Genomic DNA, 72,089 nt, shown 5'->3' on the forward strand with positions numbered 1-72,089 from the left:
TCCATTAGTGGGATTAATCACATTTAGAATGTTGCAATGCTATCACCTTCCGACCATCCATTTCTAGAAGTTTCCCTTCATCCCAAACAAAAACCCTACTCTCATTTCTTAACTCCCCATTGTCTCTTCCCCCACTTCTTGGAACCCCGACTCTACTTTTCATCTCTTTTGTCATATTCTCTGATACTTTCTTTGTGTTTACCATGGGGCTTAAATTTAACATCTTAAATCTATAACAATCTTGTTTTTCTTTGATACCAACTTAACTTCAATAGGACACGTAAACTGGGTTCCTATACTCCTCCATTCCCCTACCTTTATATAGTTCTTGTCAAAAATTACATATTTTACATTGAGTCCAAAACCACCGATTTATCATTACAGTTTATGTATTTTAGATCCTGTAGGAAGTACAAAGTGGAGTTATAAATCAACAATACAGTAGTATTGGTATTTATATTTACCATGTGATCTTTACTGGAAATCTTTATTTCTTCATGTGGTTTCAGTCAATTGTTTAGTGTCCCTTCCTTTCAGCCTGCTTAGGACTGATCTACTGGTGATGAAGTCCCTCAGCTTTTGATTATCCGGGAATGTTTTCATCTCCCCCTCATTTTTTATCCTTCAGGTGTTGTGAATTCTCCAATTCTCTGATGGTTATTGACTTCTATTTGTATTCCATTGTGGTCAGAGAATGTGCTTTGAACAAATTCATTTTTTTATTTTTTATTTTATTGAGGCTTGTTTTTATGTCCCCGCATACAGTCCATTCTGGAGAAAGATCCGTGATCACTAGTGAAGAACGTGTGTTCCAGTGACCTGGGATGTAATATTCTACATATGTCTGTTGAAATTCTCTATATCTCTCCCTCATTTCTTTGTTTCTCTGTTGGTAGGGCTCCCTTTAGAATCTGAAGTAGGGCAGGTCTTTTATTGGCAAACTCTCTCAGCATTTGTTTGTCTGTGAAAAATTTAAGCTCTCCCTCAAATTTGAAGGAGAGTTTTGCTGGATACAGTATTCTTGGTTGGAAATTTTTCTCTCTCAGAATTTTAAATATGTCATGCCACTGCCTTCTCGCCTCCATGGTGGCCGCTGAGTAGTCACTACTTAGTCTTATGTTGTTTCCTTTGTATGTGGTGAATTGATTTTCTCTTGCTGCTTTCAGAACTTGCTCCTTCTTTTCAGTATTTGACAGTCTGATCAGAATCTGTCTTGGAATGGGTTTATTTGGATTTATTCTATTTGGAGTTCGCTGGGCATTTATGCTTTGTGTATTTATATTGTGTAGGAGGTTTGGGAAGTTTTCCCCAACAATTTCTTTGAATACTCTTTCTAGACCTTTACCCTTCTTTTCCCTTCTGGGACACCAATGAGTCTTAAATTTGGATGTTTTATTTTAACTATCATATCCCTGAGATCCGTTTCGATTTTTTCAATTTTTTCCCCATTCTTTCTTTTGTTCTTTCATTTTCTGTTCTGTGCTTCTCGAGGAGGCTGAGTTGTTGTTCAACCTCCTCTAATCTTATATTATGAGTATCCAGAGTCTTTTTAATTTGGCCTACAGTTTCTTTAATTTCCATAAGATCTTCTGTTTTTTTATTTTCTCTTGCAATATCTTCTTAATGCTCTTCTAGGGTCTTCTTTATGTCTTATATATTCTGTGCCATGCTCTTCTTCAAGTCCTTTATATCCTGTGCCATGCTCTCATTGCCTATCTGTAGTTCTTTGATTAATTGGGCCAAGTACTGTGTGTCTTCTGATCTTTTGATTTGAGTTTTTGGGTTCGGGTTCTCCATGTCATCTGGTTTTATCATATGCTTTAAGATTTTCTGTTGTTTTTGGCCTCTTGGCATTTGCTTTACTTGGTCTTTAATTTGTTAGAATTGCAGCTTGGTGACATACACTTTCTCTAACTAACCAGCAGATGGTGTCCGTGAGTCACTTATTCCCCTCAAGTCAGTTCTCCCCAACTTTGTGGTGTGTGGGGATCTGATTCTTGTGGGGTACAATTGGTGCCCTTAATTTGGGTGTGTTGTTGGTGCTGTCTGCCCTCAATGAGGGGCGTGTGTCTGAGCAGTTAGGGAGCAAGGGCAGGTTTAATAATCAAACTTCCCAGGTGTTCCCGGAGATTTAAGGCTGTTCTCTGCTGCTGACACAAAAGTCCTTGGTATTAGCGTAGGTTCCCTGGGATTTCCAAGCGGTTCCCCCCTCCCTGCTGTGCTTTTCCAGGACCTCTCCTGAGGGGGGGAGGGCTGTGCCATGCCACAAATGAGTGCCAGTCTCCAGGGAAGCCCTGGGTCGCCGGGCTGTGTAGGGGTGTTCCCAGCCCGCTTCAAAGACGGTTGAATGGGACACGTTAACTTCTCCATTTCCGCACAGCTCCGCCCTCCCAGCTCCAGGATAATCAGCCGTGGGTGTACTGAAGGCCACAGTCCATGGCCGATATTGTGCCATGTGAGCGGTGCTGCGGGAAAGACTCCCTGTCAGGCTGGGTTTCTTGGCTCGGCTCTGTGCTGTGTGGTCCGCCCTGGGCAGGAGTAGCCCCGCCCGCTGGGGAGACGGCTGCAAGTTGTGTGTGTGTGTTTATTTTTTTTTCCCTCTCCTTTTGGCTCTCCTTTGCTACCCTGGACCAGCAGTGGGTGTGGGAAGGGGTATCCTCCACCCCAGACACCGAGACATTAGTCCAGACCGCTCCCGTCTTATCTACAGTTGTTCCCGGGCTTCTTTTTTTTTTTTTAAAGTCCAACCCACCATTTCCCCACACCACAGTGTGGCCGAGGGACTCAGCCTACTCACTCACTCGTTTCACAATGCAGACTCCTGGTTTCACCAAATGCATGTTCCCTGTGGCTATAGCAGACATTGTCCGGCTGGTGCTACTCTGGAAGTGGTGTTCTGGGTCACTTTCTGGTTTTTTATCTAGTGTTTTCCACGGAGGTGATTTTTGCCCTGTCTCACCTAGCCGACATCTTAGGTCTCTCCCTTCTCTTTTGATTTTAACAATTTTCTTTTATTAGCATGATTGAGAGTTGAGTTTATAAGATTAATAAACTTGCTCTTTTCCCAGAATGTATAAAAGTTTCAAATTATCAGCCTTGTTATTTAACACTATACTCAAAATATATGTTTGTATATATACATATATTTAAATGTATGCATGATTTTTTCTCATCTTTAAAATGTGGGAATGCATAAATATATGTATGTGTGTGTGTGCACGTGTGTACAGTCTGTTTAATCTGTGTATTGGAGAATCAGAGTTTATGGATTAAAAAGATTTAGAAAATGTTGTGGATAAGAGCTCCTTTTTTGGACTTTAAAAGATAAAGGGAAAATCAATCACAACAGCTGTTAATGTTGATTTTCCATAAGAAGCAGCAAATAATTTTTCACACTTAAGCTTTAAGTAATGGCCAAAGTATCTAATGTGTTAGAAAAAAATTTACACTGCCCCCACTTGTAGTGTTCTCAAAAGTATTTATCTTTTGAAAGACATACATTTTCATTTACCTATTGGTATCAGTTAGGGTTCTCCAAAGAAACAGACCCAACAGGATGTATGTGGGTGTGCTTGTGTATTAATAGATTTATTATAAAGAATTGGGACACACAGCTGTGGAGGCTAGCAAATCCAAACTCTGTAAGGCAGATGGCAAGCTAGAAATTTGGTAAAGGTGATGTTGAAGTCCTGAGTCCGATTTCCTCAGGAAAAGCTGGTAGGCTGGAATTTCAGCAAAAGTCATGTTAAAGTCTTGACACAGAAATTCATCTGACTTCGCAACCCTCAGTTGTTGTCTTATAAGTCTTGCAACTGATTGGATGAGACTCACCCACACTATGGAGGGTAAAGGTCAACTGACTGTAGATCCTAATCCCATTTATGAAATACCTCCACAGTAACAACTAACCCAGTATTTGAAAAACCAACTGGATACTATAACCTAGCCAAGCGGATACATAAAATTAACCATCACACTATTCACTCTTCTATCATTAAAAAATAAATAAAAAAGATAAGGGGAAACCATCACAAACTTTTAGGTTCCTTAGACCCTAGATACCTAAGATGTCTAGAATTCAGAAATAGAAATCAATGTGTTGTAGTCAAAGAAATATCTTATTAACTCCAAGATTTCCATGAAGGTAAGTTTGATGGGCCCTGTTAAATTGCTAAGATAAATGCTTACTATAGCGTGAAATCCCCACATTCTGTTCTGCTTGCCAACTGAAAGTCTCAGAGTTCTATCCAAAGTCAGTAGTGCATTGTGGTTTATAAGTATATCCTTTTCTTCCTCTTGGCTGTTCTACCCCATTCATTCATGATGTCCTTTGCTGACTTATCATGAGGAGGAAATTGCACCAGTAGACAAAGTCTTCTCAAGTCAAGAAAAAGAGTAAATATCAGAGAAGATTCTGATGTACAGTTCTTGCTCATATTCTTTTCACATAAGTATTAGGATTTTATAACAGGAATAAAAATGAAGAACTGTTATTTGCTACAACAATTTTGATAACCATACAAGATAATATTTATCAGTTTACTCTGTTCAATCTAATTTAACTGTGTCAGACTTTTATTCAGTTAATACGGGGAGAGATATATAGAAAGAGAAAAAATGCAAAATTCTGAATCAAAGTATAGACAGACAGTTAATTATGAATGCATAAATTAGCCTCTTTTAAGTGTTAAAAGAGATCTTTAAAATGTATCATTGTATAGTTAAGAACTTAACTATTATAGTCCCTTGATACCATCTAAAATAAAGCAGTAGGTAAGAGTTTTTCAAATTCTGCCCTGTAGTATCCTTGGGGTCCTCAGAGATTAAAGCCTTAGATGTGATTGGGGTGGAGAGAGGACAAGTGAGTCAGCTTCCAAGCCCTGTTTCTTTATATATATGCAAGATATACAACAACTCCATTTTCAGTCTTTGTTTAATGAAAGGGTTCCACTGCTAAGTATGTTTGAACAACCTTGGTTTAGTCATAAGCCACAATGATACTTAGAGGTCAACCAATGCATCTTTCAAAGATGCAGCCTGGAACACTCTACTTTCTGATTGATGTATTTGCTGCAAAAAGTTCACTTACAGTGAACAAAACTGTAAGTTTTGTTCACTGTAAGCATGTAGTCAGAAATGAATGTGACGTGTCAAAATTATACCTTTTCGCACACTTGCTTGAAGAGAAGTGAGCATTAGGGTGTTAGTCTGAAGTTTCTCTTTAATGCATGATGACCTTGTCAAGACATTGACAAAAAAGTGGCAGGTAAGTATATTGTGTGTGGGTCACCAAGCTTTGGGCTTGTCAAAAACATGATCCACTGCTGCGCCTACCTTCATTTCTCAGCAGGAGCCTGTCTGATGTTTTAGTATAAGAAAATGTACAAAAACATACGAAAACACAAAGATAATAGACAAAGAAAAATCTCTATGAGCAATCTTATTGCTCAGTTACCTCAGACTGGGTGTCATTATAAACAGTTAAATGCAGATATTAGCTGGAGTCCATTCTGAATCACAGCAGGAGATTTCAATTTCCCCATCAATCATCGAAAATTTGTTAGGTTATTTAAATTTTGGTTTCAAGTTTTGGTATTTGCTTTCTTTGTAGCATCAAATTATTCTAAATCTTTTCCACATATATTACGATTTAAAGTGTCAAATTCTAGATGCTTTTGTGCTTTCTCTGCTAATGTATCATAGGCTAATTCTACATTTAATAACATAAATAATTATTTTATGTGTTAACTGTAAATTCCAGTTACTAACTTGTCTCATGGTTAATAATGATTTCCCTGGCTTCCCTCAAGAGTTATCAAGAACAAATGAGAACTATGTATGGGATTACACAGTAGTGGTCACTGTGATGCTTGCCCAGATGCTCCTTCAGTTTAAAGGACTTACTCTCTCTGTGGCTGGGATTGCAGCTGCAGTCAGACCTCAGCTGTCAACTTTGGTATTGACTTGCCTGAAGAAACTCCTCAGGCCCGTGGTTCCACCCCAGTCACAAGGGCTGTGTACATCAAATCAGCAATTGTTACAGGTAAGTAAAGGCCTTTGCCCTGACTCAGAGCAATTTCAGAGGCCTTGGTGGAGTTGGCTTAGGCGTTTGTTGAGATTACATTACAGCCCCAAACCTCCCTCTGCTCAATCCTACTTCTTTCCTTTCCATTCATAGGTATCAATTCCCAAAGCACTCCCTAATGAATCTCTACCTCTCTACCTGAGTTTGCTTCTGTGAAAACTCAACTTATGACAAATTCCATGATATTGTACAGTGTCAATATTATCCTAAGTATTGGTTTATGGCAATGACTGCCAAGGTAATTCTAAAAATGCATGTTCGCATTGGAACTGCTATTAGAAGAATAGCTTGAATTTCCACTTAGTTACTGTGTGATTCAGGGAAAGAAATTTCATTGAATTTGAAAAGCTACCAATTCTTAATCTCTTACATGCCATTATTACACCTCCCTATATACTTGATAGCTCTGGGTAGAAGACCAAGATCAAAGTGAGATAGAATAAGCTTAATACCCTTCTAAAACTATAAAGCATTACCATATTTGAAGACTTGTTTACTACCTTTTCAGTATTACAATACTAATACTTATCAACATACCTGGAGAAAACTTGCTTTCTGTATTCTTTTATATATACACAGAAAATAGATGTTTATTTAAAGAAATAAATGTAGCTAGAGATGCATTTAAAGAAAAAATGTAGATTTTTGAGGTTAAAATCTTTTCAATTCATATCATAAAAAGAGCTTAAATTACTTTTTGGGTTTGCTTGATATTTTCATTATTAAAATGTTTTCCAAGCTCAAGGACTACTTTATTACTGAATTACCTAAGAAGACATCTCATACTTGTAACTTTGACTATCAATGAAGCCTACATGTATTTGTATGTATGTATAACATGACTGAAGAAAGAATTAAAGGATAGTGCCAGTAAGAAGGAAGAATTATGAAAATCAATAAATCCAAACTGGTTAATAATTGTCTTTGGGGAGATATTTATGTGTCAGCTTAAAGCATCCAGTGTAACAAAACATGCATTAGGTAAGCCTTTTTAGTCCATTTTATGAAGTGGATCCTCTGTATCTCACATACGTTTGAAATTAAAACATGTTATCATTCACCAATCAGTAGTTTAGAAGAAGGCTTCCTTCAATGATAAAATAGTGACATTGGAAACTGAAGAGAAATCAGTACTATTTACTTACTTTGTGACTAATTATTCTCTGCTCACTATGTTAGCAGAGGTTCTCCTTGATTCATTAGAACCTCTCTAGACTGTGACTATATGAAGCTGCTTTTATTATGAATTGAATGATTGATATTATTATCCAAGTACAGCATCCATTGCTAACTTCCACATAGGCAAACTTGAGGAACGGCGTATCTTGCCACTGAATATCTGTTTCTCCATTCACTGGCTGAATACCTTTGGCAGTGGTACAGGCCTTCTAAGAATCAACATCTGCATCTCAATCACGGGACAATGCTTACCTCATAGGAGAATTGTAGAGGTTAAATGCAATAACATTTTATTAAAAGAAACCTTTGCACTTTGTAAAACGAAGTGTTACCTAGGATTATTTAACATCTAGAATACCATTGTGAGATATAAAATTTTACCATTTCCCATTTTCAGATGAGTCAGAGCCCAGAACTGATATACAGTATGATAAACCAATAAGAACTGATAAATGAGAGAAGTGAGAATGTTACTCAAATTTATTTGTTTCCAAAATACCATGACTTCACCACTGTGGCAAGGTTATGACAATAAAACATAACATTCACCAGAGACAAGGCAGGTCAGATTTTCTAGGGTGACAGAAGGAATAGGTGGACAACTAAGAATAAGAACAGTAGCAAGCAATGCCAAACAGTCAGAACACTGGAATAACAGGAATCAAGAGGACAGATAGTCTCTTTTAGGTCATCTTTTGCATCCCAAAGTCCCCTACCTACAAATCTCCTTCTCAGTTCTAAAGCTTTACTTCACTCCCCACCTTTCAGTGTCCTCTCACATTTGGTAAAAGGACAATTTTATCCAAATACTGGCTTCAGGAAGCAGAGAAAATGATAAAATGTAAGCAAATACACAGACACACATAGATACATATATACACATATGGATATATTCAGACCTATGTGTACACACATAAATACGCATATATAACACATTTGCATGAATATATATATACACATATATATACACACATACACCCCAATTTGGATCTAATGTGAAAATTTGAATAACGTTGTAAAGGAAGTTAAGGATTTGCAATGGTTTGGGGTAGGTATTTGGAGGACCAATCTCTCTGATCCAACTCTGATGATTTTCTAATAACATTCATCAGCTTCTAGAGAGGTTGCCCCAGGTGGTAGCACAAAACTATAAGCATGGCTGACAGCTAGAAGTGGACATCACTGAATGTTGCCATTTCGAAGGGCAACCAAATAATCATAAAATCCCAGAATGGTGAAAAAATAACTATCACATTAAATCCCATCATTAACTATTACTCTGTTCAAGACTTACTGCTACTCTTCTACACTTCCTAACAACCTGCTAGGCTTGGACTAGATATGTCTCATTAATATCATTGGTTCTTACACTAATGAACTGTCAGTCACAATTTTCCTATCTTTGAAATAATTTCATGGTTATAAGCCCAAAGGGTGCTTTCGAATGGAGGGAGGAAATATTTGGAATAATTAATAGACGTTAGATAGTGATAATTTTATGGTATAAGATTAAAAAAAATACTCAACTTAGCACTGGAATTGAAATATGAAATTCTCTGAAATAATTAACAAGTTAGATCTACCACACAATGTAACTAATTACACCATAGCTAATCATTAATTGATTACTTTAGGAAATACTGAAATGAAGACCATAAATTCAATCCTTATAAACACCATGTCGTATAAATTTTCATTTATTGTGTTGAAAATTGTGCACAACTTTATTCAAGATTGTGTTATTAAACAAGTCATCTGGATGAAGTCAAAACCATAGAATAATAAGCATAAGTCCTGATTTTCTATGTAATTATTCAAGATCCCTCTGTACCTCACCAATATTTGGGATCTGGAATTACCTCTCATGCCAGGACGAAATGAAAAGAAATAATTGAAATGGCTTCCTTTCTCTATAATTCCCATCTCTTTCCCCAATACTTATTCAGGCCATCTTTTCAAACCAGTGTTAAACACCTGGAATCAGATATGCCATACTTAATAATGAACTGGAAGATTGGCTTGCTTTTTCCATTAAATATATATATGTATATATATGTATATATGTAACTATATATGTAATTATATATAATTATTCCATTAAATATATAGATGTATATATGAATTACATATATATTTATATATAATATATATTATATATATAATTATAAAGTCATAGTAAGTTCCACCAAGCAACCAACAGCAAACAAATATATAAAAAGAACAACAAAACCAGGGTCCCGAATTCTAGACATTTAGTTAGAGAAGAAATTATTGAAACCCTTCTCTGTGGTGCACCCATGATCAAGATCCCAAAAAAATAGGTGGATGATTGGGAAACAGAGATCATTCTGGCCGAGGAAGAGGAGATAAGAGAAAAGAAGGAGAGAAGACACACCAAAGGGGGCAGCAAGGTGGTAGAGAGAGAAAGGGAGTTTAAAGAAGGGACAGAGGAAGAGGAAGGGAACAAGGGAAAGGGGGAAAGAGAATGAAATAGATATGCAAGAATGGACATAAGAACAAAAGATTAAGCAAGGGAAATGAAAAGGGAAACATTTAAGGACAGCAAGTGAAATCAGAGGATAAAAAGACAAAACATAGATAAAGATAAAATAAAGATACATAAGAAGATACAAACTGAAGAGCAAGCTAAAACGTGGTGGGGTGAAGTAGAAGACAGGATCAAATTCAGTAGATGACGATGAGCCTCTACTAATACTTTTTGGAGGGTTTTTTAGAGCAGAAATCATATATTCTTCCAACTTTGTTTCATTACAAAACACAGAAAACTGTGAGTACTCAAAATTATTATTTATAAGACCGCTAGAGCTAAGCTGAATATTAACATAAAAAATAGCAGGCAAATCATCCATCTGAATTGCAGAGCCAAACAAATCTAATAGGCCATCAATGGACCACTCAGTTCCAGACAGCACCCCTCTGGAGTCTGAGATGAGTATGAAGCTTCTAGAAGCTACCATATATTGATATCACAAGTTTGATCAGGTTTCAATTAATAAACTACTTCATCTCTAACATCTTCTGATATGTCTCTACTCTGTGGATGAATCACAAATGAGTCAAAGTAAATATACTAAGAGATGTTACTATGTTTCTCTACAGCCTTTCATTCACAGACCTAAAATGATTGAGTTTTTAACCTCATCATGTGGCTCTTTAAACTAAAGAGGAAGCAAATAATATAAAAGGAATATACTGTTCTTTAACAACAGTGTCTTCACCCTCGACTGAGTGATTATTCTGGACAAGACGGGTAACATTTGGTTTTCTGGAAGCAGTCATTTATCAACTGGTACCCCCAGCTTGCTAATTTACATCTAATTGATAAGCATTTTACCCTCTGAAAAGCTTACTTGGCCTCTTCAGTACTTGTCAGTGACATTTCTTCTTGATGATGAAATCTTATCCGTATTATAAGATGTCCTCTTCAGGGTCATGCTACATAGATCAGCATGGCATGCCCTTTCCATTGTTTATGAATCAATTTATATTAATTTGGCTGGTGACAGATAACCACTACTTAGTCTTAATTACAGAAAATGGATCATCTAATTCAAATAGACAAATTTCAATGGCTGTTTTAAGATTTTTTCTTTCTGTCATGCCCAAATGCCCAACTGTCACAGATTTTATCAAATAAACCCTAGAAAAAGGTTTAGGTCTTCTGTATTCCGGGTTTGAATACTGTCCATTGTTTTCTGGCTGCTTTTAAATTAGGCTTGCTTATGATCTGCAAGATCTCCAACAGGCCATCTGCTTGTGTTGGAAGGCCCAATTGCTCAGGTTTATTCCATAGCTACTTGGACGCAATGACAGTTAAAAAGCTCCCTAAGCAGTTCACAGTTAGGAAGACATAATTATGATGCTTTAAAAATTGATGATAATTAAAAGACAACTAAAACTCTTTAAAATACTTTAAAAGTATAATGGGTTTGGAATTGTAGACTGAATAATTGAAGACTACTTTTTTCTTTCCCATAAATTTTCCACTGAAGTAAATGTCTTCAGAAAGTGTTGCTTTTGAGACTTGATTATGATATGGATGGAATAAGATAAATTGTTCTTCTATGTTTTATAGCCAGTACAAAAAGCATGCTTATGATTCATTAGTCAAAGATGTTGTCAGCAACATAACATAAAGGTAATGTTGTAAGGAAAGAAATATTATTATAACATAAACTCCTTGAATCATACTCTGAGTGGATCTAGCAAGGAAGCGCTTATTTAAATTTTTGCATAAATTTACCTGAACAGAAAATTGACCTGTTACCCATTCTGTTATCTTAGGGTTTTTACTTTTACCCTTTTGATCTCAATATCCCTGTCTATTAAGTGTGTGTATAGAGTAGATAACATGAGGCCATATACATATATATATATATATAATTTATATATCTATTTCCATATATATTATATATATATTTAATTATATACATATAAATGGAAAGTATGTATTGGTCAAACTGATTGCTGGTATAGTTTGCTAAGCATAGACTCTTTCAATAGTCTAAGAAAACTGGTTTATTTGGCTTTAGGAGTCAATTTATAAACAGGAATAGCAAAGTATTTATACAATTTTCAAAATATTTTCTGCCATATTGAGGTGCATTTCTCAACTTATAAGTTGTGAGACTACACACTTGTCACACAGAACGGTAATAATTTCTAGCTGTCCTGACCCTGGACCAAGCACTCTCATAAGGCAGTAGCGGTCTCGCCATCTCTGTATGATGCACGCTTGGCACAAAGATTCACACATAGGAGGACTTGATACAGGCTTACTGAATAAATGTAACAACAATAACAGCAGCAACAGCAACACTATTGTGATCCTTGTCATCCTCTAATTGCACATAGATGCAATTGAATGGAGGAAAACTTGATCTTCATCTAGAAAGAATAGAATTTAGTTTTGAACTCCAAATACCTCAAGAAGCCAACTGAGCAGGGTTTCTCACACTTTAACGTGCATTAAGATCATCTGGGGAATCTTCTTAAAATGCCCATTCTGATTCAGGGGGTCTAGGGAGGAGCCTGAGATTCTGTATTTCTAACAAATTCCTAAGTGATGCAGTGGCTGGCAAAGTACCTTTTTTTTTTCCAATCAAGTAACAAGACCAAACATGGATCTAAATAATATTTATTTAGCTGAAACATTCAGTTTATCTAGAGATGATCTGAGCCATTATATACTTTGAAGAATAGCTATTTTGTGTTTTATTTTCTGATTTTTAAGTTGCAAGTGATTTTATTAACAAATGAGTCATATATAATAACCAAGCCCCATGTAGGTCTAGACAGAGGGATATATCACAGGATTTGAAGTTTATTGTCAGCTTCAGCGGGCATTTTGAACTGCTTTTATGCCTGCAATATTGATATTGCAAGAATATAGCTGGCCATTTTCTAAGAAGTAATTGTCAGATATTGAGCCAGCTTTTCAACATTCAAAACGATACTCAAGGCCATGACCTGAGGTGTGTTTATGAGTCCCATGAAAATAATTCAGCACAGGTTAGGAAGACTACTTGCAGTTTATTCCAAGAAAGTAATGTTAGAAAATTAAAATGGGCTGGTTTTTGTTGAGATTATATTCTAGCTTTAGCAATTCCCTCTTAATGTAAACAGTATTTCAAGCATAATCGATCTGATTCAGAGACATCTATTCATCTTAATCCTATACTGTAAACCCCAAATGTGAGTCATACTCGATTTAATAATGCCATAATATAATTGAATACTCATCATGTGAGCAGATATGTAAATCACAGGGAAAAAGTTGAAATACAGTGATATTTATTTTGAAATAATAAAGTAGCATAAAGTTTGCAAGAAATTTGAGATGATTAAAAAATGCCATTTAATTAAGAAAAATGGATTTATTTTTCTTTGGTACAGAAAGAAACACACATACGGAAAGCTTTCATTTGATACTAGGCAAAGAGCCCCTTATCTGGTAGGCATGGCATCTGGGGGCCATTCACTACAGTGTACTAAGAACATGTTTTCTATAATATATTTCTAGAATGTCTTACCTCTTCTGGTTTTCATTCATAATTGAACACAACTCACAATTTAGGTCCAATAAGCATTTAATTAAGGCTTAAGTGTTAGTACTTTGGACATGCCTAATGATTTCTGTATTTATCTTGAATGAATTATCACACATATAAACACTTCAAGTGTAGTGGGGTTTTTTCCCCACTTTTTACAATATAAGAAGAGCAAAATATAATATTCAAGCAATTATACAAAAATCCATGGTTATACCAATGGAAAAATAACATTGATATAACTGAAGTATGGTTTGGCAGGTGGCATTTGAAATGTCTGGGAATCAGCTGATATGCAAAACTCAAATTGAACACAGGAAGGTGATTTCAGAATATCATTGGATACCACATAAATGTTTGCATTTTATGGACATACGGAACATGGGAAACATATCTAAGTATCTATGAAAACAAAAGCCTGGCTACATTCCTACAAAATTTACCAGATACTGACATTTGATTATAAAGAGGTCAACAAGTCAGATATTCTTTTTCCTTAGAGCCCACCGATGACCAATTATTCCCTGTATCTCCAGAAGAATACACTTCTGGTATATCTCACTGATTAAATAGTTGTTAAAACTTTGCCATCAAACTAATGAAAACTGCTTCAAAATTTGTTTATTTTGAACAACCCATGATTGACTTGTTGAAGTTAGGTTATAAACTGCCCCAAAAATTAAATTTTAAAAAGTCCATTGATAAATTTACAGTATTTTATGTCTGTAGTCCAATGAATCAGAAATAATAAATGATTCTTTTCTAATTATAAAATCAAACATACATTCTGGAAAGACCGCAGCATAGAAAGAGGTGGAAGACTTAGTCTCCCCCAGAACAATTCACAAACGAACAAAAAAAACAGTAAATAACCTGGAATGGTAGCGGGGAGACAAATGTGACAGTACTCTCAACATCCACCGACATGAATTGGGAGGAATGCCCGAGATCACAGCATAAAATCTGTAAGTAAAATTGCGGACCTGCGCTGAGAGCCGAGAACCTAGAGCCGAGAGCCCCTCCCTCACGGAAGCCGCGCCGCGCACTTTCTCAGCCCAGCCCCAAGTGAGGTTTTAGCAATAACTGCTCAATACAGACAGCGAATCCTCAATGAGCAGAGAGAAGCTTTTGGTGACAGCTGACCTTGGGAGAATCGGGGGAAATATTCTGTCTCTCGCTCTCTCTCTGTGGAGAAAACCTTGGCTGCTCTCAGCCCACAAGGAGTTGCAGTGGAGACAGCCTCACACAATCGGCATTCTGAGGCGAGCTGAGAGCCCCGCGGCACAGCCAAGTGGCCCAGGGCTTCCCTAGAGGGATGGCACACACTGATGACATAGCACAGCATTTTCTCTCGGCTGAGGGAGGATCGTGGCTGGGAGTGGGGATCCACTCAGAGAACCCAGAGGCGCTACGCTAAGTCTGGTGGTTTATGGGACACTGAGAGAGAGCTGCTCCTCCTCCCTGGCCACCCGTGCGTGCGCCCCACATTCAGGGTGGGCGACCCCAGCAGCGCGCCCAGGCTGAGTTCTCCAACTGAACATACAAGAATCATTTCCCCACGCTACTGACTGGAGGGATATAGGTGGCTCACAGGCACCATCTGCTGGTTACTTAGAGAAAGTGCACACCATCAAACTGTCTCTGAAAAATTAGATCGATATTTTTTTTTCTGATACAATTTGAAAGAACCCTATCAAGCCAAACAAATGCCAAGAGGCCAAAAACAACAGAAAATCTTAATGCATATGATAAAACCAGATGATATGGAGAATCCAGCTCCAAACACACAAATCAAGCTTTCAGAAGAAACGTTGTACCTTGCAAAATTAATTAAAGAGTTACAATCAAAGAATGAAAACATGGCAAAGGATTTAAACGACATCAAGAGAACCATGTCCCAGGACATAAGCACCATAAAAAAGACCCTAGAAGAGCATAAAGAAGACATTGCAAGAGTAAATAAAAAAATAGAAGATCTTTTGGAAATAAGAGAAACTGCTGGCCAAATTAAAAAGACTCTGGATACTCACAATTCAAGACTTGAGGAAGCTGAACATCTCAGTGTCCTAGAAATCCACAGAACAGAAAATGAAAGAACAAAAGAAAGAATGGAGAAAAAAATTGAAAAAATTGCAATGGATCTCAGGGATATGATAGATAAAATAAAACGTCCAAACTTAAGACTCATTGGTGTCCCAGAAGAGGAAGACAAGGGTAAAGCTCTAGAAAGAGTATTCAAAAAAATTATTGGGGAAAACTTCCCCAACCTTCTACACAATATAAACACACAAAGCATAAATGCCCAGCGAACTCCAAATAGAATAAATCCAAATAAACCCACCCCAAGACATATTCTGATCAGACTCTCAAATACTGAAGAGAAGGAGCAAGTTCTGAAAGCAGCAAGAGAAAAGCAATTCACCACATACAAAGGAACAATATAAGAGTAAGTAGTGACTACTCAGTGGCCACTATGGAGGCAAGAAGGCAGTGGCATGACATATTTAAAATTCTGAGAGAGAAAAATTTCCAGCCAAGAATACTTTATCCAGCAAAACTCTCCTTCAAATTTGAGGGTGAGCTTAAATTTTTCACAGACAAACAAATGCTGAGAGACTTTGCCAATAAAAGACCTGCCCTACTTCAGATTCTAAAGAAAGCCGTACCAAGAGAGAGACAAAGAAAGGAGAAAGAGATAAAGAGAATTTTAACAGACATATATAGTACCTTACATCCCAAATCACCAGGACACTCATTTTTCTCTAATGATCACAGATCTTTCCCCAGAAGGGACCATAAGCTGAGACATAAAACAAGCCTCAAGAAATTAAAAAAAAAAAAAAAAAAATTGAATATACTCAAAGAGCATTCTCCAAACACAATGGAATACAAATAGAAGTCAATAATTTTTGAACTGTAACTCCACTATTTACTTCCTACATGATAAAAAATATACAAACTCTAAGGACAAATCAATGGTTTTGAACTCAGTGTAAAATATGTAATTTTAGACAACTATATAAAGGTGCGGGAATGAAGGAATATAGGAACATAGTTCATGTGCCCTATTGAAGTGAAGGTGGTATCAAAGAAAAACAAGATTGATAGGGATTTAAGAGGTTAATTTTAAACCCCACAGTAAAAAAGAAATTATCAGAGAATATAACCATAGAGATGAAAAGTAGAGTCTGGATTAAGAGAAATGGGGGAAGGGGCAATGGGAAGTTAAGAAAGGAGTGTAAGGTTGTTGTTTGAGGTGAAGGGAAATTTCTAATAATGGATGGTGGGAAAGAGCACAGCATCATTCTAAATGTGATTAATCCCACTAATGGAAGGCTAGGAAAGGGGTGGAATGGGAAGATTTAGGCTATATATATGTTTCCACAATTGAAAAAAGAAAAAAAAAAAAAAAGACAGTCTAACTAGATGACAATTGAATGCTAAGGATGAACTTGGATGGGATTGGAGGGTGGAGGACAGGTGGCTCGAAGGGACACAGTTGAGACACAAGGAAAAGGAAATATAGAATGTAAGCTTTGTATCATTGTTGAATCTCTTATACTTCTTAGTGGAATTACATAAAAGAATGTTCTTGTTCATGGGGAGTAATACGTGAATTATAGTGGATGTTCAAGGATGTGTGCAGCTAACTCTCATATATTCAGAAGACAGAGAAATATATGATGGATGATAGATAGGGAGGGAAAGAAATAGTGATGTCACAGCATGTTAAATTTGGTGGATTAAGCTATTGGGGGAGGGGGGTCAGGGTATGATGGAATTCTGTGTATGGGGCTAGTATTGTTTTTGCAACTATTCATGTAACTTTGAATTTATTTCAAAATAAAATTTAAAAAAATCAAACATAGTGGAATTAAATATAGGAGAGATGAATGCTACCAAAAAAAAAAAAAAAAAAAAAATTGCAGCACTCCAGATGATGTCGCTGGCAGCTCTGGCTGGGAAACAATGATTTGTCCTAAATTGTGTGGAAAAGTTTGAATTCGGGAAGAATATGAATGGCAAATGAATAACATATTGTGCTATATATTCTGCTTCTAACCCATGCAGTTATCATGACATATTCTTGTTCAGAGAAAGTTACTTGCTGTATTTGTGTGTGTGTGTGTTTACCACTTAATGAGGTCATATATTTAGTCAAACTTGAAAAAAATAACTACTGAGGAATAAGGAAAAAACTGAGGAGAATGAATTCTCAGTATTTAGGGCACAAAATCTGAGCCCTACATTTACTCCCTTCTTATTAGAACTCTTTATTGAGTTCTAATCACTAGAAAATATAGGTTAGTGGAGGTTAAAATGAGAGTGGATTTAAAAACTTGCTGAGCAGTTGGAGATGGAGTGTTTCAGAAGTAGAGTCAAGGGACTAGACTGCAGAGAAACTGCTGCTCACACAGTGACCTGGTAGAAAAAGTATGCATTAAGGGGATGAATTCTGCTGAGTATTGGAAATGTGCAGTAAGCCAATCACTGCAAAGGAGCTGAGCAGTAAAATGCTGAATGACTTAGATAAACTAGGATTGTGGGCAGATAGGTGGCTTTTGAAATTCAATTTAAGGAAATGAAAGCTAATGAAGCTGGAGACATAAAAAAGAACACAGAAAAGGAACCCTCCTTCAATGGCAATACTACCAATTTTGCAAAATTGATGATTTAGAAACTAGATCAAAATACTTAATGCAGTCTCACAAAGCACATTCATTTTGTTTGCTGTTTAATATTTTACCTTCCTTCCCTCCATCTCCCTGATTCTAAATAGTTTATGTATTTGGTCCTCATATTAAAAAATAAGTGGTAAACATTTTAGCTTAAATGAGGAAAAAAAATAGAAATAATGAAGCAAATTAAGGGAAACTATAATAAGATGTCAGAAATATACATAAATATGTTGAGAAATATAGTCCATGTATGAGAAAAGACCAATGGGAGGATAAAGATTTCAGGGCCATAGGAACAAAGTCAATTAGAACAATCATTTTGACTGAGAATTTAATTTATTTAAATTATTAATGTGGAAAAATAACTGATTTATATTTATTTCACTGAGTTGTTTGAATATTTGACTTGACAGAATCAAGCAATTTTTTAATCCTTTTGAAAGTACAGTTGTAGACTCAAAATCAACTAAATGAATATTTTAAAACAATTTTAGGTTATATTACCAAGGGAACTTAAGACATGAATTTTATCCCTATAGTTAACTACCACATAAAAATAAATACAAATAGATTAAAAGAATATGTATTGCCAAGACAAAAGCAATATATTACTCTAATATATAATTTTTTAAAATGAAAATCTAATTACAAAGGTAGCCCACATCCAGACTTAATCTGTAACTTTATTAAATCATCATATCTGAAAGAACATAAAGGTATCACAATTTAGATGTCCTACTGATAGTTAAAATCTAATATATTAAAATACTGTATTTAGCATATATCAAAAGGTAAGCAAATCAAATTCAGAACTCTTCAACTTCCTAATTTTAGTCAAAGTTATTGGGTCACTGGTTTCTTGTATTTCAAACCTGAGATACAATCTTCCTTTTTCAGTAAGCCTAGATAATTCTGTTTCCAATATTTTATAATCACTATCCAATAACTATTTCTTACAATCCATTAGCAGGCATACATGTGCACACATGTGGGCATACAGAAATAACAGAAATACAAACCTTACCTTAAATATAAATTTAAATCCATACCCTAAAACTAATGGACTCCAAATCTTATTTTATCACAAATTATCAATAAGAAAATTTTAACTTTAAGTACATAAGTGTACTACTCTACTAAAAAATATTTTCATTGTAAGACACAACTAAAAGAAATGAGGTAAAAACACAAATACAAGTTCCAGTATTTGCTTCCTATAGCTGATAGAATCATCTTACTTAACCCCTTAAGGCCACAGTTCTTAAAATGTGGTCCTGACCAGCATCATAAGAATCACCTGAATACTTTCAGAAATGCAAATGATAAAGTCCACTGCAGACCTATTGAATCAGCATCTCTTGGGTGCAGCCCAGCAATCTATGTTTTAAAAATCAATCTTGACACTTTTGTGGATACTAAGGTTTGAGAAACAATTCATCTCTACCCTCAAATCCTCACATCCTGATTAATGCTTTTGTTTTCCTGCAAACAAAATAGATAATGAATCTAACTGCTACCTGCAGTTGTACAACCCTATTGCAAGTCACCTTCATCTCTCCTTGAATTAATGCAATGGCCTTTCTTCAGGTCTCTGCACCCCAATCCACAGTCCATTCTCCACACAACTGCCAGAGTATCCTTATCAACACATCAACACAGAAATAGACCACACCTTTCTTTTCTTCTCCTTTTTTTTTTTTTTTTTTTTTTTTTTTTGGTGATTTCTACTGTAGTGAATTCCCATCGCATGTAAAATAAATTCAAAGGCATGTGACTTGATCACTATTAACCTCCCAACCTCATGTCTTACCACTCTCCTGTCTAAGAACTTCTACACTTCTTATTCCTTATGCCTGGGACACTCTTCTGTAAAATATCTTCAGAGGTTCACTCCTTTATTTTATTCTGGTCTTGCTTCAAATATTACCTGCCTTCTATGATAACCTTCTAAATAACAGACACCACACTCGCCCTCTTTATCACTCTGCTTTACATTTTTATAGTAGTTATTATTAACAGGAATTATATCATATGTCTGTTTTTTGTTTTCTCCTCCACTGGAATGTAAGCTTCATGAAAACAGAGGCTTCATAATTTTGTTTATTGTCATATCCCTACTAACTGTGCAGAATACATGGTAAACTCAATAAATACCTGTTGATTAATAGGTATAAGAATGGAGAATAAACCACTCGAGTATATGTATACCTGCCTGGGTCTTGGATTGCTTGAAAATGATCCAACTCATACACATTTAAATACAAACATGTAAATAATATTCTTAGCTCTTAACATGAATAATAGCTAGCATTCTAGAATGTTTATTATATGCTAGACACTGACCTATGAATTTTAATATACCCTATGTACATGTGTATACTCTAATTTTACAACAGTCCTATAATTTAAGCATTATTCGTATTGTTATTTTATAGTTGAACAAACAGGCACAGAAAGGTGAATAACCTGTCTCACAGCTATCCAGTGATGGAATTGAGATTGAAAACCTGGCAGTCTTATGTTCTTAACTACTTTGTAGTACTTTCTGTCTAAATATCTAAAATGGGAGCATGGTTTAATAAGATCACTTGGAAACGTCTTCAATGACGAGAAGAAGCTTTCAAGCAGCCAGAAGTTATAACATGTCTGTGAATTGATAGTGCTTTAAAAGGCCAGTAAACAAAAGTATCTGCTTTTTATATTTTGAGAGCTGCCCATTATATTGCATCCATCTGTGAGGCATACAGGTGATAATCATCATCTAAAACAAACATATTGAACTCAGTTCTTGGTTTCTAGTATTATTCTCCAATAAAAATAACCAGGGTCTTTTGGAAAAATGGCATGGCAAAGGAATACAGGAGGCAACTGAAAGAACTCCCCAAGGCCAAAGCTGGAACAATTTGGACAAGAAAATAAATAAAGCTGTAATGTATTATAACTCAAAGTATAAAATAAATTTCCATGTGTTTATACTATTGTACCAGTTTGGATGTATTATGCCCCCCAAAACACCATGTTTCTTGAAGCAATCTCGTGGGGACAGGCATATTAGTGTAGATTAGGTTGGAATCCCTTGATTGAGTGTTTGCATGGAGATGTGACTCAATCAACAGTGGGTGAGACCTTTGGTTGGATATTTCCATGGAAGTGTTACCCCATCATTCAGGGTGGGACTTAATTGAATCACTGGAATCCTATAAAAGTGTTCACAGACCAAAGGAGGTGCTGCAGCCAAGACATACACTTTGAAGAATGCACAGGAGCTGAGGGTGGAGCTAGAACACAACCTGGGATCAGAAGACACCAGCCACATGCCTTCCCAGCTAACAGAGGTTTCTGGACATCATTGGCCTTCCTTTGGTGAACACATACTCTTGCTGATGCCTTCATTTGGACATTTTCATGAACTTCAGACTGTAACTTTGTAACCAAATAAAGCCCCTTTATGAAGCCAATCCATTTCTGATGTTTTGCATAATGGCAGCATTAGCAAACCAGAACAACCAATACAAATAAATGATTGAATTAATTAATAAGTATGGAGAAGGGACAAATCTCTCATACATTGACTTCCTTCCAAGAATACAGTATGAAAAGACAATGAGAAGAGTAACTTTACAGTGCACAAACCTGGCAAATACTACCTCACCTGGGTGATCAAAATCAGTATCAACAGATATGTTGAAAGTACATATATATACACACACTATCAGTGATGTTGTAGTATGTAACCTCAATAGGATGTGATGAGAACGGCAAGTTACCTCTGTGATCCTCCTCCCCAAAACCCCTTACCCTAGTCTAATCATGAGAAAAACATCAGACAAATCCCAACTGAGTGACATTCTACAAAATGTTTGACCAGTACACCTCAAAACTAAGGTTGTCAAAAAGAAGTAGAGACTGATATACTGACACAGCCAAGAGCAGCCTCAGGAGCCATGAGGAGTAAATTTCATGTGGGATCCTGGATGGGATATTGTAACAGGAAAAGAACATTAGGTAAGAACTGAGGAAATCAGAATAATGTATGGACCTTTACTTGATAGTACTGTATCATTATTGGTTCATTAATTGTGACAAATATACCATACTAATATAAGAGTTACTAATAGGAGATACTAAATGTGTTGTTTCCAGGAATGTACTACCTGCACAACAATTCTGTAAATCTAAAACTACTGTTAAATTTAAAAGTTTATTAAAATTAAAAGAACGGGGCCACTTTCACACAAAAAGAAGACAGTTTAAGCATAAATGTCTTAATAAGAAACATATACAACATCAATAGAATATCTAAGAATATTTATTTATAGCTGTAGTTAAGACCCTCAGCTCCTGCTTCAATCCTATCCAACCAGTGCATAGATATGAGAACAATCTTTAAATACTGTATTTTCCTCATTAATTCAATGTATTGAAATCGTATTGTGTGCCAGGCTCCCCTGCTCGAAACCTATCAACTGTTTATCAGTTCCACCTGACTACTGATCAGATATAAACTTGAAATATATTAGGCCCCCATTGCCCAACCTTCTATATGCTCCTGGTCCTGTAGTTCTTTAGCCTCTTGGCTTGGACCTCCACACATGGCTCTTTGATCAAGTCTTGTGTTCATCCCTTCTAAGGAGATTTTCCTAATTATATACTCTACTGATGACTCCATAATCCTTACTCATCAAACACCTATTTTTACATTGTCTAGTTTTGGTAGATTTCTCATACTTTTGGGGGATTATGGGTATTTAATGTCTAATGTGTCTTACTAATAAATTTGATGCTCTCTTTGGTTCCCTGAGACTTTCCACAAGCACCTCCATTCCTTGTAAATAGAGGATGGAAAAGCTGAGGTGGTTAAACAATTGGTTCTATAATATATTGCTTCCAGTGCTGGTGCTTCCTCCTGCTCAGAGATGCAGAAATGATACAAAAAGTTACAAAGGTATTTTTGTTTGTTTATTTGAATTTTGTTTGGTTTTGTTTTATTTTACTTTGGGAGGACTTCCACCATACTTCATCTGCTGAAGACACAGAAGGTGCTTAATATGGAAATAACACATTTCTGAAATAAACATAACTGGAATTTTATCAGATACCGTTATTTTCCATTACATATGAAGCCATATTTATGTTAATAATCATTTTTTGCTGGTTTGATCTTCCTCAATTGTAGGTCCCCAAGCCTCTTTAAAGTCTCTCCCAATTATATGGGGTTTCATTAGGAACCATTTTCTTCTCTTAACTCCTCTTTGGTATCTGTAGTCTGTGAAAAACTTCAGACTACAAAATACCTGCTAATACTTTTCCTACAGCACTATCTCTCCTATAATACTATGTTCCAAAGGCCGCAAATCTCTTGTTGCCCCAAAGGAGTGCTTCATTCATTCTCTTCTGTTCTGGAGTGGCAGAAGTTTCCTCATAAATGAGCAAAGAATGATTGATCATCTATGGTGTCCCATCTTGTTGCCTGAGCTATAAATAAGCAATGCTTGGGCCTCTCTGTATCAAGAATTTCTGGCTTGAACCTTTAAGTCTGGTACCTTCAGCTTCTCTGTTTAGAGAGCTTAAATTCAGTCCTTGGAGCTGTCTATGAAAGAGACACATTCATGTTTTCATTGCCTCTGTCTTAATTTCCAGACCCCTTTGCACAAACCATCTTGAATGTCAAGTGCCCTTATGCTAGTGCTTCTCATCTGGAGATGTTTAGAAATTTGTAGGACAATTCTGTGTCAATACAATGACTTTGGGAGAGAGCTACTGGCATTTATTGAACAGGGAACATGCATGCTAAATAACCTCTAGAGTAGGGAATGGGAATGTCATGCTCAGCAAAGAAGTATCCTGTAACCCATATGATTTTCAGTTGTCCTGCTGGGCATTCTTGATTGTGAAAATCTGTTTATTATCTGTCGACACTCTAACCCCATTTTCCATTTCACATAAAACACAAAGTATCTTTTTGCACAGCTTTAATATACAATGAGTTTTCGAGAAAATCAAATACAACAAAGTCTAGGTAAGGTTATTGTTTCATTTGGATGTTTACCTTCAGAAAAGTACCATGAACAGCAACACTTAAAGTATGAAAGTAACAAAAAACAACAAACCTGTATCTACGTTGATTGAAATCTTATTTGTGGTGACTGCATACTGGTGCCAGCATCTGATTCCCTCGTTGCATCTTTTGGGGAACTGTGCCCAAACATTTACACATATTTCACATATAAATTTTGTTTTATTTCTTAATAAAACATTATATTATTTTAATTATATTTGTAGGTATTCTATGTATTTTGAATGGTGAAGACAGAAGTTACAAAATACATGTCACAAAAAGGGTATGTTAGGTTTATCAAGATTGAAACCTAATGCTGTTCACCAAATCAACTCATGCAACTAGATTGTGCAGCCAGTTTGGGATAGGAGAGGAATTCATGAATAAAGCCAGACTCTCAAGTTTCACTAGCACCAACATTATGCTGCAATAAAATATTGAGTTTTTTTCTGTTTCTATTAATAATGATTAAGAAAGTCATATTCAGATCTATAATTTTCAAGCAAAATAAAATTCTAACTGGAGGAAGGACTGTTGTGCTAAAAAGATGAACAAATGCAATAACAGGAGTGACCCAATAGTTGCTAAGAGTTTATCTGAATGAATGAACATCAAAAGCAAAAAGTGTGTTCCAGGTTACAGCCTTCAATTCACTCTCTGAGATAGGTTAAATTTCTCCTCCAGTACAATCCCCTTTTCCCACCCCAAATAACACAGTGACAAATCCTACTTAAAGATTAAGTTAACAGAAATATTAAAACAGCAGAAAGTGCCTAGAAAAATATATTTTATCTCTGACTAAGAGGAACAGGTAATTATATATCAGAAGAAACAATCTACATCTTTGTTTCCTATGAAGATGAATTTTCTACAAAAACAAATTGTCTTAGAACTCACCAATCCAGAGTTTTCATTTGAGAAGGACACCTGCAGATGTTGTTATGAAATGAATTTTAAGATCAACAGAGCAATTTTCAGAGGTTTTACTATTTACCTGTTTGGTTTTTTAAAAAATGTGAGATGTAATCATTGACTATCCTTTTACTGTTGATTATCTTTTTAGAAGATATTATTTTTCAGAAAATAAACAGAAAATTTTCTGAAATTTTATGACTACATAATTCTAATGTAATAAAAATGATTTTGAAAAAAGAATTGCAAATAGACTGAAAAAAACTATTTTCAATGAATGCATTAAATATGGAAATAAAAGGTACATAGCAAGCTAATCAATATCCCCAAAATTAGCATTTTTGTCAATATCTGTGAACCATTAATAATGTTAAAGAATAGTCATTAGGTATTATTGGTTCATTTTCCAGCCATCCCCCCCCCCACCCTGATATTCTGTGGTTTCTAACTCCTTTTTAACAGACTATCAAATGTTAGTCAATCACAACCTTCCTTCTCCAAATAAAGGGGTAAGGATATCTCATTACAACTCACTATGTGATAGGTGAGAAGTTTTAAATTGGATATGTTCAAGATTAACAGCCACCTTCTCAAAATATAAAAGCTATGATTGAATTAATAAATAAGTTTTGGTTTTCATGTCTTCACTGAACAAACTAAAAGTATGATTGTAGATACCTCAAAATTAGGATATAAAAAGCTGAACTCATCTTTCCCCCCAAATCAAGTGTGTCTGTTGTCTTGCATATGTCATTTAATGGCAGATTTGCTTTTCTAACCTCTTAAGCCAAAATCCTTGGACTCAACATTAACTGCTGTCTCTCTATAATTTTCCTGTTCCATTATTTCATATTCTTTCTTTAGAAAATTCTAGTGTTTACCTACTAGAATCTCATAACCATTTTTCTTTAGACATCCCAACTCTATTTTAATTTTCTTTTCTTGACTTTACTTGTGTCCTCTCTGCCTCTTACTATTTTCAGCAAATATATTTATTTTTATTTATATTGTTATTATTTTGCATGTATTTATTTGATATTCTCTTTCTCTTTGCTGAATTTTGTGAGCTCAAATTTCATCTCCCACTAGTTCAAAAATCTCTTCCTTCCTCTATATCTTTGTTGTGTGCTACTTTTTTTATTTAGGAAAAGTCTTTGATGCATACAAACTGATATTTAGCTTATAGAGAAAATTTTGTTCATGAGTTTTATGTGCTCTATGGCAGGACTCCGCAAACTACAGTCTGTTAGCCAAATGTGGCCCCTTGCCTGTATGTGTATAGCCTGTGAGCTAGGAATAATTTTACATTTTAAATGCTTAAACAAAATTTCAAAAGAATAATAATAATTTATATGTGAAAATTATATGAAATTCAGACCTCAGGGTCTATAAATAAATAAAGACTTATTGGAACACAGCTACACCAATTTATTTACATATGCAGTTGACTTTCTGGCTTTCCTGATAAACAAAACAAGTAGGTGCAGCAGACACAAATGGCTTGCAAAACCATTAGTGAAAAAGTTTGTCAATCCGAGCTCTATGGCAACATGTTTTGGGATACATTCTAATTGGCATTTCTTTCTTTCTTTTTTTTTTTTTCTCTTTTGCTGAACTCCTTTTGCTGTTTTTTTATGATTTCTTTGTTTTTGAATATGATGAGTCTGCCTAGCCATAGGAGATAGAAAATTGTGTGACTATTCAAATGGTAATTTATCTCTTCTACCCAGTACTCCATAGCAATAAACATACTGTTTCTTACAAATATCTGTGTAGATTTTCATTTCTATTTATCTCCTCCGCATTACTGAATCAGAGTTAATCTAGGGGATTCACATAAACACATAAACAGTGTATGTTCTTCTCCCCATCATTTTGTGTTTTTTTCCTTCCGTTTCCCTCATCCATGATATCTGTATTATTTTGGAGCTTTTTTGACATGAGCAACCATTGGCTTTTTTTTTTCTTTCTCTTAGTTTCTTGCTTAATCATCTCTGATTTTCACACATTTTTTTCTATATCGTGTTTTGTGGTTTCAAGTTTCACTGGATTTCATTGAAGATAAAGTTTGCATGTTTATTTTCCATTCTTCTTGTTGCTTTGGGAGTTCTGACAGGCAAAGGGAAATCATCAACTTTATAGCATTAACTCATAATTGGAAGTCTGATTAAAGAATCTTACTGAGTTCTCTATGTCAGAATACAAGATTAATTTACTAACATTTTTTAACCATTCTTTGCTACTTCCGTGATTCTGAAAGGAATAGTTCATCAATAATACTTCAAGTTTAAGGAAAAAAAAACCTCCAAAATTAATTCTGCATTTTCTAACATTATCATTCCATAATTGCATAGTAGACACCTTATGTAGGTATACTCAGAAAAAAAAGAAGTTCTAAATAATTGTTCTCTTATTTAGCTTTATTAAATCCAACCCCAAATTAAGATTATAATGTAATGCACACATTACTTCAAAGTTTCAATTGGTGGAATAAACTTGTAGGAAATGTTGGGGTAAAAAAGAGACCCACAGCAAATACACTGAATACATGTAGTAGCAAACAATCCTTGAATTCTACATCATATTAAAGAACAAACAACAAAAACCTACTCAGGTTTCCTACACTGAGAAAATTACTTAGCCATCATCATCTATTGTTCTTAAATCCTTGAACACAGCAGGGAGGCAGTAAAGCACAAGCAATGATTATCTTCAGAAATTACACGTATCTACTACATTCAGCAGTTAATACAATTCAAGGTCACATCCAGATGAGCTGAGAGAAACTGGAGCTTGATAAACAGGTTGAAGAAATTCATGCACCCTTCATATGGAGCTTTTACAATAAACTGTAGCCCCAGATTGGGAATTGAATTTTATCATATTCAGTCGGTCCTTTTAAGATTCTTCTAAGGAAATCAAAACTAGAGAAAATCCTTCTTCTGATTAGTGTATATTACAATGATTAAAATGAATTCAGGACTTTCCAGGAATTATTTTTAGCCGAAGTTTTGTTTAAAATTCTATTTTTGCTTTGTTTTTTCATTTAAGGCTCTTCAAATATTTAATAACTTGTGAAAAGGAGGAAGGATTTTTATTTGCAAGTGATAATGTTGCATGTTTAACTTTTTGGAAATCATTTCTTGAGACACTATCACTTGTATAGCAATGAACTGCAGATAATAAAATTAGAGAACCTATCCTGGAGGGGAGCACATTTGCAAAATACGTAGCAATTTAAGCATTAAAATAAATACAGTAATGGATTATAAATAAATAGAAGAGAACCTAAAGTTCTTTATTACAATAGAATGTGAAATAATAAAAGAATGATCAAGTTAGAAATTCAACATTTGGCAACCAACAGAATAATCTGAAGCAAAAAAATTCATTAACTGATGATAAAACAAGTGGGCGAACATTGAGTTAGAAATAAGATAATAATATAGCCCCAAGTTGTGTCCCTACAAGGTATATTTTAAGTACAAACAGAAAAACTAGTAAATTTACAATTGAGAAATGTGACAGATACCCTATTAACCAATGGTTTAAAGTTAATATTACCATTAAAGAAACAAATAAATATCATGTGGCTCTGGATATATACTGTGTCACTTCTGAACTGTTCCTGCAAAAAATGCTTAACCAAAATTTTATCATAAGGAAATACCAGATTAACCAAAATTGGGGTCCATTCCACAAAATAATTGTTCATACACTTCAAAAATGACAAGATAATAAAAGACATGCCTGGGGAACTACTACTGATTAAAGTTTAAACAAAAACCATGACATAAATGAAATTCCTGGTACTAGACTGGATCCTGGATAAGGATAGTTTATTCTGTTTTGCTGCAAAAGATATTACTGGAGCAATTTTCAAATTTTGTACAAGATATGTAGATTAGGTATCAATATGTGTCCATTCAGACAACTATTCTATTCAAATAAATGTTAATACTTACTTTGAGGAATATTATAAAATGCATTAAGAAATCTACAAAAGTTTTGAGGACAGATTATTAAAGTACTAGACAGAGACAGAGAGAGAGAGAAGGAGGGAAGAAGGGAGGGAGGAGGATGGATGATAAAGCAGAGCAAAGTGCTAAAATAAAATGTCAATATTTGTGAAATTTCAGTAAAAAGTATATGGACTGGTGCAAGAAATATAAAAGATAATCCTGGATCAAATTGTAGTGCCAGAAAGTAAGAAAAAAATATACATATGTATATAGCACATTGATGGATATTTCAAAAGGCATAGGAACTAACTGAAAAAAACTCATAATGACCAAAGCTAGAACAATTTGGAAAACAAAATAAAGAAGTATTGGATTATAATAGAATTAAAAAATAAATTTCCATGAGTTCATGCTGAAATAAATAAATAATAGAATAAATAAATAAATGAAGAAGAAGAGACAAATCTCCTGTGTAGAAGCATAGATACTCTGCCCTCAATAAGGTAGAGCATAACTTCCAGTCATTAAACTGTGAACTGCTCATAGTGATTTCCTTCCAAATAATACAGTACAGAAAAGCAAAGAAGAGTAACTTCCCAGTGGAGAAGCCTGACAAACTATCTCAACCAGGTGAACAAGGTTAAACATCAATAGTAGTAAGTCATATTGATACAATGTTAACTTTGATATGATGTGATGAAAATGACACTCTGTGATCTTCCTCTCCCCCAAAATATAACCTCAGTTTAACCGTCAGGAAAACACTGGAAAATTCCCAGCTGAGGGGCATTCTACAAAATATCTAACCTCAAAATACCTCCTCAAAATTGTCAAGGTCATCAAAAGCAAGGATATATGAATAAAATGTGGATTTAGCTTAATATTAATGTATAAATATTCATCTATTAATTGTATCTAGTACTATTATCTAAGTTCTATAATTGAGTTGAGAATTAGAGTTATACTATTTCTCTGAAAATAATAAAAGCCAATGAAATATACAAACAAAATAATGGGAATATTAAAAATATTAAAATAAGAAAACAGAAGTCTCTTTGGGCTTTTGAGGAACCTGGTATAATGTACCAAAGCATCTATAAAGTCAGGGTTGTCCTTCACTGTAAAGTTATCATTTATCCCTTTGCAATTATCTGCTAAAATTTTCTTGCAGTTGACTGGCCATTAATACCATCTTGTCCTTTCTTTTTATTATTCCACTTTCTTTCTTTATATATTCTTTGACAGTTTCCAAGAGTTTTTACATAAAGAGAGGTAAATGTGGGTGCAAAGATCCATAAGTCAACATGAACTGAGTACCTTTCAAGGAGCCAGCCCCAAAGTCAATAAGATACATAGGATCTCAGAATCTATGTGAGACATAAACTCTAATGAAATATCATGAATAAAAACAAGGGTTATGCTTAGGTTCTTCAAATCAAAATAGTGCTATTATGATAAAAATATTTTATATATTAAGTGAATAATAAAGATTTCATTTCACAAATAGCAAATATTTAAATGTTTATTGTTGATAATTATCTTCCCTTGAATAACTTTCATCCACACAATCTATTCATTAAAAAACATGCAGAGTGTCTGCTGGTGACTGACACTGAGCTAAGCACTGGGAATGTTCTGATGAGTCAGGGAGGCATGGTTTCTGTCAACATGGAAAAATCAGGAAATTTAAACACTTTGGGAAATAAAGGACGATATATCCTCTGGAAATATTTGAAGGAATATAATATTTTGAATGGCTATATATTCTTGTAAAATGTTGTGGATTACTACTTAAAGGGAGACATCTGAAGTAAATATCTTACCAGCCTTTGTTTAAATCATGATGTTCTTGGATGAGTTTCACTACAATTCGACTTCAGTTTTTTGAGAAAATATGTAGGAGATAGTGTGTGTGTGTGATTTAGTTGTATGTTCTGGATGCCCTCCCATACTGAAGAAGTGCCATAAGTCTATAAAATGCCCTCAAAACAATAAGGAACTATTGCTGTAAATACGTATTTTAGTAGAACAATAATTTGTGATTTTGATGAAAATTAAAAACGATCCTAGGAACTTTCCTTTGTTATTTATTAACATGTACTTGTTGTGCAACAAATTACCACACATTTTGGGGCTGAAAACAACTATTTATTATGTCACAGTTCAGTAGTTCAGAAGTCTGGTCAGGACTTCACTGGGTTCTGTGCTCAGGGTCTCACCAGGGTGAAATCACGTTATCTGTTGGGGCTGACATCTCATCCGAGGCCGAGGGTCCACTTTCAAGCATACATGTTTGTTGCAAGAATGCATTTCTTCCTCAGCTATATTAACTTAAGGGGCTACATCTTCAAGAATAGCAGTGAAAGCATCTCTTTGACGTGTCACCTTCCTTTAAGGACTCACCTGATTGGGTCAGGCCCACCTACAATAACCTCCAGGTTTTGATTAACTCAAAGTAAGGTGTTTAGTGATTTAATCATGGTAGTCATATTGCATCATATTATCAGGTTTCCCACACTTAAGGAAACGTGATCATACAAGGCATGTACATAGAAATTTTGGTGGCCATCTTAGAACTCAGCTTACTGCACATCACATGATATATATTTTAATTCACATGGCCTATGAAATCAGGACTATTTTTAGGATTAAAATATAGTTTGTTTTCAGTCTGTGTGGAGAAGATAGTAACCTAATTCAAGTGTTGTTAGCTTTTATCTGTCAAGTCAATGATTGCCAATAACAATATTCCTGGTATTCTTTGGAAAATCCTTTATTTTAAAACAATTTAAAATAATTAGCTACTCGTTGAATACCCTATAAGTTAAGATACTAGAATTTGAGCCCCATGTATTACATGAACAAGAAGGAGCTATGGAAGTGAGTATGAAACCTCCCTTCAACTTCACAGCTCCTTTGAATGACACATGGTTAGCTAAGGGCTGGCATTGCTCCTTATTTGGTACTATAGCAAACTTCTAAACAGTCTACTTTCTATACTAAATGTTCATATAAGAAATTTTAAAGAACATCATTTGATCTTTAGTATGGTGCTCAGTCCACCAGGGAACAAAATCATGAAGTTGAGAGAAGATCAGAAGTTTGGCAAGTGACTTCTGCTCACACTCTCAGTTTATTACTGAGTCAAATTTAGACAAATCATTGCTCTTCCAAAACCAACAGAATTTGCAATAGTAAGTTAACTAGTTGCTACCTTAGAATAAATTTGGAAATATATATATTCCAGTGCACATTTTAGTCTCAAGATTTTTACCTCAGATCTCTTGCTTAATTTTGAGTCCTTCAGCTGTCTTTTATGACCTCTCTTCTAACATTTTCAATCATCTATACAGCACCTTTGCAATATCATCTTACTACATCTGCTGAAAAAAGCCATTTAGAATGTAGATTAAAAAAACAAATAATAAAACATGCAATACCAATTTTTGTAGATGCCTTGGATTTAATCTTTTAAAATGTATTACATGGAGTCTAGATTTTGAATCTGGCACTAGTATGCTTGATTGTTCTTTGTCCCCAGAAGTTCAGACCGATTTTTCCTTTTTCTTTTTTTCATATATATGCAGTACACAGTCTTTGGTATATAGTAGGAATTTGTGGGGAAAAAATGGGTGGAGAAGGGAAATAAACAAGGAATATGAATAATTCTTATCATTTCATTTCTCTTTTAATGTTCCTTTATGTAACAAACTCAACTTCTACTTACTGGTTAATTTTACAAATAATTCATTAAAAATATTCATATTAAATTTGAGTATCAATGCTTGCAAATTTGACCTATAAAGTAAAACACTGTACTTATGGGACAAAAAAATCAATGAAGAAGAAACATGTTGTTAACTTGAATAATCACAGTAAAGTTAAAAAGCCCAAAGAAAAATTTGATGATTCAAGGACAGAGAAAGGATAGTGACACTGCTGATAGGGAAAAATTTAGTGATGTTGCCATTGGGTCTTTTTAATCAGCATGCTTTCCAACCAGTATTTAGAATTTTCAAAACTGAGAATTTATTGACAAAAATAATCCCTAGTGCTGTATAGTCTTCAGTTAATATTAATAGGCTATATAAACATCTAAAACATCATACGTATTTTCTTCTATCAGATTTTGTGCTTACAGAAATCAGGGTAAAAGTATATAGCGTAGTGCTTTCAAATGTTCTTTTTAGAAGAATATCATGATATGGTAAAATGTATTTTCCTAATTTAGAAAAAAATTACACAATTACACCTGCAACCTGCAATAATAATCATCAGATAACTGGTCCATCAGCTTAGTCATTTACATAGGACAGACAGAAATTCATTACTTTAAAAAATTAGTTGCCATGAATAAGCAAACAAGATACAAGAACTTTATTGAATAGATTTTAACAGGATCTTTGAGACTGCAAAATGAAGATGTGATAATCTGATGTGTTTCAGGAAATGCTATTAAATACCATTTAGGGTTTCAGATGTCTAGAATTATAGACCCATTACTTTTCACATCAATTTTTACCTTTTAATTTGTTACTCTTCTCTGTGAGATGTTCTTTAATATCTCATGAGTATAACAAAAAAAACTCGCACTCTAGACGTCACTGTTGCCTCTGCTAAAATCAAAGAATTTCCATTGCCTGTTGTAAATATAAATAAACTTAGTCCCTTTCCCTTTGAAAAACGACTAAAAAAAGGGCAAATATCTGAAGGAAAAAGTAATAGCCACATATAAGAGTGATTTTTCACTCTGATATAGTTTGGCACTTTGAATAATACTATAACGAGAAGAAATCATATTTTAAGGGCAATCTTTGAAAATGCTAACTAATTATTTCATTTCAGGGCATAGTCTCTTTTTGAAAAGTATACAACACATTTAATTAGATGTAAGCAAGATTCGTTTTTAAATATTTCTGCTTGACTGCATAAAAATTATAGCAATTTAGATACCACTTTTAATCCTTTAAAAAATGACTAATGCATTTCTTTACATTATATTTAGCCAATACCTTAAGGTAATTCTGCTTTTTTTTTTCTTTTCTTTTTTTTAGGCTTCATTTCTGCTCTTAGCTTATGGTTTGTTTTTCCCTCCTCCTCACAGGCTAATAGAATAATAGCACAAAAACAATGGATACCACTCTGAGTGGTTTAAAATATTTGGTAAAACCTCTCCAGTTGACTCTTCTTGGTAATTTTCATGACCTTAATTACACTGAGTTATATGTATCACAGAAGAGGAATACTTTTTCACAATACAAAAAACCCCATTCTAACTAAACTAATAATCTGTTACAGGACTTTCTTATGTTTAATTTTCCAAACTGAAGCAGAAAGCTAAATGACAAACAAGAACTAATCAAAATCAAAACCTAGCTAAGAAAGCACACACAATATTTCCTGTCATTTAAGATATTATACGGCTAGAAGTTAAAAACAGAATTAATACAAAAGCCATGATAGAGATGCTGCTTGCAGTCTCAAATATGAAATTGTTTTCAGAAATTTCTCTAGACACTCCACTTGCCACTAAATATTACTCAATGGCCTTCCAAATGAGTTTCTTGTACTTTGAAGAATTTCCCAGGGATTTTTGAGTAGTGATATTTTTAATGTCACGAGTGCCCATATCATTAACTTCTGTTTGAATTCTTCCTATAATTGATCCACTTGTGATTCTGCCTATGAGGCAGTCTACAAATTCTTCTTTTACTTCTCTCATTTTCCTGTTCTCATTTTTAAAAAAGAAGGCATGGCCCTCACCAAACCTAAATCATGGTACCACGCATTGCCCCAAGTGCAAAAAACCTCTCTGGGCAACAGAGACTATTTTAAATATTTGTTCTGGGGGACCCCCATAATGACGGCCTGGGGGCAGCAGAGTGCACTAAGATCGACACTGCAGACTCTGGAGCCAGAAGACCTGGTTTGAAACCCCTGCCCTGGCACCACGTTCTGTATAACATGTAGAAATCGTTCAACTTCTCCATACATCAGTTTGATCATCTGTAAAGATGGAGCTATTAATAGGACTTATTTCACAGAGATGTTATAGGGATTAAAAAAGGGAATAATGATACAAGTGCTTGATAATGATAGAAGTGCTTGGACAATTCTCAGCATATTAATAAATTCTATACAAATGTTTGTTACACTAATCAAGGCACTACAAAAGTCTTTACAACTTTCTGTAACTTACCTACATTTCTGAACAGAAAGAAGCACCAGCACTGGAAGCAATATATTATAGAGCCAAATGTTTAACCACCTCAGCTTTTCCATCCTCTACTTACAAGGAATGGAGGCGCTTGTGGAAAGTCTCAGGGAACCAAAGAGCATCAGATTTATTAGTAAGAAACATTGGACATTAAACCTCTTTCCCCTGGCACACACATTTAAATTTAAAAATTATTTCATATATCCTCACAACCAATCACTAATACATGTCATTTTCTGGAAGAAATGCTCTTTTTTTAACAGCTAAAGCAGTACAGGGGAGTGAAGTTGATACTTTAAAAGGGAACTTAAATATTCTGTAGGATGACTAAATTTCTCAAAATTCATTCAATATATCCAACGGATAAAATTTTCCATAATTTGTTACAGATTCATTTTTTTTCATTTTTATTGAGATTGTTCAGATACCATACAATTATCCAAAGATCCAAAGTGTACAATCACTTGCCCCTGGGTACCCTCATACAGCTGTGCATCCACCACACTTAATTTTTGTTCAATTTTTAGAAACTTTTCATTACTCCAGACAAGAAATAAAGTGAAAGATGAAAAAAGAAAAAAAGAAAAGGAAACTCTAATCCTCCCCTATCCCTAACCAACCCCCCTCAATTGTTGACTCCTAGTATTGATATAGTACATTTGTTACTGTTTATGAAAAAATGTTGAAATACTAACTGTAGTATATAGTTTGTAATAGGTATATAGTTCTTCCCTGTATGCCCCTCTATTATTAACTTCTAATTGTATTGTCATACATTTGTTCTGGTTCATGGAAGTGATTTCTAGTATTTGTACAGTTGATCATGGACATTGCCCACCATAGGATTCAGTTTTATACATTCCCATCTTTTGACCTCCAACTTTCCTTCTGGTAACATATATGACTCTGAGCTTCCCCTTTCCACCTCATTCACACACCATTCGGCACTGTTAGTTATTCTCACATCTTGCTACCAACACCCCTGTTCATTTGCAAACATTTAAGTTCATCCTAGTTGAACATTCTGCTCATACTAAGCAACCACTCCCCATTCTTAAACCTCGTCCTGTATCTTGGCACCTTATATTTCATGTCTATGAGTTTACATATTATAATTAATTCCTATCAGTGAGACCCTGCCATAATTGTCCTTATGTGTCTGGCTTATTTCACTCAGTATATTGCCCTCGAGGTTTTGTCATCAACCCATTTTTTTTTTTTAATATGGTTTTGTTCACTCACCATACATTCCCTCCCAAGTAAATAATCGATGGTTCTCTGCATGGTCATACATTTATGTGTTCACCACCTTCACCACTATCTATATAAGGGCATCTACATTTCTTCCACAAGGCAGGAGGGAGAGTCAAAGAAGGTAGAGAGGCAAAAGAAAGAGGAAAAAAAAATGATAGCTAGGAAGCAGCAAAAGGAAAAATAACCTTAAATCAAAGTAGAATAAAGAATCAGACAATACCACCAATGTTAAGTGTCTAACATGCCTCCCCTATCCCCCCCTGTTATCTGCATTCACCTTGGTATATCACCTTTGTTACATTAAAGGAAGCATAATTCAATGATTCTATTAGTTACAGTCTCTAGTTTATGCTGATTGCATCCCTCCCCCAATGCCTCCCCATTTTCAACACCTTGCAAGGTTGACATTTGCTTGTTCTTCCTCGTAAAAGAACATATTTGTACATTTTATCACAATTGTTGAATACTCTATATTTCACCAAGTTACACAGTCCCAGTCTTTATCTTTCCTCCTTTCTTGTGGTGTCTCACATGCTCCCCACCTTCCTCTCTCATCCATATTCATAGTTATCTTTGTTTAGTGTACTTACATTGTTGTGCTACCATCTCCCAAAATTGTGTTCCAAACCATGCACTCCTGTCTTCTATCACCCTGTAGTGCTCCCTTTAGTATTTCCTGTAGGGCAGGTGTCTTGTTCACAAAGTCTCTCATTGTCTGTTTGTCAGAAAATATTTTGAGCTCTCCCTCATATTTGAAGGACAGCTTTGCTGGATATAGGATTCTTGGTTGGCGGTTTTTCTCTTTCGGTATCTTAAATATATCACACCACTTCCTTCTTGCCTCCATGGTTTCTGCTGAGAGATCCGCACATAGTCTTATTAAGCTTCCTTTGTATGTAATGGATCGCTTTTCTCTTGCTGCTTTCAGGATTCTCTCTTTGTCTTTGACATCTGATAATCTGATTATTAAGTGTCTTGGCGTAGGCCTATTCATAACTCTTCTGTTTGGAGTACGCTGCGCTTCTTGGATCTGTAATTTTATGTCTTTCATAAGAGATGGGAAATTTTCATTAATTATTTCCTCTATTATTGCTTCTGCCCCCTTCCCCTTCTCTTCTCCTTTTGGGACACCAATGATATGTACATTATTGTGCTTTGTTTCATCCTTGAGTTCCCGGAGACGTTGCTCATACTTGTTCATTCTTTTCTCCATCTGCTCCTTTGCGTATAGGCTTTCAGGTGTTTTGTTCTCCAGTTCCTGAGTGTTTTCTTCTGCCTCTTGAGATCTGCTGTTGTATGTTTCCATCTCTAGTGTTGTGCCTTTCATTTCCATATATTCTACTGGTTGTTTTTTTGAACTTTTTATTTCTGCTGTATACATGCCCAGTGCTTCCTTTACAGCCTCTCTCTTTTGCAATATCTTCTTTAAACTTTTTTATTTGATTTAGCATTAGTTTAAATTCCTGTATCTCAGTTGAAGTGTACATTTGTTCCTTTGACTGTGCCATAACTTTGTTTTTCTTAGTGTAGGTTGTAATTTTCTGTTGTCTAGGCATGGTTTCCTTGGTTATCCAAATCAGGTTTTCCCAAACCAGAACAGGCTCAGGTCGCAGAGGGAAGAAATATTCAGTATCTGGTTTCCCTGCGGGTATGTCTTAGAAAATTGCTCCAGCCTTTGATGCCTCAGGTCACTGTGCTTTTCTGCCCAGCAGGTGATGCCTGTTAGCCTATAAATCTTGACTGGTGTGAGGAGGTATGGCTATGTTCCCCCAGGCTCTGGGGTCTGGTTCTGAATGGAAAGGGCCCCACCCCTTTCCTCCTAGAGAAGATAGAGCCCCCAGGTGGAGGTCATTAGCATTTCAATGGTCTCACTCTCTGCTTGTGCTGTCTCCACCCTTCCCCAAGTCACAGCCCTGGAAACTGAATATGACTGGGGCTTTCTCCACTGAGCGGAAAAAGAAACAGATAGTCCCCTTCAGACCCAGTCCAAGGCGACCCTCCGGCTCTCCAAGGTCAGTCGTCACCCAAGCCTCTGTTTTTTGGGGATGCGTACCTGTAGTGAGCAGTTCACACTCGCTACTTAAAACCCCAGCTGGAGCTCAGCTGAGCTATATTCTCTTGCTGGGAGAGAGCTTCTCTCTGGTACCATGAGGCTTTGCAGCTCGGGCTATGGGGGAGGGGGTCTCACGTCTTGGATCCGCAGGTTTTACTTACAGATTTTATGCTGTGTTCTCAGGCATTCCTCCCAATTCAGGTTGGTGTATGATGAGTGGATGGTCTCATTTGTCCCCCTGCAGTTATTCTGGATTATTTACTAGTTGTTTCTGGCTTTTTGTAGTTGTTCCAGGGGGACTACTTAACTTCCACTCCTCTCTATGCTGCCATCTTGCCCCGCCTCCTACAGATTCATTTTTAATGTTTATGTATATATGAAGGAGATAGAATCTAAGTTTTTAAAATCTTGAGAAATATTTATTCAAATCTCTGTCAATCCACATTGTATTTCTCCCCTAAAATATTTTGATACTTGACTTCATATTGATAAAAACAGCAATGACATTATATGCTTAGATGTAGTGTTTAGTTTTACAGTATACACTTTCTTCTTTCATTAAAATTCTTGGGAAACACTCAGTCACAATGTATTATAGATTTTTGGAATTATGTCTAGTTTTTAGTAATAATTCCCTTAAAATTATCAAAAGTTTTATGCTACAGTTTGACACTTGTACTCACACATAATTAATTAATGGAACTTCTGCCTTTTGTCATAATTCTTACTTGATATATAACATAATTTTAGCTATATATTGCATCACATTGCTTTAAATGAAGAAATGAGAAGCAGTTTATTGATTTATTTGTTCTTTTTAAATTTGTCATAAAAATGGATAAGTCATCACATGGCTTAGTTTAACAGGAATGGTTCTGTTTCACATCAGTTTTTCTGGCATAATTTTTAAGTATGCCCTTTTTTCTTAAGATAGTCTTGGTTTGGATGATAGATTATATGGTCAATCTAACTTTTTTATTATTTTCATCTTGGCTTGAATGCTTTTAATAATCTGTCTCAAAAAACCTTCTGTAATTTATTTCTTAATGTATTTTATAATATTCTTCAAAATAAATATTAACATGCTTATTTAAGTTGAAAAAATGTCAGACTTTTTCTAACAGGGAATGAGACTGGTTTGACAGTAAGGACTGGCTTTGCAAATTAATTTTTCTTCAGTGGACATTTTTCATGCGTTAAAAGGGCTGACTATGCTTTTCTAAGTATTTAATAAAATGCTTTAATAAAGTGTATTAATGTAAAAAAAAAACTCATATGAGCAGTTACGTGTTGAAATTAACAATATTTCAATCTTGCCAATCCGTTAAACTGGGTGCTTCCCAAGAGAAAGAGTAGCAGGTATGTAACACTAACCACTGGGAAAGGTGCAGCAGATCCTGGAATATGCTTTCAAGGAATTAAGAAAACAATTACTCAATTAATAAATCCACTAGCAGTTCATCAGGGTGAATTTGGAAATATGTACCAGAAACATTTCTATCATTTCAATTATCAGATACATAGAAAGACTATGCTCAGTGTAAGAAAACTAAAATTTGAAGTCTTGGTAAACCAGCAGTTCTGCCTAATAACCAGGTCCAGATTTTGGTCATACTGGAAATTTCCTACAGTGAAATTAAGATAAATGTCATCTGAATTAAGGAGGTTGATAACTTTAAAACCATAGGATTAAAATTGGCCACTAGTATAAATATTGAAGTCAATGATGATGAAAGAATATAGTGCATGGATAAAATTGCCAAAATAAAAAAATATACCCAAAGCAAAATCCAAACACTTATTTGGGACAAAAATTGAAAAACTTAATTAAATTTTAATTTTAAAAATGGAGAAACTTGGTGGTGATGGTGGCATAATATTGTGAATGTAATTAATGCCACTTCATTGTACACTTAAAAATTGGCAAATTTTAAGTTATATATGTTACTACCAAATTATTTTAAATGGCAAAACAATTTATAAATGTAAATAAATATAAAATGCCATTATAAATATAAAATACCATTACAGATGTTATATATGTTTTCATATCTTATAGATAACTTTGAAGGAAATGAAATGTTCTGATATCGGTTGTAGTATCTCTCAGGTTTCCTCATTAATAAGTAGTTAAATAAAATCTGTAGCAGATGCTCATTTTTTTATCTGTGTGAGAATCATGATTTTACCTTATTTTTAAAAAATTATCCTTTGCGAGTATTTGAGGTCTTCTACCAACATGCCCAATGAATTCTTTTAAGACAGATGGGTGAACTTCATTTCCATAAACGTGCACCTCATATGAGCTGTTTAAGCACAGACATTTCTTTTCTTGACTCTAGGTGGTGAATCCGAAATGGAAATTGAACCCCTTTTGTTTTCTAATTTTAATTTTCTTTCTATAATGTTGTGTTTCGTATTTATTTTTGTTCCATTTATGTTTGATAAGTTATTCCCCATTGTAGTCAGAAATGAGTGTGGAAATCAGATTTTACACTCAGCATATTTGGTGAATGGATTAATGGCTTATGGAGATCCATTCTCTGTCAGATGAGAGTTAATGGAGTATCTGCTCTATTAAACATTTTTGTTTACTCCCATTTTCCCATTTTGAGCTTAAATTAATTAAGAACCCCATGCCCACTGGCAAGATCAGTTATTTGATATCTGGATTATTGGCTTTTTTGGATTTCTGTGTTTACTCATAACCCATGACAAACATAGAATTGAAGCTATAAGTGAAGCTATAATCTTAGTTTGTCTGTCTACATATTTTTAATTCAGAAAGTCATTTATCTCCTATTGTATGAATGTGAAATATCTTCCTTCCTCCAAAGGGATATTAATAACTTAGATTACAATGTCTCCTAAATTAAAGGAACTCTGCTTGGATAGCCCTGTGAGATAAATAAATGTTTATAGAAATTGAATAGTTCTTAAGTTTCCAGAAAAATAAGGAAATTTAATCTCTAAAACTTTAAATGTGCTTTCAAAGTACTTTAATTTTTATACAAATTCAGAGAACTTAAAGAATTTAGTTCACATAATTGAGGTAAAACTTTTACAATCAAAATTCTCATTTAATAATTTTAGTTTAATGAAAACAGTTATGCCCACTCTGATTGATCATTGATAAGTATGACAAAAATATATATTTTTTATTCAATTTGTATATGATTTTCCTGAATGTATATAGGTTTAGTGATCAAATAAGTTGGTATATACCCTATTTAATATTCAAGGTTATGAAAACATAATTTTTTTAACTAAATGGAATAATTTTTCTGACAGATTTTTTAATTTCAGTATTAATTATGTTTTATAGCATTTCAGCTTGGAGATACCTTCCACGATATTGGGGTAACTTAAAATCTTGGAGTGATGCTGAGCTAAATAATAGTTAATCATTGGCTACCTGGGTCATTTCTAAGACAGCATATAAAAAATTTGATTACAAAGCATATTTCTTAATTTATATGATATTGCTTCATATTTTTACATGCTATAAAGAGATAAATCTTTGGATCATTTTAATGAAGATGTTTGTCCTTAGTTTGCCAACTGCTATTATAAATACCACACAATGAGTTGGCTTAACAGGAATTTATTGTCTCATGGTTTCAGAGACTAGGAATCTAGCTTCCTTCCAGGGTTGGTAGCATTCCAGCTGGCTGGCAAGAATTGTGGTCCCTTGGCTTTTCCATCACATGGCAATGTCCTCTCCTTTCTCCTCCAAGTTCCTGCTGACTTCCTTCTAGCTCCATCCTGTGGCTTTCTCTTTACAAGACCTCCAGTAATCCAGATTAAGGACCACCCTCACTCAGTTGGACCACACTTTAAGTAAAAATAATATCTTCATAAGGCCCAATTTTCAATGGGCTCACACCCACAGGTGTTGAGGAAGTCACAGACACATGCTCAGCCCTTGCCTTCCTTCCTTCTTTTCTGTTGTGTGCAGATATTTCATTATATTTCAATTCCACAGCCCAGAGAAGATGTTAGGCCCAATGAAAAGGCCAGAAACCAGGAACAAGCAGCCCAAGCTGCTTATCAGCACAGGAACTCTCAGTGGCAGGACCCCTTCCCCCTAGGTATAAATACCCAACCTCAGGTAGCACAGGTTTGTCCCTCCTCTTCAACAAAGTGGGACATGTGGAGCTGCCATTCACTGACACTGACCCAAGCAGTTGACACCCTATATAGCTGACACACTATATATATATAGTGTTGACACACTATATTGTAACTTGTTCCACAAAAGGAATGTGGATTAAGAGTACATCTAAACTGGGGTAAATAATTCAGTCTACAACAGTGTTCATTTTTGCCCTTTGGGAAATTGTATAGGACATGTTTATAGTTGTAGAAAGTTATTTTAAGTGTATTTATAAGCTCTGGTAATCTGCTAATACGCAAGTGGATGACAGACAGCTCTCAGTTAAGGTCCCTCACCCCTATTGTGACTAGGTCTGAGAGTTTTCCTGGGATGTGGGACTTTCAGTGCTAAAACTGGGAAAGTTCCAGGAAAACCAGGATGAGTTGTTCACCTTGCTAATAGTGAGTTACTGTGGATAACAATTATAATCAATATAAATGATTGAGGCTATGTTTAGAAACAATAGTGGCAGAGAAATGTTACTGTATATGTCTTTTGCTTTTCAAAGAAAAAAATTGTGTGTATGAGTGTGTAAAGTGAATTTTATTTGCCATTGTTTATAATATTTGAGTTGGGAAAATTTATGAAATATGTTAAAAACATTAAAGTGTGACCAATTCTGGTAGACCTTTTTCAATGTTTTATTATTGCCTTTGTAATATGAAGGAAATTTTTTTTTCTGTGTAATCTGCCTAGAGTCTGCTTTACCAGAAAAATGTTCTACTCTTTATGTTGACTTTTTCATGTCTCTGATTTCTGACCATGCTTTGCATGGTTATTAATAAATATTTAATTGTTACTTGGATAAAATGGTTAACCAAGTATTTTTCCTCAAGTACCCATGATCCTATTGTATGGAAGTGCATCTAAATCTGCTCTGACAGTTTCTTTCTCTTTTTCTCTCTTTCTTTCTTTCATGGCTTCTCCAAATCAGATCCTAAATAGAGAAAAATAAAATAAAATAAAACATTCCAGATATCTCTTGTACTAAAAACTAATACTGAGATATCCCATAGGGCCCCTGAATATCTCAAAATATGAGACGGTTGGTAGAAGTAACTAGGTTTACTTGACATGCTACAGTTGAGCTGGATGGGAAGAGATGCTAAATCAGAAGATATGCTTAGTCTTCCTTCAGTTGAAGTTATAGAGGTAAAATGTTATTAATATCAATATTTTAGAGCTTTTTGATTCATGTGAAATCCCCGGAGATTTCTCATTGCTCTCACTTTTCATAATACCTTTTAAAAGTTTTTTTAAAGTTAAATTTTATTGAGATATATTCACAAACCATACAGTCATCCACAGTGTACAATCAATTGTTCACAGTACCATTATATAGTTGTGAATTCATCACCACAATTTTTAAACATTTTCATTACCACATAAAAAAAGAATAAGAATAAAAATTAAAGTAAAAAAGAACACCCAAAACATCCCATGCCCCCCTGTATTAGTGAGGATTTTCTAGGGAAACAGAATCAACAAGAGATACCTAAATATAAGATTTTATAAAAGTGTCTCACGCAACTGTGAGGATGCATGAATCCAAATTCTGTAGGGCAGGCAGCAAACTGGCAACTGCAATGAAGGTGTTTGATGAACTCCTCAAGCAGTGAACTGGCAACTCCAATGAAGGTGTTTGATGAACTCCTCAGGTAACACTTCGCTGGCTAGCTGAAGAAGTGAAGGTCCTCTCTCTCTCTTCCTTAAAATCAACTGACAAAATCCAGCTGATTGAAATCTCTCATTGTGGAAGACATGCCCTTCGTTGATGTAATCAGTCACAGCTGCAGCCAATCGACTGATGATTTAATAAACCAGCCTTCTGGTTTATTAACCAGCCACAGATGTCCTTGAAGCAATGGTTAGGCCAGTGCTTGCTTGACCAGACATCTAGACACCATCACCTGGCCAAGGTGACACATGAACCTCCCCATCCTTTCCTATTATTCATTTACTTTTTGACCTTATTTTTCTACCCATCTGTATATACACTGGATTAGGGGAGTGGAAGCCACAAGGTTTTCACAATCACATGGTCACACACTGTAGGCTATATAATTCTACAATCATTTTCAAGAATCAAGGCTACTGGGTTGCAGTTCAATAGTTTCAGGTGCTTCCTTCTAGCTATTCTAATACACTAAAACCTAAAAAGCGATATCTATATAATACATAAGAATAACCTCCAGAATGACCTCTCAACTCTATTTGAGATCTCTCAGCCCCTGAAACTTTGTTTCATTTCTCTTCCCCTTTTTGGTCCAAGAAGACTTTCTCAATCTCATGATGGCAGAGTTAAGCTCCTCCCCATGAGTCATGCCCCACGTTGGCAGGGAGACTTATACCCCTGTAAATCATGTCCCACATAGGGGGGAGGGCAGTGAGTTTACCTGCAGAGTCGGCTTAGGGAGAGAGGCCACATCTGAGCAACAAAAGAGGTTCTCTGGGGGTGACTCTCAGGCACAATTATAAGTAGGCTTAGCCTCTCCTTTGCATAATAAATTTCATAAAAACAAGCCCCAAGATCAAGGGTTCAGCCTTCTAAAGTATTCTCACAATATTTGTGAGAATATCAGTAATTCCCCAGGTGGGAAATTTGGTAATTTCCACATTTTCTCCCAGTCCCTCAAGAGGGCTTTGCAAATATATTTTTATTCTCTGTCCAGGTTACTCTGAGATACATTGGGGTTTCACACTAACCTGTACAAACCAACTAGATTTCACTCCCTATTCAAAGTTCCATGTAATTATGATGTTTGAATAAACTGACCATACAAGTTACATTATATAGTGTGCTACAAAAAATATATAGATTTTGCACCTAATAAACATGTCTTCCTTTAGTCTCACAAAGAAGTCGAAGTTTTAAAACCCTGTCAATATCATCCATTACCCTTTAGTCTAATTTACCTTAGTCCTAACCAAGTCCATTTCATTCATATCTCTAATTGAAGTCTGATCTCTTTTTCAGAACTCCTTGACATTTGCTATATGGGGTAATGCTGACATCCATAGCTGCCAGGCTCTGGCTCTGAGTCTCAGTAGTCACACAGATACCCAAAGTTACAGGGATTGACCAGGTTATACACAAAGAGCTCAGCATCCCAGAATTTAGAAATAGCCATTACAACTCAGGAATAGATGTCACTGCTGTAAGAGCTTACAATCTAGGAAGCTTTATAATAAGCCTTCCCCTGATAACCTATGCTTTCAGATTCAATTCTGAGTTTGCACATTATAGTTAGTCCATATTAGTGAGGCATTATAATGTTTGTCTTCATTTCTGGTTTATTACACTGAACCTACTGTCCTCAATGTCCATTCACCTAGTTGCATACCTGACAACTTCCTTCCTTCTTATAGCAGCTCAATATTCCATTGTATGTATACACCACAGTTTGCCATTCTATTCATCAATTGACGTACCCTTAGGCCACCTCCATCCATTGCAAGTCGTGAATACTGATGCTATAAGCCCCACTGTGTAAATGTCCATTCATGTCTCTCTTTTCATTTCTTCAAAGTATATACCCAATATAAGGGTTGCAGGACCATATGGCAACCCCATGCTTAGCTTCCTGTGGAACTACCACACTGCCCTCCAGATGGGCTGCACCATTCTACTTCATCACTAACAGTGATTAGTTACAACCCTCTCTCCACATTTTCTCCAGGATTTGTATCCCTCTATTTATTTTCAGATAATTTATTCACATACCATACATTCCCTCCTAAGTACACAATCAATGGTTCCCTGTATAAGCACATAGTTATGCATTCACAACCACTATCTATATGAGGACATTTCCATTTCTCCCACAAAGCAAGAGGAAGAAGCAAGAAAAGAAAAAGAAATAAAAGAAATGACAACTAAAAAACAACAAAAGAAAAAATAAAATTAAAATAAAATACAATAAAAAAATCAGACAACAATACCAACACCAAGAATCCTACGCCCCTTCCTTATATCCCCCTCTTATAGACATTTAGCTTTGGTATACTGCCTTTGTTACAATTAATGGAAGCATTTTGCAATGTTACTGTTAACTATAGACTCCAGTTTGCACTGATTGTCTTTTTTTCCCAATACCAACCCAGTTTCAATACCTTGCAAAGTTGACATTCATTTGTTCACCCTCATGTAAAAACATTCTTATATTTGTACATTTAATCACAATCATTGACCACTCTAGGTTAAGTGTCTAGAATCTACAGATAGGTTTTGTTTTAATCTGATGCTTCCCTGGAGGGTCTGTAATCAGCTTCATGCAACCGTTTGTGTCTTGAATGAAGAAGGACTGTCTCAGAGTTCTGTGGAAAAGGACTTTTCTCGATATTTCCAAATATTGGCATTTCTAAGAATAGATTTTGAGATGGGCTAACTGGTGGCATCACTTAGGAAACTGTCAAACTGTTCCAGTGGACCAGAAGTCAGGATGTCGTAGAACTATTTTTACTCAAAAGCAGACATCTTCACTCGATTACTCATCCAAAAACCAGCTAAATAAGATTTCATTACATAGGACTGAATGAACTCATGAGGGATGATTGTATTTATTTATTTGGAATGTATTTTGATGCTACTTTAATGTTCTATTTTCTAGATATTTAAGGATGGATTTTGCTTCTTAAACTGTCTGGAAGCCGTAACAACTTAGTAGACTTAGCTTTTATAAAGTAAAATAAAACATTTTAAAATACCTTATCTCACCTGGCCACCCCTTTTCCAACTCAGAAACTTTCCTTGAGTATCTTTATTTTTCATAGCAATATACTTGGTTACACAGATTCATTAATAATCCACCCTCTTTTTGTTAAGATATTATTGGAAAAATTGATTATGCCACCAAGCCTTGCCTTGAATTTCATACTTGAGAGTGATGCTCATTTAATCAGATATATTAAGCTACTTTTAAGGAACTAAGTTTGATGTTATGGAGCCAAGGCTTATAAAACTCTTCTAGAAAAACTGGTCTGATATCTGGCTTTCAGGGTCCCAGCCTTCCAGATGGTAAGGAAGGTCACTTCCTACAGGCAGGGCACCTAAGAGTATTTGAGGCAACTTGAGAAGAAAGGAATTCTCCCAAATTCATGGGTACCACAAGTATAATCTGGTGGAGAGACTTTCTTGGACTTGGCATCCTAGAATCAGGATAGTGAATGACAGAATCCTGTAGCAGTCCAATCTAAGTTTTATTACAAAAACTTTGCAGCAAAGCAAACTAAAGAAGGTCTAACTGGTAAATAAAATTTCTGGCTCCATCTATGTAAACAATCAGCCCAATCCAGTGAGACCAGCCTTAATTTATGATCAAGAGTAATATTTCTTTGGAATTAGTTTTTGATCATAAGTTATTATTTTCAATCACAAAAGGGGAGACTGTAAGGAAAATTGAAATAAGTAAAAATAAGACAACAAACAACAAAAACGAAAACAAAACAAAACAAAAAACCAGTGTATTATTCTAGAACTCACAGGTCATTCTAGCTTTTCTAGGCCTTTGGGCTATAATTCTTGTGTTTCAGATAACTCATAGCAATTCAAAAATAATACACCTATTGATGTGAAAATAAATTCTGAATGCAAGAGGTTCAATTGATTTCCTCTCTCCCCATGGAAAAAGTAATTTTATGACTATTTGTATACCATTGCAACTTTCTTATAATACTATATAAAATCTGTGTTTCTTTGACTTCTCCTTTAAACCATCTTCCTAGTTTCCCCATTAAAATTGAGTTAAATAAAATCTTTAACACATGAAAAGAAAGGCATGAGGCAATTCTTATAAATTTCTTGTACATATTAGAACCTAGAATTGGTAAATATTCAAATGACTCAGATTTCTGTTCTTCATAGTATACAGAGATGCCTCCAATTTCAACAAACCTAATATTACAGTAAACATGGTAATATTTTTGTGATAACTTTAGCTCTAATGTCTTCCCAAGCAGAAGTTTTAAAATCTTCATGGTATTCTAGAACGTGTATCATTATATGCCCAGTGTAGTTCACTTGCTTTCCTGAGTCTTTCGGTGCCCAACAGAGTTCTCCAGTGATGAAGTTTGTACCTCTGTTGATTAGGATGCATTGCTGACCTTTCCTGAGCACCTTCTCAGATCCCAAGGAGGAACAGAACTTCACTAGGTGAGGCCACATCATTAACAAGAGCATCAAGCATGACAATGCACGTCATATAGAAGGAATTGTTTTACTGAAGATCAGGATATATATAGGAGGAGGAAGGGAATTAAAGGATAAAGGTAGATTATGACATACATGTAAACTTTCACTTGACTTCCAGAATCAAACTACATGTTTAATGATCATTTTCAATATCTACTTTTCATGATATTTTAATATGTCAGAACCCTACAGCTAAAGTGATAGAATGTGTTCTGCAATAGAAAACTGATCCTCAAATCATTCTGTGGGCATGTGAATATTGCAAGCCTTTTCTGTAAAGAGATTTATTTCAAGGAATTGGTTTATACAGTTAAGGGGCTGACAAGTCCAAATTTGTACAGCAGGTCTCTGGAAACCCTCAGGCAGGAGTTGATGCCGCAGGCTCAAGGCAGAATTTCTCTTTCCCAGGGAAGGCTCTCAAGGCTTTTCAACTGATTTTATGAGACCTACCCACACTATTGAGTATACTCTCCTTTGCTTAAAGTCAATCGATTGTAGATGTTAACCACATCTACAAAATACCTCCATGCCAACACCTAGATTTATTAGTGTTTGATTGATTAACTGAGCATTCTAGCCTCATCAAGTTGACAAAGCCATTACACTTCCCATATACATAAATATTAGATAAGTCTCTTTTGTTCTCAGGCCTTGTGAGTATATTTCTAAGTACAGTTTGTTCTCAAACTATTTTTCAAATCTAAATTTAATCTAAAGATGTTGAGTAAGACTTCACAGGATGTTCTGCATATCTCTGTACCTCAGCTGGACATACCACTTTACTGTTCTGCATTGTTTTCAACGAGCATTTTAAATGACTCATTTCTTGAACTTCTGCTCCATAATTTCCAAAAGAACCCAATCAAATTATGCATAGTTTAAGTTCTTGGTGTTCCAATGACTTTTCCCTCAGCAGTTTTCAATTTCATAGCACTTATAGGAATAAACTTAGATTGAATTGATCTGCATTATTTTATACATAAAAGTTGAAGTTTATGTCTTTATGCTTCCCATGCAGTTTGTTTAATTCTGTTTTCAGACAGGGAAGTATTTGTGTTTCATCAGAAAATAACTATTGTCTAAGGAAGCATCTATCAATTTGCAAATTGTGAAGGCATTCTAGTTATTGGAGTGTGAAGGTGGATGGAAGGAGGAGACGATGATTGCTGGTTACAGTTGTGTCAAACACTATTTTAATATTGAGAATCACAGATGAAATACTTCAGTTAACTTACTGAACTTAACTCTACTGTTTGTGTTCTGTAGTGGAGATACAGAAATTAAATGCTTCAACTGATTCTAAGGCTTTCATTATAGTTGGAACTATTTTCTAGATTCTCTGTTGTAAAAATTGTGATCTGAGTCAAAGCTGATCTAGCTGGTATTTTTCTTTCCCTTCATGACTCTCCAGGATGAGACAATATTGGAACCTCCATTATTACATTTCTTTAGCTATTTAAACAGAGCAGTGCAATGACAGCAAGTTTCCTTTGTCTTAGAATGCATGACATTTGTCTTTCCATTAATTATAGGTGCATTCATTATAATTTTATTATTTGTCTGAGATACTTTATGTAGACCATGAGGAAGAAACCAAGAAATAATGCTGTGCCAGGAGGATGTGACTGATTCTACTTTGATAATATACCCATATGTTTTGATGAAGGGAGGGACAAGGAAAATAGGAAGTAATTGTGAACTTTATACTTAGAAAAAGGGTGTCATTTATAAGCTTTGTTTAAAAGATATCCATTTGAACTAGCCAGGGAAATTCATAATATGGCTTCCAAGATGCTTTGAGCTTAGTAACATCAACAAAATCTCTCAAATGTCTAAGACATATCAGTGTCTATGTCATTTACGTGATTCCAAATCTGCAAATTGTTACAATCACTAAACAAGAGGTTTTGGTATGAGAACAAACAGTAGCTGCCGCCTCTCTCTCTTACATATGATTCAATCATGCTTACTTCTAAATGAAACGGAGAATAATTATATTGCAAATAGCAGCCTAATGTAATTTCTGGCAATGAGTTCACTATAAAAAGAATCTATACCTCTTCTTCTTTCTGATCACAGTGGTGGCCATTGTTCAAATGGCAGAACCACCATTCTGCAAGGCAACAAGACTTCTCTCCAGAAACAGCCTTGGACTGTGTTTCTGTTGTTCAGATACTATCCCACAAAAATCCGATGAATATTTTTTATTGTGTTTGTCTGTGTACACTGGATAGTAACTCTCTTGGATGCACTGACTGCCTTTCCTTTTTCTGTGGAGAGGCTTTTTCATCCTTATTTCTCTTAAATCCAAAATGCTCTCTTTGCTCCTCCCCACCAATTCAGGGTCTTGTTCCTTAACTTCCATCTTATAACATTCCTCAGCCATCTCAAGAAAATTATATTTTACTTCTCCAAGCTTCCATAGAATCATTTTACGCATTTGGAAACCAAACATTGTGCACAGCTGCATTGTATGTGCAGATCTCTCTTCCAGTGAAATTATCAATTACCTAAGTACCTTGTCCTAGAATTTAGACTTCTCCGTGAAAAAATAACACACAAAAAAAAAACATAGTAAGAACTACATATACATGTATTTGCATCTCTAGGTTTAGTTTGTTATTAGTATCTAGTCTGTCTATTTTTCTCAGATAAAACTTTTCATATGAGCCTTATTGTGCTTTGGGAGATATTTAAAGAATGTCTTGTGGTCATTAAGATTCATATTCATAGTTTTATGTGGCAGTATGGATGATTTACTAGGAAATTCCTCCTGGGGATATAAAAGCAAGTTATCACATGCTTCTCTCCAGAACTAAATGAACTAAGGGTGCAGGAGAAGAGGTCTGTAGACACTCTGTATAGTTGCATATGTTTATTTAAGGAAACCTAGAAGACTCAGATGAAGTTTTCTTAAAGGGCTGTAATGCTCCATAGAATATGTGGCAAACAGGATCTGCATAGTTAATGCTATCAGTTGCCTTTTAGAACCATAAAAGGAAGTAGAGACTGAACTTGAAGGAGTAATGTCCTACTAGGTTTTTCTGCATATTGTCGCTTGCCAATCCATTCTGCACTTTTTCTGATTTATCATCCTAGAGAAAGTCACTTCTCAACTCAAAACCCATTCTGAATCCCCTCTGTCTACCTAATAAAATATGAATATTAAAGTCCTCTATTAAAGTAGACCAAAAACCAACTTTGATTTTGATTTTTAAAGCATGAACTACTTTTTAGGTAGTAAAGAGGTCTGCAGACTTTATTATTCTTCATTCCTGAAATGATATGCATTATTTTGCTCATTTAATTCTCTATGCCTAGAATGTCCATGCTACCATTTCTCACCTCCATCTACTAAAATACTAGCTTTCCCTCAAGATCCAGCTCATACATCATATTCTTTGCCTTCTACGACATTCCTTGTCTCCTTCATTCAAGGAATTAAGAAGGGCTCCTGGATAACTGGGATTATCTGTTTTTAATCTGGATACTTTTTACATGCATGTGTTCATTTTGTGAAAATTCATCACACCCACACTTAAGATACCTGCACTTTTCTGCATGTAAGCCACATTTAAATAAACTGACCCAGATTTAGAAATTCAAACGTCAGTGTCAGTAAGTGTTAAAGAATTTCTAATGTAATAAAGCATTGTATTTCACACTCTTCTGGAAATATATCACTATATTATTTAAAATGTTAATGATAACATTTCATTGAGAGAAAAAGTATATGCGTCATTAATATGTGTAGTAAAACTTTTAAATATAACAAAATCTTCTTTCATCATCAGGCAATCATTATTTCATTCTTTTCTGAAGCAGCATATAATTATATCCCCCATGAATCTTGTTTATGCCTTTTAAAATAATATGTATGTACATTTTTTAATGTATTGAAGCCATCAGATTGGAACTCATAGATGATTTTCCTAGTGCACTTTGACCATTGTGGAATACATACTGACTTGTTAGGGAGAAATGTATAATGACTTAACAAATAATCATTGGAGCCAAGGCATTGAAGACATTTTTTTCTTGTGATGGCTTTTTATTAATATACTTGTTTTAAAATAGATAAAGATTTATAAAAAAGTTGTGAAGATATATAGAGAGTTCCATTACATACCCTATTCCTCCTATTTTAAATATCTTACAGTAGTAAGGTATATTTGTCACAATAAATAGGCCAATATTAATACATTATCACTTACTTAAGTCCACACTTTACATATAGTTCATTAGTTTTACCCTGAAGTCCTTTTCCTGTTCCAGAATCCTATCCAGGATACTACATTACATTTAGTCATCATGTCTAGTTAGGTTCCTCTTGGCTATGACAGTTTCTCAGACTTTTCTTGCCTTTGATAACCTTGACAATTTTGAGGAGTACTAGTCAGGTATTTTGTAGAATTCCACATGTCCATCATGTGGAATTTGCCTGATGTTTCCTCATGCTAATACTGGGGTTATGGTTTTTAAAAGGAAAACCACATGGAAAAAGTGCCTTTCTAATCATATCACATCAAGGTACACCTGGTAATGGGCTTATTGGTCATCTGTATATCTTCTTTGGTGAAGTGTCTGTTAGATCTTTTGCCCTCTTTTAAACTGTTTTTCTTTTTTTCTTTCCTTATTTTGTTGAGTTGTAAGAGTTCTTTTTATATTTGTCTATGACGCATATTGAATTAATATTTTTGTAAGGTATAAGGTCTGTAAGTTACTTTTTCGCATATGAATGTCCAAGTGTTCCAGCACCAATTTTTTGAAAGATTATCCTTTATCTCTTGAAGATATTGTTCCTTTGTCCTGATCTATTGACTGTTTGTACCAGTCCTGCATCTTTGTTGTTGTTCTTCTTCAGTTTTGTGTTGACTCTGCTAAGTCTTCTGTATTTCCATAAAGATTTTAGAATCAGTTTCTCAATATCTACAGAAGAGTTTGCTGACATTTTGATTGGGTTTGGTTTCATTGGGAATGGATCAAATTGGAGAGGATAACATCTTAAAAATATTGAGTTTGCATAAATATTTTGTTAGATTTTGCCTAAATATTTCATTTTTATTGGTGCTATCATAAATGGTATTTTTAAAATTTCAAATTCCAATTGTTCATTGCTGGTGTATAGGAAAGCAAATGATTTCTGTAATATTGACCTTTTATCCTGCAAATTTGCTATAATTTTTTATTAGTTCCATGAATCTTATTGCAGGTTCTTTGGGGATTTCTACATAGATGATCATGCCAACTAGAAATAAAAGCAGATTTATTTCTTCCTTTCTAATCTGCATGCCTTATAATTTCTTTTCTTGTCTTACTGCAGAAGCTAGAACTTCCAGTGTGGTATTGAATAAGAGGTGAGAGAGGACTTCCTTGCTTTGTTGCCTGTCTTAGTGGGAAAGCATCCAGTCCATTAACATTAATTATAATGCCAGGTATAAGTTTTGTTTTTTTTTTTAATATGTATTCTTTATCAAGTTGAAGAAGTTACCTCTATTCCTAGTTTGCTGAAAATTTTTTCTATAAATGGATGTTGGATTTTGTCAAATGTTTTTTCTTTGTCAATTGATGAATCATATTATTCTCTTCTTTAACCTGTTAATATGGTGGATTTCTTGGATTCATTTTAGAATGATAACCCAGCTTTGCATAACTAGAATAAATCCCACTAAGTCATGGTATATAGTTCACTTAATATGCTGTTGGATTTGATTTGATTTGCTAATAACATTGTGGAAGCACACATCTATTTTTATGAGAGATATGGTAACAACTTAATCTGATTTTGGTATTAGGCTAATCTTGACCTCATAAAATGAGTTAGAAGTGTTCCATCTACTTTTATTTTCTTGAAAATATTGTGGAAAAATAGGTATTATATCTTCAATAAGTGTTTGGTAGAATTCTCCAGTGAAAACATTGGGCATAGTTTTGAAAAGTTATTGATTATTGATTCAATTTCAAACAATAATTCAAATGACATATTTCTGCTTGTGTGAATTGTGATCATTTGTGGCTTTCAACTAATCAGTCCATTTTTTTAAGCTATCAAATTTGTGGACATACAGTTGTTCACATTATTCTTTTATTATTCTCTTAATGTCTATGGGGTCCATAGTGATGACTCCTCTTTCACATCTGCAATTAGTAATTTGTGTTATCCCTCTTTGTTATTGGTTAGCCTGGTAAAAGTTTACCTACTTAATTGATCATTACAAAGAACCAATTTTTGGTTTTATTGATTTAATTTATTATTTTATTCTTTTAATTTAAGTGATTTCTGCTCTATCTTTATTCATTTTTTCGGCTTGTCTGAAGCTTATTTTACACTTCTTCCTCTAGTTTTCTATGGTGAAAGTTTAGGTTATTTAAGATCTTTATTTTTCTAAAATATGCCTTTAATGCTATGAATTTCCATGTAAGCACTGCTTTTGTTGCACTCTCCAAATGCTGGTGCTTTATTTTCATTGTTACATATTTAGAAATATCTTTAAATTTCACTTGAGACTTTTTCATTCACACATGCATTATTTAGAAGTTTGTTGATGATAACGTGAGATATGGATGGATTATCATGGACATAACATATGCTATATGAACTTAGGAACCCCCAACTTTGTAAGTCAAGCACTTGATCTTGAGACGCTCAGGTGAAACTTATGGTTGTAAAGGGGAGGCTTAGCCCACCTATAATTAAGCCTAGGAGTCACCTCCAGAGAACCCCTTTTGTTGCTCAGATGTGGACTTTCTCTCTCTAAGCCTAACTCTGCAAATAAATTCATCATCCTACCCCAAACATGGGACAGGAACCCCCCAGATGAATGAGTCTTCTTGGCAACATGGGACATGGATTCCGGGAATGAGCCTGACCCTGGCATCAAGGGATTGAGAGTGTCTTTTTGATCAAAAGGGGGAAAAGCAAGGCAAGAAAATAAAGTTTCAGTGGCTAAGAGAATTTAAATAGAGTCAAGAGGCTGTCCTGGGGGTGACTCTTTCACAAGCTTCACCTAGATATGCCAAATGACCATGGTATGATAAGCCCAACTCAACAGCAGTCCGGAAAACCTTAAAGAATACCCAGATCCATATCTAAAAAGGTTTCACTCACTAAGTTTATTCTTCAGACACTTAAATTCTTCAGATAACTCCTAAGCCAGCTAAGTCCCAAAATCCATATACAATAGCCTCTTCAAGAACACCAACTAGATATGTCCCCTTTTCTCAAAAAGTTAACACCCCTTCTTAACATGAATAAGTTAGGGTGGTCACTGCCTAGACATCCCAAAAGATTGGGAAAGTGATTAAACTAGATGAACAGATAGCAACAGACAAGATGGAATTCAACAAAGGATTATGAATACTGAATATTTATATAATTTTAATTTTATTAGTTGCTAGGGTATTGGAATAGCTAGAAAGAAAGAATTGAAATGGCAGAACTGTAACACATAGCATCCTTTGAAATCTGTCCTATAGCTACTTGTTAAATTTTAATTTGAAAGCTATCACATTTTGGTATATATGTTATATTTCATAATAAGGAAATAACTGAAACTATGGTACTATAACTCATAACTTTGGAAATTTCCTATATAACTACTTGTTAAATTATACTTTAGAAGATATTACCTTTTTGTACATACATTATATTTCACAATACGGAAATAACTGAAACTGTGGAACTGTAACCTATAATATTCTTTGAAATTTGCTCTCTAATTAAGGCTTATTAAATTGCACTTGGAAAGTCATCACTTCTATGTATATATGCTATATTCTACAATAAAAAATATGATTAAAAAAAGAAGTGTGTTGTTTAGTCTCCAAATATTTGTGCATTTCTTCTTATCTTTCTGTTACTGACTTCTACTTTAATTCCATTGTGGTCTGGGGGTATATTTTGTATGATTTCTATTTCTTTAAATATGTTGAGGTGTACTCTGTGTCCCAGAATTTGATTTACTTTGCTAAACATTTCATGTGTGCTTGAGAATTCTGTTGTTTCATGCAGCATTCTCTAAATGTCAATTATATCAAGTGACTAGTAATGCTATTCAGTTCCTCTGTATCCTTACTGAATTTCCACCTGATTGATCTATCAATTATTGAGAGATGGGTATTGAAGTCACCAACTATAATATATACATGGAAATTTTTCCTTTCAATGCTATTATTTTTACCTCATATTATTTTGTCGCTCTGTTTTTAGGTATACATGTTTAGGGTTGTTATGTCTTCTTAGAGAATTCACTTCTTTATCATTATTTAAAGCCCCTCCTTGTCTCTACAATCTTCCTTTTTTCTGAAATCAACTTTTTCTGAAATTAATATAGCTACTCCAGCTATCTTTTGATTAGTGTTAGCATGTTATTATCTTTTCTCAATCCCACAATTTTATCTACTCTGATGATATATGTCTTTTAATTGATGTATTTATATCATTTACATTTAAAATGATGATTGATATGGACAGGCTAATATCTACCATGTTTATAACTGTTTTCTATCTGTTGTATTTATTCTTTCTTTCTCTTTTATTTCCTCCCTTTTTTGTGCCTTTTCTGTTTAAAGTGAAGATTTTATCTCTTCTCTTTACATATCAATTATATTTGCCCTCGAGTTTACAATATGCATTATTAACTAATATAATTCATACAAAACTAATACTATAATGGTATTCATGTGCTCAAACTACCTTATAATAGAACATCCCCAATTCCTCCATCACATCCCTTGTAACGTTGCTGCAATTTATTTTATTTTTCCATATGCTATAATCACTCTGTACATTGTTATTATTATTGTTTTAGACAGTTAACTTTTTGGTCAGTTAGGAATAAGAGTAATAAAAGAACTTATTTTACTTTCATTTATTCTTTCTTTTAGAGAAGGAATAAATCATTTTCATTATGCCCTAAGAAATTCTTTTAACATTTCTTGCAGGGCAAGTCTGCTGCTAATAAATTTCTTCATATTTTGTTTGTGTGCAAAAGTTTATTTCTCCTTTACTTTTTTTTTTTAATTTCAATCTTTATTTTATGACTATGATTGCTTATACTGTGAATAGCAGCAATCTCCTTTTTATTATCTTTTTCACTTTATCACCAAATGACAAATTTCTCCCCACAACCAATCATTGTGTGTAATTTCACTTAATGCTATATAAGTACTCAGGTAAGTTTGGACTTGTATAGTTTTTTTTTTTATTAAATTCAGTTTTATTGAAATACATTTGCACACCATACAATCATCCATGGTATACAAACCACTGTCCACAGTATGATAACATAGTTATGCGTTCATCACCACAATCTATCTCTGAACATTTTCCTTACATCAGAAAGAACCAGAACAAGAATAAAAAATAAAAGTGAAAAAAGAACACCCAAATCATCCCCCCATCCCACCCCATTTGTCCTTTAGTTTTTATCCCCATGTTTCTACCCATCCATACACTAGATAAAGGGGGTGTGATCCACAAGGTCTTCACAATCACACTGTCACCCCTTGTAATCTACATTATTATATACTTGTCTTCAGGAGTCCAGACTGCTGGGTTGGAGTTTGGTAGTTTCAGGTATTTACTTCCAGGTATTCCAATACATTAAAACCTAAGACGTGTTATCTATAGAGTGCATACGAATGTGCACCAGAATGAACTCTCGACTCCATTTGAAATCTCTCAGCCACTGAAACTATTTCGTCTCATTTTGCATCCCCCTTTTGGTCAAGAAGATACTCTCAGTCCCACGATGCCGGGTCCACATTCATCCCCAGGGGTCATATTCTGCATTACCAGGGAGATTTACACCCCTGGGAGTCGGGTCCCACGTAGGGGGGAGGGCAGCGAGTTCACCTGTCGAGATGGCTCAGTTAGAGAGAGAGAGGGCCACATCTGAGCAACAAAGAGGTACTCAGGGGGAGACTCTTAGGCACAACTACATGCAAGTTTAGACTCTCCTTTGCAGTAACAAGCTTCATAAGTGCAAGTCCCATGACTGAGGGCTCAGCACATCAAACCGCTAGTCCCAATGTTTGTAACAACATCAACACCAGTCCAGGTGAGGATGTCCAACACATCCACACTTTCCCCCAGATCCTCGGGGCTGGGAAAGGGGAGGCTGTAAATATATTTTTTATATTCTGCCCAAATTACTCTGGATGTGTCACTATTTCACTCCAGTCTATACTAACCTACCGTATCTCACTTCCTATTCAAAGTTCCATGCAGTGGTGGCGTTTGAACAAATCGACTGTAGAGTTGTACCGTTTAGAAAATTTAGATCCTGTACCAAATAGATATCGCTTCCCTTGGTCTCACATGGAAGTTGAAGTTTTAAAACACAGTCAGTTTCAACCTTTACCCTTTGGCCTTTGGCCTAGCTTGCCCTGGTCTTAACCAGACCTGCTTCATTCATATCACTAATTGAAGTCTGGGCTCTTTTACAGCTTTTTTTTTTTTTTTTTGACAGTGGCTGTATGCACTAATACTGACATTCATATCTGCCGAGCTCTAGCTCTGAGTTTCAGGTGTCTCAGAGATATGCATTGTTCCAGAGACCAATCAGGTTATATGCTAGGGGATCAGCATCTCAAAGTTTACAAATAGGCATTACAATTCAGGGATAGAGTTAACTGCTGTAAGAGCTTACAATCTAGGGACTATTACAATTACTATGTCCACGTTAGGCTATGTTCTAAGATTCAATTCTGAGTTTACACATTGTAGTTCGTCCATATTGGTGAGGCATCATCCCTCTCACCATGTTTTCTCCAATACTTTTACTCCTATATATATATTTTCCTACAATTTTATAGAGGTATATTCACATACCATACATTTATCCGCAGTGTACAATCAGTTGTTCATGGTATCATCATAAAGTTGTAAATTTATCACCACATGCAGCACTTGAACATATTGATTACTACAAGAAAAATTGTTTTTTTTTTTTAAGCAATAAGAAAAAAATGATAAAAAGAAAAATAACATGCCATACAATACAATATACTAGTAAGGACAGCGAATAACACCACTACCAAGAATCCCATATTCCTCCCCTATATCCCCCTCATATACATTTAGCATGGGCATATTGCCTTTGTTACATTTAATGGAGGTATATTACAATGTTACTGTTGACCATAGACTCCAGTTTGCTTTGATTATGTTTTTTCCTGAATACCATCCCCTTCTCAACTCTCTACATGGTTGACATTCTTTTGCTTTCCCACATGCAAAAACATTTTTATATTTGTATATTTAGTAACAGTCATTGGCCACTCCAGATTTGCCAAGTTATACAGTCCCAGTCTTTACCATCTATCTTTACCTCTGGTGTCATACATTCTCCTATCCCACCTTTCAGCTTTACTCACAGACATCTTTGTTCAGTGTACTTAGAATACTGTGCTACCATCACACAGTATTATGCTATCTATTTCTGGATCTATGCAATCAATCCTAAACATTCTGTAGTCCTTCAGCATCAAATGGCTGATCTCTGCCTTCTTTCTATCTCCGGGTCTCCTGTGTTGTCAGCTTTTAACTCCCAAAGTTTGTTCACTAATGTCTGTTCACATTAGTGAGACCATACAGAATCTGTCCTTTTGTTTCTGGCTAACTTCACTCAACATAATGTCCTCAAGGTTCATCCACATTATTACATGATCCATGTCTTTGTTCTGTCTTACAGCTGCATAACATTCCCTCACGTGTATATACCACAGTTTCTTTATCCACTCGTCCTTTGATGGACATTTGGGCTGTTTCCATCTCTTGGCAATTGTGAATAATGTTGCAATTTTTAACATCGGTTTAGAGATGTCTGTTTGTGTCTTAAGTTTCAGTTCCTCTGAGTATATACCCAGCAATGGAATAGCTGGGTCATATGGCAAATCTATATTTAGCTTCCTGAGGAACCTCCACACTGTCTTCCAGAGTGGTTGCACCATTCTACATTCCCACCAACAATGAATAAGTGTGCTTCTTTCTCCACATCCTCTTCAGCACTTGTCATTGTCTGTTTTTTTGATAATGGCCATTCTGGTAGGTGTGAGATGATATCTCATTGTGGTTTTTATTTACATTTCCTTAATAGCCAGTGAAGTTGAGCATTTTTTCATATGCTTTTGACCCATTTGTATTTCCTCTTCAGAAAAATGTCTGTTCATGTCTTTTGCCCATTTTTTAATTGGATTGTTTGTCTTTCTGTTATTGAGATGCAGGATTCCTTTATATATTCAGGATATTAAACCCTTATCTGATATGTGGTTTCCAAATATCATCTCCCATTGTGTAGGTTGCCTTTTTACTTTTCTGACAAAGTCCTTTGATGTACAAAAGTGTTTAATTTTGAGGAGATCCCATTTGTCTATTTGTTCTTTGTTTGGTCACGCCTTGGGTGTGAGGTCTAAGAAACCACCTCCTATCACAAGATCTTTAAGATATTGCCCTACATTTTCTTCTAAGAGTTTTATGCTCTTGGTGCCAATGTTTAGGTCTTTGATCCACTTCGAGTAAATTTTGGTATAAGGTGTGAGATGGGCATCCTCTTTCATTCTTTTGGAAATGGATATCCAGTTCTCCAAACACCATTTATTGAACAGGCTGCTCTTTCCCAGTTGCTTCAGCTTCACTGCCTTATCAAAGATCAGTTGTCAGTAGATGTGAGGGTCTACTTCTGAACACTCAATTCGATTCCATTCATCAGTATATCTGTCCTTATGCCAGTACCATGCTGTTTTGAGCACTGTAGCTTTATAATATGCTTCAAAGTCAGGTAGTGTGAGACTTTCCACTTCATTACTCTTTTTCAAGATATTTTTGGCTATTCAGGGCACCTTACCCTTCAAAATAAATTTAGTTATTGGTTTTTCTATTTCTGTAAAGTAAGTTGTTGGGATTTGAATTGGTATTGCATTGAATCTGTAAATCAGTTTAGGTAAAATTGCCATCTTAACTACATTTAGTCTTCCAATCCATGAACATGGTATGTTCTTTCATTTTTTTAGGTCTTGTTCAATTTCTTTTAGCAGTTTCTTATAGTTTTCTATGTAAAGGTCTTTTGGGTCCTTGCTTAAGTTTATTCCTAAATACTTGATTCTTTTGGTTGCTATTGTAAATGGGATTTTATTCTTGATTTCCTCCTCTTGTTGCACATTACTTGTGTATAGAACACTACAGATTTTTGCGTGTTGATCTTGTAGCCTGCTACTTTGCTGTATTCATTAACTAGTTCTAGTAGCTTTGCTGTGGATTTTTCTGGATTTCCTACATACAGAATCATGTCATCTGCAAATAGTGAAAGTTTTACTTCTTCCTCTCCAATTTGGATGCCTTTTATTGCTTTTTCTTGCCTAATTGCTCTAGCTAGAACTTCCAGCACAATGTTGAATAACAATGGTGATAGTGGGCATCCCTGTCTTGTTCCTGATCTTATAGGAAAAGCTTTCAGTCTCTTCCAATTGAGTATGATGTTAGCTGTGGGTTTTTCATATATTGCCTTTATCATATTGAAAAAGTTCCCTTCTATTCCTATCCTTTGAAGTGTTTTCATCAGGAAAGGATGTTGAATTTTGTCAAATGCCTATTCTGCATCAATCGAGATGATCATGTGGTTCTTCTGCTTTGATTTATTGATGTGGTGTATTACATTAATTGATTTTCTTGTGTTGAACCAGTCTTGCATACCTGGAATAAATCCCACCTGGTCATGGTGTATAATTCTTTTAATGTGCTGCTGGATTTGATTTGTGAGTATTTTGTTGAGGATTTTTGCATCTATATTCATTAAAGAAATTGGTCTATAATTTTCTTTTTTTGTAGTATCCTTGTCTGGTTTTGGTATTAGGGTGATGTTGGCTTCATAGAAAGAGTTAGGTAGCTTTCCCTCTTCAATTTTTTTGAAGAGTTTGAGTAGGATTGGTACTAATTCGTTCTTGAATGCTTGGTAGAATTTACATGTGAAACCATCTGGTCCTGGGCTTTTCCTTTTTGGGAGCTTTTTGATGACGGACTCAATCTCTTTACTTGTGATTGGTTTGTTGAGGTCACCTATTTCTTCTTGAGCTAATGTTGGTTGTTTATGCTTTTCTAGGAAGTTGTCCATTTCGTCTAAGTTGTCTAGTTTATTAGCATATAGTTGCTCATAGTATCTTCTGATTATCTCCTTAATTTCTGCAGGGTCAGTAATTATATTTCCTTTCCCATTTCTGATTGCATTTATTTGCATCTGCTCTCTCTTTTTTTTTTTTTTTTTGTTAGCCTAGCCAGTGGTCCATCAATTTTATTGATTTTCTCAAAGAACCAACTTCTGGGTTTGTTGATTCTCTCTATTGTTTTCCTGTTCTCAATTGCATTTATTTCTGCTCTAATCTTTGTTATTCCTTCCCTTCTGCTTGCTTTGGGGTTAGTTTGCTGTTCTTTCTCTAATTCCTCCAGGTGAGCAGTTAACTCTTCAATTTTTTGCTCTCTCTTCTCTTTTAATATAGGCATTTAGGGCAATAAATTTCCCTCTCATCACCGCCTTTGCTGCATCCTATAAGTTTTGATAAGTTGTGTTTTCATTGTCATTTGCCTCGAGGTATTTACTAATTTCTCTTGTAATTTCTTCCTTTACCCACTGGTTTTCTAAGAGGGTGTTGTTTAGCCTCCATATGTTTGTGAATTTTATGACCTTCTGCCTTTTATTTATTTCCAACTTCATTGCATTGTGGTCTGAGAAAGTGTTTTGTATAATATCAATATTTTTAAATTGTTGAGACTTGCTTTGTGACCCAACATGTGGTCTATCCTAGAGAATGTTCCATGAGCACTTGAGAAAAAAGTGTATCCTGCTGTTGTTGGATGTAGTGTTCTATAGACGTCTGTCAAGTCTAGTTCATTTATCAAACGATTCAACATCTCTGTTTCTTTAGTGATCCTCTGTCTAGATGTTCTATCCATTGATGAGAGTGGTGTATTGAAGTCTCCAACTATTATTGTAGAGGTATCTATTTCTCCTTTCAGTGATCGCAGTGTTTGCCTCAGGAATTTTGGGACATTCTGGCTTGGTGCATAAATATTTATGACTGTTATGTTTTCTTGATGAATTGACCCTTTTATTAATATATAGTGTCCTTCTTTGTCTCTTTTAATTGTTTTGCGTTTGAAGTCTAACTTGTCTGATATTAATATAGCTACTCCTGCTTTTTTCTGGTTGTTGTTTGCATGAAATATCTTTTTCCAACCTTTCACTTTCAGTCTATTTTTGTCCTTGTGTCTAAAGTGAGTTTCTTGTAGACAGCATATAGATGGGTCCTGTTTTTTAATCCATTCTGCCAGTCTGTGTCTTTTTATTGGGGAGTTTAATCCATTTACATTTAGTGTTATTACTGTAAGGGCAGTACTTTTGACTACCATTTTGTTTTTTGGAATTTATATGTCATATCTTATTTTTTCCTCTCCTTTTACCTTTCCTGATAATCTTCTTTTCTGCACGCTTCTCCAACTCTCTCTCTCCTGTCTTTTCCTATCAGCCTGTAGCACTCCCTTTAGTATTTCTTGTAGTGCCGGTCTCTTATTCAGAAACTCTCTCAGTGTCTGTTTGTCTGAAAATGTTTTAATCTCTCCCTCATTTTTGAAGGAAAGTTTTGCTGGATATAGAATTCTTGGTTGGCAGTTTTTCTCTTTCAATATCTTAAATATATCATGCCACTGTCTTCTTGCCTCCATGGTTTCTGCAGAGAAATCTGTACATAGTCTTATTGACCTTCCCTTGTATGTCATGGATCGCTTTTCTCTTGCTGCTTTCAGAATCGTCTCTTTGTCTTTGACATTAGACAATCTGACCAGTAATTGTCTTGGAGTACGTCTATTGGGATCTATTTGGGGTACATTGTACTTCTTGAATCTCTAATTTTCTGTCTTTTATAAGAGTTGGGAAATTTTCAGTGAATATGTCTTCTATTACTCTTTCTGCCCCTTTTCCTCTCTTCTCCTTCTGGGATACCCATAACACGTATATTTGTGTGTTTCATTTTGTCACTCAGCTCCCTAAGACCCTGCTCATATTTTTCCATTTTTTTCACCATCTGTTCTTTTGTGTGTATGAATTTGAATGACCTGTCTTCAGTTCACTGATCTTTTCTTCTGCCTGTTCAAATCTACTGTTGTGTCCCTCTATTGTGTTTCTTATCTCCTCCATTGTGGCCTTCATTCCCATGAGTTCTGCCATTTGTTTTTTTAAGTTTATGAATTCTTCTTTATGGTCATCCAGTGTCTTCTTTATATCCTTCAGCTCTTTTGCTATATCTTCCTTCATTTCATCAAATTCATTTAGCATTAGTTGCCTCCAATTCTGTACCTCAGCTGAGCTATTAGTTTGTTCCTTTGGCTGGTCCATGTTTTCGTGTTTCTTGGTATGGCTTATTATCTTAAGTTGTCTAGGCATCTGATTTTCTTGATTAGTTTATTTTGGAGCTTGTTTTCTATCTTTTACCTAGTGGTTTTCTTGTTGGTTGGCTTTGTTCTCTGGCCTCTGTTACTCAGTTGAACTTATTCTAGACCTCTATTTTAGGTTCTATTTAGTTGATCAGAATTTTTCCCCTCTTGTTTTTTCTGTTTCTTGCTCTGCCTCTATGTAACCTTTCTGTGAGTGGGTCTCCTCAGATATGGTCAACCCTAGTCAGATTTTCCCAGTCTAGTGAGGCCGAGGTCTCATTGGGAGGGTATGGAGTTTTCCTGAGAATGAGACCCTCCTATGAGGCCTTTAGAATTGGTGCTTTTCCTCTCCTGTCCAGCAGGTGGCGCTGGCCAGCCCGCAGCTCCCCCACCAGTGTAAGGAGGTAGGTAGACTTTAGTTCTCCTGGTGACTCTGATCCTGTCGGGGGCATGGCTGACTGAAGCCGGAATCTGAATTCCAGCCCCTGGGGTCTGAGTTCCCAAAAGGAGGACTACCTGTTGAGCTGGACCTCCCTCCACTCTCCCAATCCTCAGAACTCCAGTTATCTCTCAGGGGCACTATTCCCTTCTCCCCTCTCCTCTTTGGGGCCTCTCCAGGTAGATTCCTTGGTCACCCTGAGTTGCCAATTAAAGATGGGGGTGGAGACCTTCAGTAGTGAATACAGAACTCAAAGACACTGTGGGTACTCTGTCTCCCCCCAAGCCCAGCCTAGTTCCTCAACCTAGGCTTTCCAATAGAAAATAACCACATATATTACTTTTAGATTAAAAAAAAATAGAAAAGAAAAACAAGAAAAAGAAAAAAGAAAAAAAAAAAGAGTCTCTTTTAAAAGTCTTTCCCCAGCCTGGAAGTTTTGTCAGTGTCAGAATAGAGCATTTAAAGATATGCTTTGGGCTATTGTCTGATAATTACTCTCCAACAGCTTCAGTTCCACCCCTGCCAGGGGTATCGAAATGCAAAAAGATAAAGGATCAGTGAGAAGCCAGAGGGACAAAATGTAGGGAAAAAAAATGGCTTTTTTGGAATCTGGGAATGGGTGTCCGCATTTATGTGCCCCCAATTCTCAGAGCCCAGCCCTTCTTTAGCACCCCAGCTCCCAAAATTAGTTAATTAATTTGTTAATTAATTCTGCAGTTGAGGCTGGGTTGAGCCTCCCTTCTTGCCCTCAGCAGATTGCGGTTTTTTGGTTTTGTTTTTTTTTCCCCCCTTTCAGGGAGCTGGCAGCAAGACAGTCTGTGAGATCTGGGTGGGGCGAGGCGCCAGACCCCTGGTCTGGGGAACTTACAATGTTAGCTGCGATCTCAGCTTTTCTTCCAATTCCAAACTTGTGTCCGATGTGTGACTGGTTACTGGAGACCCCGAAAGCACTGTTTCATATAGTTCTTGGGTAATTGCCAGCTGCTCTAGGGGAGAGACAAAATTCTGATCCTCACCACTCCGCCATCTTACCCCGCCTCTCCTCTCCTTTACTTTTGTAGGATAATTTTGCTGGATATAGAATTCCAGATTGATTTTTTTTTTCCTTTCAACACTTGAAATCTTTCCCTCTACTCTCATCTTGTTTGCCTGATTCCTGATGAGAAGAACATGGTAATTTTTATCCATGTATTTGTGGTTTGCCTCTAATTGATTAATATGGCAAAGCTAATGCAATGTCATTCCGCAGATTAGGCCATGTTGCACAAAACTCTGACTTAGCTGACTTGAGAGGGAGTCTCCTGCTGGTCTTAAAGCAGTGAGCTTCCATGTTATGAGAGAATATGTGGGGCAGGGCCCTATGAGCAGCCCCTAGTTGCTGAGGGCAGCCCCAGGCTGACAGCCAGCAAGAAATGGGAACTTCAGTCCTATGCCTACAAGGAACTGAATTCTTCCAACAACCATGTGAGACTGGAGACAACCCTGTGCTTCAGAAAGGAATGCAACTCAGCCAACCTCTTGAGTCCAGCTGTGAATGCTAAACAGAGAGGACCCAGCTAAGGCATGTCCAGACTCCTGACCCACAGAAACTGTGAGATAATAAATGGATGTTGTTTTAAGCTGCCAAGTTTGTGGTAATTTCTTATGCAGCAAGAGAAAATCAATATAGTCCTAGTGGTCACCAATCTTAGGAGTTTACATAGAGTAGTAGAAAAAACATAGATTTGATTTTTAAGTCGAGACCACAACCTCATATTACCTGTTTGACTTCAATATATATGACAATTAAATTGAGCTTCAACTTTCTCATCTGTGAAATAGAGACAACAATATCACACAACATACAGAGCTTTTTTTAAGGATAGAATAAGACACACTTTTCTAAATCACCTAATATTGTATTTGGTCCACAATGGATGCAATTAATATTAGTTTCCTCCCCTCCTTTAGAGAAAAACTTTTTTGCCTCAAAATGGTCTGAAAACCTAGAGTTAAGTAGAAAATAAGAGACTGTTGCATATTGAGTCTGAAATGTCTATTGACCTCAAGAAGAGTATAAACAGAAAGTGAAAGCACTCGAGTGGGGGTATGGGCTAAGAATGTTGTTTTGAAACATTTTTTCCCACTACAACTTGCAATCCCAGCAGTTACTCACAGCATGAACCATTTCATGGATAAGGAGGTCTGCTTGTTATTCTGTTGTGTTATTACAGTAGAATAGAGGCAAGAGACTAACTTTTGTTATAGCTTGGTTGTGAGAGTCATAATTACTAAGTGGCCTCCATCTGTTAATAACTAGAAACACCAAAGTAAAATACAATTAAAAACAAAATTTGAACTATAACTCGTTTCTCAAGTTTAGGAGAGAGGTTGTGTTCCAAGAATAAGAAGACATGATTTTAAATATTGTTAATTTTTTTTATAACAAGTAAGTTTAGGTCTTTGCAGTGAATGTGGTTGTGCCAGTTTGGGTGTATTATGTCCCACAAAATGCCATGTTCTTTGATGCAATCTTGCGGGGGGGGCAGACATATTAGTGTTGATTAGGTTGGAGTCCTTTGATTGAGTGTTTCCATGGAGATATAACTCAATCAACTGTGGGTGAGACCTTGATTGGATAATTTTCACAGAGCTTTACCCCAGCCATTCAGGGTGGGTCTTAATTGAATCACTGGAGTCCTATAGAAGGGTTCACAGACAGAAGGAGGTTCTGCAGCCAAGAGAGACACTTTGAAGAACACAGAGGAGCTGAGAGTGGAGCTGGAACACAACCTGGCATCTGCAGATGCCAGTCATGTGCCTTCCCAGCTAACAGAGGTTTTCTGGATGCCATTGGCCTTCCTCCGGTGAAGTTACACTTGTGTTGATGCCTTCATTTGGACATTTTCATGGCCTTCAGACTGTAACTTTGTAACCAAATAAACCCCCTTCATAACAGCAGCATTAACAAACCAGAACAGTGGTTAATTGACAAGTAGAAGTTAAATGGTATACTTTTAATAAAAATTGCCAAATAACTGTTATTTCATGTTATTTCATTTCATGTCATTTAGTCATAATCTTAAGCAATATTTTATGTATTTGCAGTACATAAGTTTTCTGGTTTGCTGCTCACTTTTATTAAATTCATAAATAAAGAAAAGCCATGATTTAAAAAAATCCCTGCATGAAAAAATATATGTAAGTTGGATTACTTTGGTGATTTTATTTACTAGGTAACTAATGGGTATTGTCATTTCACCATTTACTTTACTAGTATCTCAAAGAATGCAACAATTTTATCTTGAAACGTGTGAAAACAATGAAATAACAAAAAGATAGCATAATTGAGGTAGACTATGCAGTACCACAATAAAACATTAAAAATATCAAAGCAACTCCATTTGTCAATTAGAAGAAACTGTTTCTCTTCATAAGATATATTTTTTCATTGTAAATATTTCTCCATGATTTTTAGTTAACCTACTTTATTAAAACTAGTGCTAAAAGAGATAGACACCAATCATGCACATAAACAATCTCAGAGACAGCAGCTACAGGAACCCACAAGAATACTGTGGGACACAATTTCTGAATTTTCTTTCTTTTCCTAACATCCTACTTGATGTATCCTTCAAGGTTCACCTGTGATTCACATGAGTCCAGAGCAAACTTGGAATCTGTGTTTCTTTAAGCTAAGATGAAAGAGAGCACAACCTTGTTTCTTTAACAAGTTCTCACCTGGGCATCTCTCTGCAGGCTTAAGTTTTATTTACACTGCCAGGTACTACTAATGCCCCAGAGAACCTTTACTCTTATTCTGTTATCTATTAGCATCCATTTTTCTATACACCTCTCTAACTCCTTTCCCTTGAGAGGAACATACACTTTCACCTAAGAGGTAGAAATCAACTTAAGATAATATTCTGCCCAGCTGCAGGAATAACTCTGGACAGCAATGGAGCCATGGAACTGAAAATGAAGTTGCAACTGATTGTCCCTGGGAGAGACTGCCAATGACTTTTCCTCTTAGGGGGAGAATCTGGGTTTAACAAATTCATCCCTTGTAAACGTGTTGTCCTAGGAGGGTAGGGAGAACAATTAATTTATGTTGTGTTTGACTTACAAAAATAAGTCCAAAATTATATTCCTTGCAAATTACAACTAGAAAAACTTTTTCTACCAAATTCTAACAGACTTTCGACATTTTATTCATTCCCATTTAAATATCTAAATAAATGATAAAAGATGATTTACAAATTTAGATAAAAAAATTCAGAACAAATCATAATAATATTATTTAGGAAAACTTTGAAGAGTAACTTAAGTATAAAAGAGCTTATACTGTTTGTATGGAATCAACAACTTTATGAGACACTTAGGGTGTTTAGAAAATCCCTTTCTTTTAGTAATTAGATATAAAATATACTTATATCCAATAATTTAATTTTATATTTGAAAATAATGCTATCTAATTTTTATCAATTTAATATAAATGAATCAATATTGCCCTTATATCCAACAAGCTCTCTTGAATAACAGCTGCTGTATTTGACTTATTTTATCAAGTATAGGAGAGTTGGCAATTGCTACACCAAATGTATCTGTAATATTGAAATTATTGGGTTGTTTCTAAAACTGAAGTGTAGGCCTATAGAAGTCAAGCACAGAAATTTAACAGCATGAATTTAAACCAGCTGAAAAATCCTGCCAAATGAAGAGTTTAATAAGAGAGGTATATGAAGCTTGACTACTTCCAAACATAAAATATTTGTAAGAACTTTCCCCGTATTTATGAGGAATAAAAGTCTTGAAATTCTGATTTAATTTTAGTCTTCAATTAGATTCCAAACAAAATATGACATTTAACTGGCATTATCTTTATTACTGCTGAGACTCTCAAATTTAACATGGAACAAAAAAACACTGCAACCTATATTCCAACTGCTAACTCATCTGTCATATGCTGTGGCTGCTAGATTTCTGATGGTTTAGGTTTCAAGGAATCAATCTCAGGAATTTTTGTTATCATAATATCCCTGAGTTTATCTCACCACTTAATGGCTTAAAGTAATATCTAACTGACTTTTTGTAAACCTTTCATGTTTGTGTAAAACAATCAAAATGCTTTGAAAGAAAGAGTGAATGTCTGCCTAGGTATCAGGAGAGGGGATACAAACTCATGCCAACTGTTTCCAAAGAAGTTGTCAGGAAGATTTCACTCTAAAATAAAACTTTTTTTAAAGAGGCTGAGCAGATCATAGAATTGCCATTAGGGCAAAATCTTACGTTTCTTGTGATTCTTTGTGAAGGATAAAGAACTCCTGGAATCCATGAACCTCCAGGGAGAGCATTCAATGGTTTGAAGGTGGCCTGGAAGCCAATGAATTGAAATATCTAAAATATTATGGGTAGATACAACTTTTATACTTCTAAAATATAATTTTATCCTATTATCAAACAGATTCTTGAACCATAAAAACAAAACAAAACAAAAACATAAGAAACCACTGTTCTGTGAAAAATACCTCTTCTTCACTTCCTAATAATTATTTCATAAACATCAGTCAGAGATTTTGTTTTTGGTTGAAGGAGGATAATAGCATACAGAAAATGAAATAGAAGAGGTTGGAAATGAAATTTGTATTTTCCCAAATCTTAATTCTTTCCTTTGAAACCCATTCTTAAAAAAAGACTATATTTATAGAGATTTGTTTCCTCAAAACTTTTTACTCTGATATCCCAGAATCATGATACAAAAAAATTTTTAACAGACCGAAAAGGACACTGTAGCATCAGTAAGCAAATAGTCTGAGAGGTTTTTCAGCATTTTTACATGACACTTGCCATTGTCTTAAAAGTGAAGTAACCATGGTATTTAATGTTGGAGACATGCGTGGGTTTCTCTTTATTTCTGAAAACATCCAGTGTGTTTGAGACAAAAACTTGCCTTACCACATGAGCAAAAGAAACCTCACACTAGTAACCTAGACAAATTATTTTAATGCTATGCGCTTATGTCTGATAAAAGAAAAATGCTACAATCAACACAGTGGTGTCTGAAAAATAATTTTACTTCAGAAATGGACTAAATAAGAAAAACTCTCTTAAGATATATCAAAATATTCAATGAGATGCTATTTTCTTGAATAATGTAAACAAATCAAATAATCCACTATTTTCAAGAATACTTTGAACCCTCAGAATCATGCCACATGTTCAATATATCATCATCATTTCCCAGGACTCTGAATGTCTGGTTTCCTTTGCACAGATCTTTACAAATTTATTTGATTCTTATGGGAAAAAAAAAAAACATACCCCCTTTCCCATTTTATTGATCAAGACTCAGAAAGACTATCTGATGTTCCTATTGTCAAGCAGTGATCAAAATAGTATAAAAATTAGACTTGCCTGGATTTTTAAGTTGAC

This window comes from Choloepus didactylus, chromosome 14 (assembly GCF_015220235.1).
Source record: "Choloepus didactylus isolate mChoDid1 chromosome 14, mChoDid1.pri, whole genome shotgun sequence".
Lineage (NCBI taxonomy): Eukaryota > Metazoa > Chordata > Mammalia > Pilosa > Megalonychidae > Choloepus > Choloepus didactylus.